At 49.7% G+C, this 71,633-nt stretch overlaps 2 long non-coding RNA genes and 1 other non-coding gene across 3 annotated transcripts; 1 reads left to right on the plus strand and 2 right to left on the minus strand.

The window, feature by feature from the left end:
• Positions 1–11,219: 11,219 nt before the first annotated feature.
• LOC132246666 (U2 spliceosomal RNA) lies at positions 11,220–11,410 on the minus strand. The gene has a single exon (XR_009458078.1). It is a non-coding gene; the product is annotated as a U2 spliceosomal RNA (small nuclear RNA).
• A 2,865-nt stretch (positions 11,411–14,275) lies between these two features.
• LOC132246645 (uncharacterized) lies at positions 14,276–42,470 on the minus strand. Its single transcript, XR_009458035.1, has 3 exons — positions 36,210–42,470; positions 19,787–19,936; positions 14,276–17,304 (listed from the first exon to the last, which is right to left on the minus strand). It is a non-coding gene; the product is annotated as an uncharacterized LOC132246645 (long non-coding RNA).
• A 399-nt stretch (positions 42,471–42,869) lies between these two features.
• LOC132246644 (uncharacterized) lies at positions 42,870–43,985 on the plus strand. Its single transcript, XR_009458034.1, has 2 exons — positions 42,870–43,136; positions 43,620–43,985. It is a non-coding gene; the product is annotated as an uncharacterized LOC132246644 (long non-coding RNA).
• Positions 43,986–71,633: the final 27,648 nt, after the last annotated feature.

The raw sequence follows: 71,633 nt of genomic DNA on the forward strand, positions 1-71,633 counted from the left end.
AAGCTAGATGTGTGTGGAATGAAGGGCTAGCTCGGAAGAAGATGACGTTGGGAGAGATTGGGAGTGGAGGGGGAGAGGTGGATTCTTTGCTAGTGAGCTTCCCTGGGAGTCAGGCAGCGTGGGATAGCTAGAATCTTCCTGCGAGCCCTGCTGTAAGTGCTCGGATTCAATGCTTGCAAGCATAATAAATATTGTTATAGCGTTTTGATGATAGTGTTAGAGCACGGGTGCTCAACCTCTGGTCCTTGGGCCAATTGCAGCCTGTGGAGCTACGATACCTGCCCCATTGGGCTCCCCACAGTTGGGATATTTGGCGGTTTCTCACCTGTCTAAACTCTTTCCTTCGGTGAGGCACCCCCCTTCCCCCCCCATTGCCGATGGATTGGGTTCTTGTCATGCCTGTACCTTTCCTCCCTCCATGGGCTTCGATTGGGGCTGGCCAAAAATCCCTTTTCATGCTGGATCAGGACGGGGCTGCGCCCTACCCCCCTCTGGACAGCTGGATGGGACCCTGTCATAAACTCCTTGGGCCCCAGATTGGAACCACTGACTGCGTACTGCTTGCACATGGATTGGGCACTGTCCATCCGTCTCACCAGACAAAAAGGTTGAGCACTCTTTGTTAAGAGTGGTGTTTTAGCTGTGATGATCCAGGAAGTATGCAAAAGGCAAGGATTTTTTGGGTGTGGTGACTTTTATTGGACCAACTGCACGGTTGGAATTAAATTTCTCTTCAATGTCTTCATCAGCGACTTGGACGAGGGAGCGAAGTGTACTCTGTCCAACTTTGTGGATGACACAAAACTGTGGGGAGAAGTGGACATGACGGAGGGCAGGGAACAACTACAAGCAGACCTGGACAGGTTGGACAAATGGGCAGAAAACAACAGAATGCAGTTCAACAAGGAGAAATGCAAAGGGCTGCACCTAGGGAGGAAAAATGTCCAGCATACCTACTGCCTAGGGAATGACCTGCTGGGTGGCACGGAAGCGGAAAGGGATCTCGGAGTCCTAGTAGAGTCCAAGATGAACATGAGTCGGCAGTGTGACGGAGCCATCAGAAAATCTAATGGCACTTTATCGTGCATCAGGAGATGCATGACGAACAAATCCAAGGAGGTGATACTTCCCCTCTATTGGGCGCTGGTCAGACTGCAGTTGGAGTACAGTTGGAGTGCAGTTTTGGGCGCCACGCTTCAAGAGGGATGTGGATAACCTGGAGAGGGTCCAGAGAAGGGCCACTCATATGGTTAAGGGCTTGCAGGCTAAGCCCTACAAGGAGAGACTAGAGAACCTGGACCTTTTTAGCCTCCGCAAGAGAAGGTTGAGAGGCGACCTTGTGGCTGCCTATAAGTTCATCATGGGGGCACAGAAAGGAATTGGTGAGGTTTTATTCACTAAGGCGCCCCCGGGGGTTACAAGAAATAACGGCCACAAGCTAGCAGAGAGCAGATTTAGATTGGACATTAGGAAGAACTTCTTCACAGTTCGAGTGGCCGAGGTCTGGAACGGGCTCCCAAGGGAGGTGGTGCTCTCCCCTACCCTGGGGGTCTTCAAGAGGAGGTTGGATAGGCATCTAGCTGGGGTCATCTAAACACAGCACTCTTTCCTGCCTATGCAGGGGGTCGGACTCGATGATCTATTGAGGTCCCTTCTGACCCTAGCATCTATGAATCTATAAGTTAGATAAGCTTTCAAACACAAGATTCATAAATAAATAGATTCATAGATGCTAGGGTTGGAACGGACCTCAACAGACCATTGAGTCTGACTCTCTGTCTAGGCAGGAAAGAGTGCTGGGGTCAGATGACCCCAGCCAGATGCCTATCCAGCCTTCTCTTAAAGACTCCTAAGGTAGGGGAGAGCACCACCTCCCCTGGAAGCCCATTCCAAATGTTGGCCACCGTTACTGTGAAGACATTTTTTCTGATATCTAGCCTAAATCTGCTCTATGTCAGTTTGTGACCATTGTTCCTTGTTACCCCAAGAGGCGTCCTGGTGAACAGAGCATCTCCGGTTCCTTGCTGCGCCCCCCTAATGAATTTGTAGCTGGCCACAAGATCACCTCTCAGCCTTCTCTTGTGGAGGCTGAAGAGGTCCAGGTCCCTTAGTCTCTCCTCATAGGGCTTATCCTGTAAACCCTGAACCGTACAAGTGGCTCTCCTCTGGACCCCCTTGAAGCTGTCCACATCCTTCTTAAAGTAAGCCGCCCAAAACTGGACGCCATACACCAACTGCAGTCTGACCAGTACCGCATAGAGGGGAAGTGTCACCTCCTTGGTTCTAGTTGTCATGCATCTGCTGATGCACGATAAAGTGCAGTTAGCTTTGCTGATGATTTCGTCACACTGACGACTCATATTCATCTTGGAGTCCGCTAGGACTCCGAGATCCCTTTCCGCTTCTGTGCTGCTGACAGGGTCATTTCCTAGCCAGTAGGTGCGCTGGATATTTTTACGTCCTAGGTGCAGTACTCTGCACTTGTCCTTGTTGTACTGCGTCCTGTTGTGTTCAGCCCACTTTTCCAACCTGTCTGGGTCTGCCTGCAGTCATTCCCTACCTTCCAGAGTGTTTACTTCACCCCACAATTTAGTATCATCTGCAAACTTGCACAGAGGACACTTCACGCCCACATCCAAGTCACTGATGAAGACACTGAAGAGTACAGGTCTGAGGACTGAGCCCGGTGGGACCCCACTACCCAGATGCTTCCAGGTCGATACTGACCCATCAGCTACCACTCTCTGGGTGTGACCTGCAAGCCAATTTGCCACCCACCGGACCGTGTAAACATCTAAGTCACAGCCTCTTAATTTATTTAAGAGAATGGGATGAGATACCGTATCGAAGGTCTTCCTAAAATCCAAAAAAAACAATATCCACCTCTACTTCTGCATCACCATTTTGTGACCTGGTTATAAAATGAAACCAGATTAGTCAGGCATGATCCACCTGCTATGGATCAATGCTGGTTGCCCTGCTGCAGTATTTTTCCCGCTGGACTCCCACAAATATGATCCTTAATAATCTTTCCACAGACTTTTCCAAGGGTGGAGGTGAGGCTGACTGGCCTATAATGACTTGGATCCTCTTTCCTCCCCTTCTTGAAAATGAGGACCACATTGGCCCTTTTCCAGTCCTCTGGGACCTGACCCGAATGCCACGAGTGCTCAAACAGCCGTGCCAGTGGTTCTGCTATGACACCGGCAAATGCCTTTAGTACTCGCGGGTGCAGCGCATCTGGGCCTGCTAACTTAAACACATCCAGTCCATCCAAGTGACTCTGCACCACGTCAGCGTTGACAGTTGGTAGGCTGGTATCCCTCTGATCCCATCTAAGAACCTGTTAGGAGACTGATCTTGACCCTTGTTCAAGGACACTGAGGCAAAAAACTCATTGAATAGCTCAGCCTTGTCCCCCCTGTCTGTCACTAATCGGTCCTGTTTCTTCAGTAGGGGTCCTGTGCTGCCCTGCGCCTTCCTTTTACTCCCTACATACCTGACAATAGACTTCTTGTTGTCTTTAATTTGTGTTGCCAGCCTCAGCTCTGTAGTTGCTTTGGCCTTTCTAACTGCCTCCCTGCAAGTGCGGGCCAAGTAGATACACTCCTCCTTGGTAGCTTCCTCCTGCTTTCACCACCTATATGCCTTCTTTTTTATTTTTTTTGCCCTTAGGCTTTTCTGGATGTCTGTGTTTAGCCAAGGAGGTTTTTTGTCCCCTTTCTCCCCTTTCCCTCGCACTGGGATCATCTCCCTCTGTGCCTGAAGGATCGCTTCCTTTAGGAACGACCACCCTTCCTGGACTCCCATCTCGCCAATACTCCTCTCCTGCAGTGCATCGCTGATTAAACTGAGCACGCTGAAGTTAGCCTTCCTAAAGTCAAGCACCTCCACCCTATTATTATCTTACCCGCTCTACACCGTATGATGAATTTGATTGAGTGAGTGGTGGTCACTGTCCCCAAGGTGACCACGGATCTGTAGTTCCCCTACCAGGTCATCCCCCATAGCCAACACCAAGTCCAGTGGGACCATATACTTCCTGCGTTAGGTGAACGGTTGGATTTGGCTGACTGCTCTTCCCAGCAGATGTCAGGGTAGTTTAGGTCCCCCATGACAACCATGTCCCTAGACTGTACGGCCTCTGAGAGCTGCCTCAAGCATTCCCAGTCTAGCTCTGCTCCTTGATGTGGTGGTCTGTAGCAGACCCCCCTCACCAGGTCCCTTTCCCCTTGACCTCCGTGTGTCCTAACCCACAGTGCTTTAACTTTCTCTTAAGACTCCCTTCTGTGCACTCACCTGAACACTGAAGACAATGATGCTGATGCGCAGTTCAGACTCCTCCTGCTCTCCCCTCAACTAAATAGGGATGGGAGAAAACCCCTTCCCACTTCCCTACAGCTGGCCCAGCTCACCTTGCTGCTGCTGCTGGTTCCTTACCACCGCACAGGAGCGAAGGGTGCACACATGCTTGCTTCAGCATCCCAACTAAAAGTTAAATGCTCTAGGTGAGGCTTGAACTCACAACCTTAGCCTCACTTCCCCAGTGCTGTTTTATAAGTATCACATGCTAACCCACCGCACCACGAGAGCTGAGCTAAAAGGCTCTTTGTCACTATTTTAGAGCATTTGTTTAAAGTAATTGTATCTCTGCTATTGGCTTTTGGATTTAATAAAGGCATTTGAACTGAATTACTGACACGCTCAATCAAATTCTAACACAACATACAGGGCGCATCTACATGTGTCACTATGGCAACTTTACTGTGCTGTATGTGTGGCACATGATTATTTTTAGCCGCTACTTCACCGTAGTGACGCGCTATACCAGAGGAGCGTGTTGCAATGGGGACGTAGCTGCTGTTTGCGTGCAGATGCCCATGGATGCTACATCGCCAGTTTTGTTTCTTATACTGCTGTTTTTCCAAATGTTTCTAATAAATCATAGAAAACTAGGGTTGAAAGGGGTTCCAGTAACTCATCTAGTCCAAGCAGGACCATCCTTAATTTGATCGTGCCAGAGATTTGTCGAGCCGGGCCTTAAAATCCTCCAAGAGTCCACCACCCTCTAGATAAGCCGTCCCAGTACTTCACCAATCTTTAGTCAGAAAGTTTTTCCTAATCTCCAACTTGTTCACATCCCTTCTGTAGTAGAGGGCACAAAACTGAACACAGTACTCCACATGTAAGCTCACCAGTGCAGAATAGTGGGGAATAATGACTTCCCTCAGTGCTGACAACACTCCTACTAATGCAGCCCAGTATGCGGTTAGCCTTCTTGGCAACAAGCACGCACTGTTGGCACCTATTCAGCTTATTGTCCACCGTAACCCCCAGGTCCTTTTCTGTGGAGCTGCTGCTTAGCCAGTTGGTCCCAAGCCTGTAGCGGTGCATGAGGCTCTTCTGTCCTAAGTTCATTACTTTGCACTTCTTCTTCTGGAGCTTTGCCTTTTTCCCCTGCATGGCTGGTTTGAGGCCTGGCCATTCTTCCTTCCATGGGATTGCCGTGGGGATGGGCACACCCCCAACCTGCCGCTGTAGTGGGGCCTTGTCAAGCCCCTTGGGCTCGGGTTGAGGCTGACAAAGCCCCCTTTCTGCGCTGTCTTGGGGCTGGCGTGCCCCCTGCCTCCCTCTGCACAGATGGATGGGGCCCTGGCATGCCTTTGTTTAGAGCGATGTTTGAGCACCCCGTGGTTTGAGCACCCGTTTGTTTAGAGTTATGTTCTACCTGTGATGATCCAGGAAGTATGCAAGAGGCAAGGATTTTTTGGGTGTGATCACTTTTATTGGACCAACTGAATGGTTGGAATTAAGTTAGACAAGCTTTCAAACGCAAAACATTCTTTGTCAGTGTTTCAGAGCATTTGCTTAAAGCAGGTGTTGTCAGCCTGGGGTATGCCTACCCCTGGAGGTAATTTGAAAGGTCCCAGGGAATGTACAGGGGCGGGCGCAGATGTAGCACACCTGCTGCCTCACAGGAGCAGGGCCAGGGCGGAGGGAGAGCAGGGCCCACAGAAGCTGCACTGCCGCTGCTCTGCCACTCACCGTGCCCCTGCTCTGTGTCTGACCGCTCGCCACCCCCCGCCATGTCTGACCGCTCGCCACCCCCACCTGCTCCGCATCCGGCTGCTCCCACCCCCCTGGGGGTACACTTTTTAAAAAGGGGGCTGCCGGGTGTACACTTACTAAAAAAAGGTTGAAAACTACTGGCTTAAAGTCACTATGTATCTGCTGTTGTCTTTTGGATTTAATAAAGACATTTTAGTTGAGTTCCTGACATACTCAATCAAACTCTAACACAACATGCAGTGTTGTTCTGGCTTTTGAAGACTTTGACCAGAAACCTGTGCTTTTTTATTAATTGCTGATCATTTTACAGCTTTTAGAGAAAAAGGAAATTAGTTAAGCTCTTTCTGAGTAGTAAGATACTCTTATGTTTATTAAAAGCTTAATGAAATTTGGGACAATAACCAAATAATACCTTTAAAATATTTTTTTAAAGTTATGAATTTATATTAGGGGCGCATCGATAGAGATTTTTGCGGCCGATATCGATAGCTGATATTTAAGGAGGCATATTGGCTGATACTGATCTGGTTTCCGATACAGCTACCTCCAGCTGGTTAAGTCCGGTCTGGTGGAAGGGGAAGGCGAAGGAGAAGGGGAAGGGGCGTGGCGGGGGTGCAGATCAACATCGCCTGTGGTGAGGGAGGAGGCAGAGGGACGTGCTGCCCAGGCGCGGCGGAGGGGACGGAGCCACAGCTTGTGATGGGGGGCCGGCTGTCACTGCTGCTTGCAACCCGGGAAGGCACCAGGGGGACATGTGCCCCCCTGGATCTGTGTGGGATGGGGCAGGCTGCAGCCAGGACCGTGTGGGGCTCTTCTTGGTAGGGGCTAGGCTTGGAGTGGGTGCTGGCAGCGCTGGGAGGATGCTGCATCCAGCCCAAATTTTGCCAGGGCTCTGCTTCCAGCGCCACCACCGCCAGCCACTCAATGCAGCCCTGGCTCAACGCCCCACCTCCACCCACGCACCAGGAAAACCCGGGGCTGCGTTGGGCTGCTGGCAGCGGTGACACTGGGAGCACAGCGGTGGTGAAATTTGGGGTGGATGCAGCATCCTCCCAATGCCACCGGCGCCCTCTCCGAGCCCAGCCTCCACCGAGAAGAGCTCCACGCAGCCCCGGCTGCAGCCCACCCTGCCGTGCACAGATCCAAGGGGCACACCCCCGCCCGTGCCCTCCCAGAGTGCAGGTAGCAGTGGAAGCCACCTCCCCCCACCACAAGCTGCAGCTCCCCCTCTCCACCCCGCCTGGACAGCACCTGCCCCCGCCCCCTCCATCACCAGCGAGAGCCTTGATCTGCCCCCCACATGCCGCTTCCCTCCCCTTCCACCACACCGGACTTGCCAGCTGAAGGCAGCTCTCCACGCGGCCAGATCTGCTTCTTGCTTCCTGAGAGCTGTGCTGTGACTGCGCACAGCACAGGCATTTATCAGCCAAATTATCAGCCCCATCGGGCCGATATCCGATACAGCGTATTTTCTTGGTACTGGTACCGATCCGATATGAGACCAAGGTATCAGCGCACCTCTAATTTATATGATCGCTCACAGTGCTGCTAAGTGGTGCAAATCAGAGGCTCTCTTATTGTACCTCTAGGCTTTCATATATGACTGCAAAGTTGCTAACTTTTCTTATATACAAAAAACTAGAACTCTGGGTTCCAAAATGATACCTTTTATTAGACCAACTGGAAAAAGGCAAGAAAACTGTCCTTTTCTGCAGGCTTTCGGGATCAAAGTCCCTTCATTAGGCTCTGGGAAAAGCGTAGATGGTACAAGATGGTAAAAAGGCCCCATGGGTAGGAAAGAAACTTCATTTTTGCAGAGAGGGAGCTGAAGATGGAAGGCCGTCCCTCTGGGTCCTTGAGAACGTCTTTGTGAGCTGTGCTGAGTAGCTCTTTGGTGTGTAGGAACTTTTCTTATAACCTTTCAAGTAAAAATGCGAACTAAACAGACACTTGGCTTGCATATTAACATCCTGTTTGTCAAAGTTGTAGTTCTTGTGCTGCTCTTTCTCCAAATTTTCCTCATAAAGATTTTTCATAATCAGCTATTAATTAGTACTGTGTTCCTCAGCTTTTTAGACTGAAGACCTGGCTTGGAAAATTCCAGGTCTTAGCTTCTACCTTTTTTTTTTTTACTACAGAAAAATAATGGCAATTTTTCTGTTGCAACCAACTCAGAAAAGCCAGGGCAGGTCAGAATGTCTTTAATATTGAATTCCTGCTGGAAATCTCTGACTACCTTATGAATATGGGGCCTACGTCGTTCACAGGGGCTTCCCCCGACTCTGCGATGCGAGTGCAGTGGTGGTCACCATTTTCACGGTGGCGCATGGCAGGCCCCCCCACACCTCTGGCTGAGGGGCCCTGGGAGTCCCAACCCATGGCCATCTCTCAATCTCCAGTGAGGGGCAGGGCTTCCAGGGCCTCTCAGCCAATTGGAGATGTGGGAGGGGCCTGTCATGCTCAGCAGAGAAAATCTCAGTCCAGCCTGCCCCTGCTTCCCCCCCACTCCCCCCAGGACCAGGGCTTCCAGCCCGTTTTCAGCTCCCTCCGTCCCCTCCCCACAGCCCTGCTTGCTGCCAGGGTTTCAGCTTGGGCTTTTTCACAAGGCACCTACCAAATTCATGGTTTCTGCGAAAATCTTGAATTTGGTAGACCCCTACTTCTGAATCCTAGTTTCCTGTCTGCCAGCACTAAGGGTGATTGTGTGGCACCCTATGGCTGCCTTTAGAGGAACTCAAGTCACCTTGGTGGAGAGTCACTGAATTAGAAGTTTTGGTATTTTGGCTTTCTTTAGCTATGGAGCTGTTGGGTTTCTCCCCCACAAAGTAAAGATGGCATAATGTGTTTCAGGACTGCTGCACAGTTTACCACTGAACCATATTTTTGTTTCATAGTATTCCCCCAAACTAAAAACCTGTAATGGTATAGCTATACCAAGATATGCTGATCAGGAATCAAGGACATTTTTAGTGAAGATTAGGGAATATTTTTAGGCCTTGTGTTTGGGGAAAGAAAAACAGTTTATCTTGTAAGATGCAGTTTTTCATTGGGACCTGAAGTGTCAGGTGTAGAAGTTTTAATTGAAATCAAATGTTCACTGCCTTAACGTCCCCTTCGTATTTGCCAGTATACGCTGATTACCCTTCTGATTGGCTATTGCAGCACATTGGCCAGTTCACTGCCTCTAATTATCTGTCAGTCTCCTCATCTCAGACTGTGATTTAAAACTGGAAATAACATGTTCTGAAGCTGCGGTAATGTCTAATAGTTAATTGTTCTGTATTAAGTATAATTCCTACCTTTGTCTTGGGAATGCAGTAATTGCCCTCTCCAGCCTGACAGTGCTTTTTTCTTGTCTGAAAAACTGTATTAAATAGAAGTTGGTAATTTTTATATAACCTGCAGCGTGCTAATGAAAATCTTTCGATAGTGCTAGTGGCCTCTTCCCTCTACAGAGGACTGTATATTTTACCATGTAGAACTATTTTGTGCTTTTGTTTGCCATGACAATAAACTTGTGATTAGTAGGAACCAGGCTTTGGTGTTCATCTTTTGAGCTTCATATTCAAATAGCAGGTATTTCAGTTTGTGAAAAATGTTGATGTCTCTGGGTAAGCCTGCATGGTGCTTGAACTATTTTACTGCATTTCTTGTATCCTATAATGATAATTCCTCTTCACACCTAGTTCACAGTTTTCCTCTGTGCCTCCAAGCAGACTGTTTGCATTTACATGGAGTCAGAGGCAAGGATTTTTTGTGCGATCTTTAGTATAGTTGGGAGAGCTGTTGGACAAGGCTTTTTGGACTTGAGGAAAGACACTTGATGTCTGAAAGCTTATCTAACAGCTCTCACAACTATAGAGTTGGTCTGATGAAAGACATCACCAAAAAAATCATTGGTTCTCCTGCTGTTGGAATGATGTTGTAGCTGTGAGGATCCAGGAGGTATGTGAGAGACAAGGGTTTTTGTGGGTGATATCTTGAAGGATGCATTGCATTTGAAAGCTTGACTAATCTATTCCAGCCATGCAGTTGGTCTAATAAAAGATATCACCCGCACCAATCCTTGCCTCTTGTACACTTCCTGGACCTCACAGCTACCTGAAGTATATAGGGTTTGGGTGTGTCTGCTTACTCTTAGGAAGACAAGAATGTATACCTACTCGTGTATGCTTAACTGTTAGTAATTACTCACATTCACTTTTGCTTTCAAGTAACAGTTCAAAAAAATCAGAATGTATTAGCTGAGAGTGACTAGCTAAAAACAAGTCTGTCACCAAGTACGTGGTGAGCGCATGCATAGTTTTGTCGTTGCCGTGTGGCCTTTGAGCAGGGGAAGATGGACGGTGCAGTGGGAGGAGTGCCCTCCGTGGGCAGGGGAGACGCACAAACCCCACGTCCTGGCCAAAGGCTCATATTCAAGACTGCCCCCTACAACAGCGTGCCTGGCGCCTCATGGCTGGTGGCCATACACAAAAGCGTTGTTCTAGTTGTTGGGTGTGAACTAGCTGTGAACAACTGAGAGGTATTGTTGCCTGTGAAGGAGTTGAGGACAATTTAAATGGAGCCAAGCCTTTTCAGTTCCGGGTGTGGAGCCTCTCAGTTGTTCACAGCTAGTTCACACCCAACCACTGGAACAATGCTTTTGGTGTGTAGCGCATAGTGCTCCAGAAGCCTCGCCTTGGTTTTGTGGCGGCCTCTAGCTCTTCCCAGGCCTTCCAGCTTTCAGTTCTGGCTCGCATCTGACCTCTGAGACGTACTGTACCGTACCGTACCGCCTGTGTTCAGTTTGGTTCGCTTTGCTTCATAACAGTGTGATGACAACATCCACAGCTTTCTGGCATCCTAAAGCCCACGATTTCTGCTGTGAAAGGATTTCCGCTACAACAGAGCTGTTCGCAGGGGGCCACTAAGCAGGCTGCCCCTGACACCCTCCTCAGCTGCACGCTGCTGCCCACGCTCTCCATCCAGGTGCAGACAGAGGGACGGCTTTCCTCCAGACAGACAGCCAACCCGTTCTCTTGAAAGCTTCGGACAAGTAGCAGCCCGCCTGCCAGACTGCTAGGGGTCCCTGCCCAGCACCAGCCCCCCCAAACGTCTGTGAAGAAGCAACAAGATCTACTTTTTGACAACAGGAAGTTCTCCCCGAAGGAAGGTGCACCGCTCCTGGAGGCACTGCAATACCAGGCCGATGCGTGGAGTGGATGGAGCAAGCTCCGAGTCCATCTCCCAGTTCCAAAAATCCATTTAATATAAAGTCCTCACATCGAGGACATATCAGATATTAAACTGATAAGAACAGATACTACACTTGATCTTAGCCAAAAGGCCGAGAAGCGATACCCTGAACCCCACGGAAACCTCGGGGCCCCCACCGGCAGCGTCCCCAAACACACCGCAAGCTGCCACGGAGGCCCCGCCGCTCACAGTCATCACCTGCAGCTTCTGGCGCCACAAACCCACACGGAAAAGTCCTTCCGCAATATCTCGTGCCCAACAGGTCCGAAGCACCCCCCTCCCACACCCCCCACGTAGCCCAAAGGCCCCCTCATTCATGCCCTCTCAACACTGCGCTGCCTCCCGCCGCCTCCTCGCTGGCCATGAGATGAGAGATGATTTGCTCAAAGCCCGAGCGAGCACGATGACGACAGCATCTCGCTTTAACCCTCTCCTGTTTCGCGGGGCGTTCCTCCAGCCCTGCTCTCGCCAGCAACAGCAGCAGCAACCCCCTGAGCAGACACGGGTACACTGGGGGCCCTTCTCAAAGGGGCAGGGATCAAAACGGCAGCTGCTGATTCCTGAGGGGGAACAGGCTCTAATCCCTGAGGGGCAATGCGCTTCACTGGTCGGTGCCACCGTGCTTACTGGATGTTCGTCACATTCATACATCAGTGTGAATGTACTTCAGTTGTGGTTGAACACCCTTCATCACTGAGTGTGAGTCTCACCCGGTTGTATTTGAACAGGAACACCCTTAATTGTTACCTGTGAGATTATGAATGTCTGCAGTTGTGCTTGAACACCCGTTAATCACTGAGTGTGAGCCCACCCGGTTGTATTTGAACAGGAACACCCTTAATTGTTGCCTATGAGTGTGAATGTCTGCAGTTGTGCTTGAACACCCGTTAATCACCGAGTGTGAGCCCACCCACCGATATTTGAACGGGAACACCCTTAATTGTTGCATGTGTGATTGTGCTTCAGTTGTGCTTGAACACCTGTTAATCACTGAGTGTGAGCCCACCCGTTTGTATTTGAACAGGAACACCCTTAATTGTTGCCTGTGAGAGTGTGATTGTGCTTCAGTTGTGCTTGAACACCCATTAATCACTGGGTGTGAGCCCACCCGGTTGTATTTGAACAGGAACACCCTTAAATTGTGGCCTGTGAGTGTGAATGTCTGCAGTTGTGCTTGAATACCCGTTAATCACTGAGTGCGAGCCCATCCACCAGTATTTGAATGGGAACACCCTTAATTGTTGCCTGTGAGTGTGATTGTGCTTCAGTTGTGCTTGAACACCTGTTAATCACTGAGTGCGAGCCCACCCACCAGTATTTGAATGGGAACACCCTTAGTTGTTGCCTGTGAGAGTGTGATTATGCTTCAGTTGTGCTTGAACACCCGTTAATCACTGAGTGTGAACCCACCCGGTTGTATTTAAACAGGAACACCCTTAGTTGTTGCCTGTGAGAGTGTGATTATGCTTCAGTTGTGCTTGAACACCCGTTAATCACTGAGTGTGAGCCCAACCACCGGTATTTGAACAGGAACACCCTTAATCGTTGCCTGTGAAGGAGCTGCGGACGAGTGAAACAGACGGAGCAAAACTCTTCTTTCCAGTTTCGGGTGCGGCCCCTCTCCTTTGCTTCGTCTTAGTTGTTCTCAGCTAGCTTACAGCTAACAACAAGAACAGGATTGCACGTGATTGCACTTCGCTGTTTCTGTGCACACAACTGTGTGTCAGTGGACATCCCTGTTGCGTGCAAATGCACTTAATTGCACAGAGTGAACGCTGAGCGAACACGCTTAACAGTTGTGCAGGCACGAGCCGAGAACGACTTGAAGGTGGCAGCTCCTTTCCAGTTTGGGGCGCGGAGCCTCTGCTTTGCCTCATTTGAGGCGTTCTCAGCGTGCTCGCACCCCACCGTCCCAACAGAGCTGCTGCTCCCCTTTGGAAAAGGCCCCTTTCCTCTCGGCTGTCATGAGCAGCCTCTGGGCCCAGCAACCTGGGGAGAAATCCCTCTCGCAACGCCGCCCTCGGCACTGGCGTCTCCCTCGCTCGTGTATCCCAAAGATTCCTGCCCCCTCAACACTTCCCCGCCTCTCGCCTCCTGGCTGGCTGCGTGAGGAGAAGAGACGAGACAGAGACACGCAGGATCTGCATAAAGGCAGCGCACCGCCCCATCGTGATGACGACATCCTGACTTGAACCCTCCCCTGGCGAGGGGATGTGCCTCTGGCCGCCCGCCCTCTCCTCTGCCCGGCCCTACTTCCTCCAGGAGCACACGCGACTCGAGCAGGGGACCGACCCCACACAGGGACCCTGCGCTTACTGGAAGGCGGTGTCAACAAAGTGCACGTTAAATACACAGCTGGAACTGACAGTCAGAAGTTTTCAACAGGACGCGAGGCTGTCAGTCTCCCTGTATGCTGCAAATACCGCAGCATTACCAGCACGGTAAGCAGGGCCCGTGAAATGCTCAGCGCTGTCAGCGATAACACCAGTTCAGAAACTGACTTTTGGGGGCCTCGAAGGTTCGCGGAACTCGTCAGTTCAGGACCTGCCAGCAAACGTCACAACCACAGCAACAAAAATAACAACAGTTCATAGATTCATAGATGTTCGGGTCGGAAGGGACCTCAATCGATCATCGAGTCCGACCCCCTGCACAGGCAGGAAAGAGTGCTGTGTTTAGATGACCCCAGCTAGATGCCTATCTAACCTCCTCTTGAAGACCCCCAGGGTAGGGGAGAGCACCACCTCCCTTGGGAGCCCGTTCCAGACCTTGGCCACTCGAACTGTGAAGAAGTTCTTCCTAATGTCCAGTCTAAATCTGCTCTCTGCTAGCTTGTGGCCATCATTTCTTGTAACCCCCGGGGGCGCCTTGGTGAATAAAACCTCACCAATACCCTTCTGTGCCCCCGTGATGAACTTATAGGCAGCCACAAGGTCGCCTCTCAACCTTCTCTTGCGGAGGCTGAAAAGGTCCAGGTTCTCTAGTCTCTCCTCGTAGGACTTGGTCTGCAAGCCCTTAACCATACGAGTGGCCCTTCTCTGGACCCTCTCCAGGTTATCCGCATCCCTCTTGAAGTGCGGCACCCAGAATTGCACGCAGTACTCCAACTGCGGTTTGACCAGTGCCCGATAGAGGGGAAGTATCACCTCCTTGGACCTATTTGTCATGCATCTGCTGATGCACGATAAAGTGCCATTAGCTTTTCCGATGGCTTCGTCACACTGCCGACTCATGTTCATCTTGGAGTGGTACGCAGCTCGGCTGATTCCTTGTCTGGTTTGACTTGCCCATAGCTGTCCTCTTCATCAAGAATGGTGAACAGCTTTTTGCCTGACAGGCTCTTTTGCACATCCTCTACAGCGGGAATACAAAAGTGCTGCCTCGATACTGCCTCGTTGAGGTCTTGCAGGTCTAAACAAAGCGGTAGCGAACAATCCTTGTTTTGCGCGATCACAAGGCTATTGACCCAGGGTGTGTGGGCTTAGTCACCTTCGTAAGGACTCTCATAGCTTCCAGCGTTTCGAGGGCAGTCTTCTATGTGCCTAGGTTTGCACAGGGAATTTTTCTACACCCGTGCACCACTGGTGGTACTGCTGGGTCGACACAGATGTGGCAGGTACCGGGAAACTGGCCCACTCCTTCGAAAACGTCCGGACATAGTTTGAGAAGGTCCGCCTTGGTTGCGGGTATTGTTGGGGCCATTCCGTGGACTCGTCTGATGAGGTCTAACGTGGCGTGTGCCACCCGTACCAGGTCTTGGTGGGTCACTATTGTCGGTTAGGTAGAAAGTTACATCAGATTCATTAGCACCAGATTTGCAGCCTGCAATTCCTGCACCTTTTGGTTTGATGGGTGCACCGCCAAATGCAACTAATGTAACATGAGTTTGAACCTTGCATACTTTTCCTTGCAAAGCCTTTGCTATAGCTACTGGAACAGCGTTTGCTTCCGCTCCAGTATCTAACTTCAAATAAGCTGGCAAGCCAGCGATCATCGCTGTGCTATACCAGGCATTCTGCTTATCAACGGTCGGTGAGTGCTGCTTGGCAGACACTGCGCCCATATAGAGGGTACTGACTCCTTTTGCAGATTTTGGAGCCTCTCCCTTTGATTTGCACATTTTTGCAAAGTGGTTCACTCCAAAGCATTTGTACCACGTTTCTCCAAAAGCTGGGCAGGATCTAGGCTTGCGTGTGCTTCCGCATCGTTTGCAAACTTTGCCCTTTGCAGCTTGATGGCCCTCCTGTGGAGCAAACTTCACCTGTGCTTTCCTTTGCTTTTGCAAAGTGCTATGGCAGCTTTGCTTCTGCTCAACTGTATGCAAGCTTGCTTCTGCAGAGAGCATTTGGTCTGCAGATCTCCACAGCCTGTGCTAGGGTGAGGGAGGGGTTTTCCAGAAGCCTTTCCCTGAGTTTGCAATCAGTTATGCTGCAAACAAGCCTCTCCCTCAACATAACATCCTCAGCAGACCCAAATTCACAATGCTGTGCTCTGCTCAGCATTTGCTTCCTTCAAACAGAAGGTTCTGCCTTCTGAATGAAAGCTGTAACCCCCTTAATCAGGCTGCTGGTGACTCCACCAAGACACAGGTCACAGGAAGCGAAGACGAGACGCTCTCGGCAGGAAGGCTGAGAAACGCCCCAGCGTGACAACGACATCCTGACTTGAACCCTCCCCCGGCACTGCTCTCCTCCGAACCGCAGCGCGTGGCTTCTCCCCGGCCCTGCTTCGTCCAGGGAGACTGCTTCTGAGCTCTGTAACAAAATCATCTCTGCCTGCAGCCTCCGTGTAGCTAAGTTGCCAGAACCGATACCTTTCAAAAACAGGGTTTTTTTCTGGGTTCATTTCTCTTGAATGCTGCAAGCACCTCTGCCAGGGTTTTGTTACCAGGGTCTGCAAACACCCCTTGCGTGGTGTTGTAAATGTCTAGGCCTTTATACCCATCGCAGTGAAGCGTGACTGCAATGTTATAACCCTCTGCCTCTTGCCCGGCCTTTGTGACTGCAAGGTGTAATCGTAGCTTCTGCTCCCACCTCCTCCAGTTCTCCCCAGGATTTCAAGCGAAGGACAATGCTGGCGGGGGTTTGAAATGCTCCATTTTTCTGCCTTCTGAATGAAAGCTGTAACCCCCCTTAATCAGGCTGCTGGTGACTCCACCAAGAGACGGGTCACAGGAAGCGGAGACGAGACGCTCTCGGCAGGAAGGCTGAGAAACGCCCCAGCGTGACGACGACATCCTGACTTGAACCCTCCCCCGGCACTGCTCTCCTCCGAACCGCAGCGCGTGGCTTCTGCCCGGCCCTGCTTCATCCAGGGAGACGCGGGACGGATGCGGGAGGCTGCCCCCGCACAGGAAAACTGCCCGTCTTGGAACGCGCTGCCAACAAAGGGCTCGTTAAATCCCCAGCGGGAACGGACCGACCGTCAGGAGCCCTCCGTGGGATAAGAGGCTGCCAGCATGCCCGCTGCAAGCACCGCGGCACTGCTAGCGCCGTAAGCCATGCCCAGCACTGTCGGTGATAACGCCAGTCCGGAAACTGACTTCTGGGAGCCTTGAAGACTTGTGGAGCTTGTCAGTTCAGGGGCTGCTGCTAACAAATGTAACAGCCGCAGCAGCAATGCAATGGCACAACTAGCGATGGTTGTGGGGCTGGGAATACTAAGTACCATGTAACGTCAATGGGAATGCTTTGTCACACGTTACGGTGTCCTAAATAGCAGTGCTGACCTGCTCTGTGGTTTGCCGACAGAAAAACATGCGATCTCCCCCAAATTCTAGGCCCACTTCACACATATCGGAGAGGCAAAAGCCATGAAAAGCTTATCATATAATAAAAAAAATCAGCTCTAAGGACATGTGCTGTAAGAGGTACTTTTCAAATGTAAATCGTGGAACTCACCAGGCTGCATAGATGAAAACAGGATACTTTCCCCGCAGTCATCTTAACAGATACGCTTGTTTTACCGTCAGGACCATTCAGACCTCTGTTTCATAACCTAGGAGATGTTTCGAAAAGGGAGTAAGAAAAGGAAAACTGAACGAGAACTAAAATGAATATAGGGACAGCACATAAGGAGAGTAAACCATGGAAAGCCAACCAGTTACGGCCATCCGACTGGCGGCCTGTGGGCTGCGTGCAGCTCCCACACTCCCAGTCTCGATTCTGCTTGCCCCATCACTTCACTGCTGCTGCTGCCACCAAAATCCCCTTCCCTAGCCCAGCATCTGCTTCCTGCGTGCCCACCTCCCCCCGCACCTCCCACCCCGCTTCTGCACTAGGGCCAAGGCAGGGCAGCACAGTCCTGGTGCAAGGGAGTCTGTGGCTGGGGAGGTCCTGCAGACCCCTTTCAGCTTGTGCAGGATGCGGCTCTGGTGGGCATGCAGCCCCTACAGCATGCGGATAGGGGGGCTGCAGCCCCAGCCACTCAGAAATTGGACGGCTCTGTTGTCAAACAAGACGTTTCAGGAAGCAGCGGTTCTAAACAGAGAGCAGTTACTGGAAAACAAAGGGTAGGGAAGGGAGGAAAAAGAAAGGGGTGTGAAGCGAGCTAGCTTACAAAAGCTTACGCACCTCTGATTGACTTAGTCTACGAGGTGAAAGCCTACCCTGCCCCTTAGCACCAGTCTTTCAATGTAGAAACAACGTAACAGGAGCATCTACAAAGCCCCAGCTGAAAAGGAGCTATAAGAGGGGTGGCAATCTACAGCCCGCAGGCTTAATCTGGCCCACAAAGAGGTCTGATCTGGTACGTGGGATCCGTCTCACAGGGTTGAGCTGCGCTGCCCCTCCGCTCCGCAGCAGCGCGCTCCGCGACCGACCCTGCTGCTCTACCGCAGTGGTTCTCAGTTCGTGGGTTGTGTCTCAAAAGGGGGTCACAAGTGCCTATGAAAGGGTCACGAACAAATTTTAAAAATGGATCAACAAACTTTTAAAGTGGATTGTCTTTTAATGGAGAAAAATGTGGGCAAAGGTGGTTTCTCCCTTGCAGGCTGGCAGAGGTCCAGGGATGCTGGGGGACTGTGTGTTAATATGAATCTGGAGAGGGTCTGGATCAGAAGTACAATAAACCAGTTTAATCTAAATCAGTTCAGTCTAATACTACATCCATCCAGGCTTATCTTAAACCCGTTTTGGCAATCTTGAAAGTGGCTTATGTGCACCATCCTTCTGTTGTGTTCCAGATCTGAACCTGTTTCCAATCTCTTAGACCAGCTTGTGTGTAATTTCTGTCCCAAGCCTAACAGACGAGTCAAGAATTTAAATAGCTAACAATACTACTTGTTTGAAGAACATACCAAATGCATCCAGCAAATGTACTTGTGCAAAGCATTTGCACGTAACAATATACGTTTATATTTCATGCCTTTGAATGGATACGTTCCTTAGGGGATATGTGCACATTTGATTTTTCAGCAATGAATTTATTCAAAACTAAGATGGGAGCCAGGTTGTTCCCTCAAGCCTGTGCAAAGTGGAAGATGAATGCCCCGATCTCTCTGCCAGGGGCCACAGAAGGGTAAATCTAGTATTAAGTAACATCAGCATCAACCACTCTTCAGCCAATTGACTACCAAACAAGGAAGCTGCTCAGACCTAACCCACTTGTTTCTCCAAATCAGTTCAATTTGTTGCAATTTACCTGCAGGGAACAGGCTAGAGAGTCATCCTTCCTCCATGCATGAACTGCCCAGGAGCTCATCCACTGGGAAAGAAAGGGAGACACACACTACTCCTGCCATGCCTCAAGGGGAATTCCCTTTGGCTAAAAACAGACCCAGGACTCTTCCTCCCCCTCTTCGCTCCCTCAAGAGTCTTTCATTTGGCGATCCTAGAGGTAAAGTTGCCCACTCCCTACCATAAGTACCTGTGACCTGAGATAACAGGACTCCTGGGACAACTGTGACTAATCCATGCTAATTTTCATTCAAGCCTCATGTTTAAATGACTTCTCCCTCATTCCCCTTTTGATAGGAGTTAAAGACCAGTGATAAAGCCCTTGTTTGCTTTCTGCCTTAGGTACTTACTAGTGCTACTCTCTCACTACACCTTTGAAGAGCCTGGAGCATTAGCTAACAGAAGAGGTTCTGCAGACTAAACAAAGTGTAGGATTTTGCATGCAGCATGTGTGGACACACACACGCACACGCAAGTTGGCAAGGTTTTCCAGCATAGCTCCAGCAGAAGGACACTGTCAAAAAGTGGGATGCAAGGAAGGGGGAAGAAATACAGAGAATTACACGGTCTGTGGATTCCATGCAATGCTCTGTGCAAGCACGTGGACTGTAACGTTTACATCATTACATACTCTACCCAGGGTCGCAGATGTCTGTGTATGACACAGTACAGTCCTCAATCTGCATATCCCACACAGACAGAACGAAGTAAACAGCCCATTTTTCAAAAGTACATAAAATATGGTATTGAGAGTTCTTTGCTTTAATGTCAAAAGCTACTTAAAGAGGAAAATTGCTCTTTACCAGACAAGCTTTCTTTTTGCAGAGATCACATCCACTATTCCTTCCTTGGAAGAAATCTGGGCAGGGTGGCACGCTGGAGACTAACTGGTTCAATGACACAGCAGCTTTCCTCTTGGGATGCAACGAAGGCACTTACAGAAAGCAAGGGCTCTAAATAAAAGAGAATTTAAATATAAACGTTAGACTGAGGTACATTGAAAGGCTCAGTAGAGAGAAACAAGGTGAACAGGGGCAGCAAACAGGGCAAAGGAGACGAGGGAAGAGGAGCCAGGCACCTGACCCGAACTCCTGGAAGCAACGTGAGCTGGGGCTGCCTGTACGTCTGGGCACGTGCTCTAAGGAGCTGGGAGTGCTGCAAGCTGGGGGACTGCTACCTCTGTCTGACAAAAGTCTTAACAAGGCCCAGGAGGGGAGAAAAGGAGACTCTGCGTGACCAGGGGCAGCGAACGGGGCAGTTTGCAAACAGTTCATAAATCAGTTTGCAGGTTTCAATGTGATGGTGACAGGTGTGCACACTGCACAGTACAGTCTTTGTAACAAGACTAAGAGTGGTGTAACTGTAAAAGTGTGGTTTGGACTGTCAAGCGAACCATAGCAGTCACAAGGCAGGCTGTCAGAGCAGTGCCTCCCAAACTTTTCCTCAGCACGATCCATTTATGGCCCCATTCCTCAGCATGACCCCTCACTCCCCACCCGTAGCCCCCCACCCCTGCCACCCCATCCCGCTGATGTTTCAAGCCCGTTTGGGGTTGTGACCTACAGTTTGGGAACCACTGTGTTAGAGGTACAGTTACACAGATATTTATGTATTTATATATAGAAATAATATTTTTTTTAAGTTAGTTCACAGGTCAGTTTGCCCCCCGTTCTTTAAAGGGGAGCTTTCTTTAATTGAGAGTACCTAATCTACATCTATTTAGTGTAAGTAGGTAAAACACAGCAATTAGACCAGTTCTTGTGCTCCTTGCTTAACTGGAGTCCAGAGTGAGAGGGAAGTTGGAGGCGGTGTTTGCTAGGTAATTTATCTGGAAACTCTCCCTCACCTTCCTTCACCGTAAACTTGGAGAGAGGAAGCGGGTTAGCAGGGGAAAGGGAAGCTTTTGGGACCAAGGAGCAGCACAGAGGCCAGTTTACAAGGGAGTTTGCTAGGAAAGGTCTGGTTGAAAGAGGGGCGAGCAGAGAGAGGGAGCAGATTAAGAAACCCAGCAACACGGCTGGAAGACATCAAAATCCCTGAGCCACTGCCACTGCCAGCTCTCTCTGGGCTCCTACCTGTGAGGTGTCCACCCAGGCAGGAGCGCTCACCATCTACCCCACGGGGTTTGCCGCTGGCAGGTTCCTTTCAGTGACAGCGAGATGGGGGAGCCTGTGATGTGAGCCGCGCGTTCAGGTGGTGCCCCTCGGGAAGCAGGCGAGAGAGCTACAGGAGGAGGTGGCGAGGCTCCAAAGCATCCTCCACCATGACAATTTCATCAATTTGATGCTTGAGGATACTTCTACTGTGGTGACAAGACTGCCAAGGGCGGCACTAGAGAAGGAAGAGGACTTGAACGCCAAGGAAGGCAGAAGCTGAAAGCTTGTGACCTCTTGCAGCAAGGAGAAATATTCACGCCCACCTGCAGCGGTTTGCCTGGAGAAGAGACATGAAGCCCCAGCAGCAGAGGAGGAGCATGTTCCATCGGTGGCAGAGGCCAGGCCAAGCCTTTCCAAGAGAGAGAGGGTCGAGACCACTGCCACCAAGAGGAAGTGAAGGGTGGGGGTGGTTGGAGACTCCCTCCTCTAGGGGAAGGAGGCGTCCGTCCGCCAGCCTGACCTGTTGTCTCGGGAGCTCTGCTGCTTCCCTGGAGCCTGGACCTGAGTTGTCACGGAGGAGTTACCCACACTCATCTAGCCCTCTAACTCTCTCCATGCTGCTCATCCATGTAGGCACCCGTGATACTGCCAGGGGCGACCTTGAGCAGATCAAAAGTGACTACAGGGCTCTGGGTGCCAGGGTGAAGAGGAAGGGGACTCGGGTGGTGTTCTCCTCAATACCGCTGGTCAAAGGGAAGGGCCTGATCGGAAGCAGACGCATCTTGCAGATCAATGCATGGCGACACAGACAGTGACACCAGCAGGGCTTTGGCTTCTTCAACCAAGGGAAGTTGTTCCAAGGATTGCTAGGGAGACACAGGACGAAGAGAGGGAACGACATATTTGCAGACGGGCTCACTAACCTAGTGAGTGAGGAAGGCTTTAAAATTTAAACTCTGTGCACTGGAGGATGGAGACCAAAGCCCTGAGGTAAGTGGGGAAGCAGGTGACCTGGAGGAAGTGCAAGAACATGAGGCAAAAGGAAAGCCTCTCATTCTTCCTGAGAAAGCAGAGCAATCAGCTAGGTCCTCAGGTGTCTGTACACACATGCATGAAGCTTGGGAAATAAGCAATAAGACTTGGAAGTTCTTGCAGTCACAGAACCATGACATGACTGGAATAACAGACTTGGTGGGACAGCTCGCATGACTGGAGCACTGCAATGGATGGATATAAACTGTTCAGGAAGGACAGGCAGCAGAGGAGAGAAGGAGGAATTGCACATGCACAAGTATCTGTACAACGGCTCAAAGGTCTGGTCTGAAACTGGAGCTAGGTCTGTAGGAAGTCTCTGGGTTCGGGTCAGAGGGAAGAGCAACACGAGTGATGTCATGGTGGGTGTCTGCTATAGACCACCAGACCAGCAGGAAGTGGTAGCTGAGGCTTTCTTCAAACAGCGAGCGGATTTACCAATCGCAGGCCACGGTTCTCATGGGGGATTTCAATCCCCGACATCTGCTGGGAAGGCAATACAGCAGTGCACAGGCACACCAGGAAAGTGTTGGACAGTGCTGGGGACAACCTCCTGGTGCAAGCAGTGCAGAGGCCAAGTAGGGGCCATGCTCTTCCTGACCTCCTGCTGACAAACTGAGAAGAATTGGTGGGGAATCAATCAGTGAATGGCACCGTGGGCAGCACCAACCACGAGATGACTGAGTTCAGGATCAGGAGGCAGACAGGCAGCAGGGTACGAGCCCCGCCCTTCAGCAAAGCAGACTTCCCTTCACTCAGGAAGTGCTGATGGGCGGGCTCCCCTGGGAGGCCAATCTGAAAGTAAAAGGAGTCCAGGAGAGCTGGCTGTATTTTAAAGAAACCTGACAGAGGGCACAGGAATAAACCATCTCAATGCGCAGAAAGACTAGCAAGAATGGCAGATGACCAGGTCGGCTTAGCAGGGAACTCTCAGCACGCTAAAACACAAAAAGGCAGCGTGCAAGAAGTAGAAAGTTGGACCAATGACTAGGAAGGAGCATAACAGTACTGCTTGGCATGCAGGGACGAAATCAGGAAGGCCAAAGCACAACTGGAGTTGCACCTCATGAGGGGCTCGGACTAGATGACCTCCTGAGGTCCCTTCCAACCCTCATTTTCTCTGATTCTGTGAACTCTTCCACTTCCGTTTCATCCACCAGTTTTGTTCAAATGATCAAAAAGACTAGAGACAAATTGTTTCCCTTTACAAAAGCTGCGCTGGCTTGTCCCCCTTTTTTAATCTGTTTACTTCTTCAAACAGTTGAAGATAGCACTGGCCTATGGATTATGGGTTTATAATTGCCAGGACCACCATTCAGCCCTGTTTTAAAAGTAAGGTATAGTTTACAACCCTCTGTTATAATAGGTGATTTAAATGAGACTGTATTTTTCTTAGGAGAGAGGCAAGAGTTTCTTAGGGTGATATTTTTTACTGGATCCACTGTGTAGTTAAGATCAAGTTAGACAAGCTTTTAAATGCAAGACAAGCTCAGTCATTTCATTCTTTACAGCTTCTGAATGAATGCTATGTGGTACTAGTGATTTAATGGTCTTTAATATACCACTTTATTCTAGCACTTGATCTCCTTGCACCAAAATCTCCAAACTTATCTCCTCCATATTATCTAAAAGGAGTAACAGAAACCTCGACATCCTTTGGGATGAGAACTGATGAGCAGAAGTTGTTTTCTTTTTAATCCTCTCTCTTCCTTAATTGCCCCCTATAGTCCCAGGTAGTCCAGCAGACCTAATAAGTCTCTCACAGACTTTGTGTTTCTAATTTTTTTTAAAGATCAGAATGGACATATACAGTAACCACAACCTTCAATTCACAGTTAAAAAGTTAAATAGTTTAACAGATATTTTTCACACCAGAAAACATCCATAATTTTGAAGCAGCTCCTTGGACACTTCAAAAGATTGATTAAAATACTAATTTGCATAACCATAATACTCAAGAATTGTCAGAACTGCACTGAGAACAGCTAGAATCCCTCGAAAGAGCTAATAACTCAGTGCATTGTCTCACCAGCCCAAACCCCTCATTAGCAGCATCCTTGGGCTGCTGCTGCCACTGCCACTGGGGGCTGGAAGCTGCACCAAGCTCTTCCCAGTGTGGCTCTGTTTGGGCATGGCAGGTGACAGTGCTGGGAGGGGGGGCTATGGGAAATTATGGGGTGGCTGTAGCTCCCCCACCCGTAGCTACCCCTTTCAATGCTGCTGCTGCCGCCACTGTCCTTCTCACCTGGCCTGAGCGCAGCCCCAGCCCAGCCCAGCCCCCGGCAGCAGCCTGCCCTCACCCCACGCACAGATCTGGGGGACACAAGCCCGCCCTGGGGACACGTGCAGGAGTGGGAGCCACCCCTTCCCTCCCTGCCACCCTCGGACGAGCTGCGGCTCCATCTCACGTCCTGCCCCACTTCAGCTGGGCAGTGCCTGCCCCTGCCTCAGCCCCTCTCCCTCTCTCACTGCGGAGGACCTCAATCTGCCCCGCTGTGCCTCTTTCCTTCCCAACACCCCTTCACCCCCACAGACTTCACCCCCCAGCCAAATGCTGTTCTCCAAGCTACCAGGCTGCATATTGGCAATTGGATCAGTATCATCCAATATGAATGGTCTACAATCGGCCATCGGTATTGGCCCAAAACATCTTTATCGGTGCATCTTACTGCTAGTACATCATCAATAATCATCAATCAATAATAAATGTACAGTTGAAAATATCAATCATGACAGAGCACAATTTCAGAACTCTATAATTAACAAAGGTTGATAAAATAGTCTTGCTTGTTAACACCAAAACCTTGGTGGAGCTATTCATTAAGAGCACAGCACAACAGGTATTTAGGAGGTTACACTCAAACCTAATGTATGCTTGGTATCACCAAAAGGACAACTGAATCCCATCCACTATTAAACTGGTCAATTGACATATCTGGAGGGGGAAAAAGTTAAAATACAAGATTATTTTTTGTTCTTATTTGACAATGAGCAGTCTCTCAGCTAATACATTCTGATTTTTTTGAACTGTTACTTGAAAGCAAAAGTGAATGTGAGTAATTACTAACAGTTAAGCATACACGAGTAGGTATACATTCTTGTCTTCCTAAGAGTAAGCAGACACACCCAAACCCTATATACTTCAGGTAGCTGTGAGGTCCAGGAAGTGTACAAGAGGCAAGGATTGGTGCGGGTGATATCTTTTATTAGACCAACTGCATGGCTGGAATAGATTAGTCAAGCTTTCAAATGCAATGCATCCTTCAAGATATCACCCACAAAAACCCTTGTCTCTCACATACCTCCTGGATCCTCACAGCTACAACATCATTCCAACAGCAGGAGAACCAATGATTTTTTTGGTGATGTCTTTCATCAGACCAACTCTATAGTTGTGAGAGCTGTTAGATAAGCTTTCAGACATCAAGTGTCTTTCCTCAAGTCCAAAAAGCCTTGTCCAACAGCTCTCCCAACTATACTAAAGATCGCACAAAAAATCCTTGCCTCTGACTCCATGTAAATGCAAACAGTCTGCTTGGAGGCACAGAGGAAAACTGTGAACTAGGTGTGAAGAGGAATTATCATTATAGGATACAAGAAATGCAGTAAAATAGTTCAAGCACCATGCAGGCTTACCCAGAGACATCAACATTTTTCACAAACTGAAATACCTGCTATTTGAATATGAAGCTCAAAAGATGAACACCAAAGCCTGGTTCCTACTAATCACAAGTTTATTGTCATGGCAAACAAAAGCACAAAATAGTTCTACATGGTAAAATATACAGTCCTCTGTAGAGGGAAGAGGCCACTAGCACTATCGAAAGATTTTCATTAGCACGCTGCAGGTTATATAAAAATTACCAACTTCTATTTAATACAGTTTTTCAGACAAGAAAAAAGCACTGTCAGGCTGGAGAGGGCAATTACTGCATTCCCAAGACAAAGGTAGGAATTATACTTAATACAGAACAATTAACTATTAGACATTACCGCAGCTTCAGAACATGTTATTTCCAGTTTTAAATCACAGTCTGAGATGAGGAGACTGACAGATAATTAGAGGCAGTGAACTGGCCAATGTGCTGCAATAGCCAATCAGAAGGGTAATCAGCGTATACTGGCAAATACGAAGGGGACGTTAAGGCAGTGAACATTTGATTTCAATTAAAACTTCTACACCTGACACTTCAGGTCCCAATGAAAAACTGCATCTTACAAGATAAACTGTTTTTCTTTCCCCAAACACAAGGCCTAAAAATATTCCCTAATCTTCACTAAAAATGTCCTTGATTCCTGATCAGCATATCTTGGTATAGCTATACCATTACAGGTTTTTAGTTTGGGGGAATACTATGAAACAAAAATATGGTTCAGTGGTAAACTGTGCAGCAGTCCTGAAACACATTATGCCATCTTTACTTTGTGGGGGAGAAACCCAACAGCTCCATAGCTAAAGAAAGCCAAAATACCAAAACTTCTAATTCAGTGACTCTCCACCAAGGTGACTTGAGTTCCTCTAAAGGCAGCCATAGGGTGCCACACAATCACCCTTAGTGCTGGCAGACAGGAAACTAGGATTCAGAAGTAGGGGTCTACCAAATTCAAGATTTTCGCAGAAACCATGAATTTGGTAGGTGCCTTGTGAAAAAGCCCAAGCTGAAACCCTGGCAGCAAGCAGGGCTGTGGGGAGGGGACGGAGGGAGCTGAAAACGGGCTGGAAGCCCTGGTCCTGGGGGGAGTGGGGGGGAAGCAGGGGCAGGCTGGACTGAGATTTTCTCTGCTGAGCATGACAGGCCCCTCCCACATCTCCAATTGGCTGAGAGGCCCTGGAAGCCCTGCCCCTCACTGGAGATTGAGAGATGGCCATGGGTTGGGACTCCCAGGGCCCCTCAGCCAGAGGTGTGGGGGGGCCTGCCATGCGCCACCGTGAAAATGGTGACCACCACTGCACTCGCATCGCAGAGTCGGGGGAAGCCCCTGTGAACGACGTAGGCCCCATATTCATAAGGTAGTCAGAGATTTCCAGCAGGAATTCAATATTAAAGACATTCTGACCTGCCCTGGCTTTTCTGAGTTGGTTGCAACAGAAAAATTGCCATTATTTTTCTGTAGTAAAAAAAAAAAAGGTAGAAGCTAAGACCTGGAATTTTCCAAGCCAGGTCTTCAGTCTAAAAAGCTGAGGAACACAGTACTAATTAATAGCTGATTATGAAAAATCTTTATGAGGAAAATTTGGAGAAAGAGCAGCACAAGAACTACAACTTTGACAAACAGGATGTTAATATGCAAGCCAAGTGTCTGTTTAGTTCGCATTTTTACTTGAAAGGTTATAAGAAAAGTTCCTACACACCAAAGAGCTACTCAGCACAGCTCACAAAGACGTTCTCAAGGACCCAGAGGGACGGCCTTCCATCTTCAGCTCCCTCTCTGCAAAAATGAAGTTTCTTTCCTACCCATGGGGCCTTTTTACCATCTTGTACCATCTACGCTTTTCCCAGAGCCTAATGAAGGGACTTTGATCCCGAAAGCCTGCAGAAAAGGACAGTTTTCTTGCCTTTTTCCAGTTGGTCTAATAAAAGGTATCATTTTGGAACCCAGAGTTCTAGTTTTTTGTATATAAGAAAAGTTAGCAACTTTGCAGTCATATATGAAAGCCTAGAGGTACAATAAGAGAGCCTCTGATTTGCACCACTTAGCAGCACTGTGAGCGATCATATAAATTAGAGGTGCGCTGATACCTTGGTCTCATATCGGATCGGTACCAGTACCAAGAAAATACGCTGTATCGGATATCGGCCCGATGGGGCTGATAATTTGGCTGATAAATGCCTGTGCTGTGCGCAGTCACAGCACAGCTCTCAGGAAGCAAGAAGCAGATCTGGCCGCGTGGAGAGCTGCCTTCAGCTGGCAAGTCCGGTGTGGTGGAAGGGGAGGGAAGCGGCATGTGGGGGGCAGATCAAGGCTCTCGCTGGTGATGGAGGGGGCGGGGGCAGGTGCTGTCCAGGCGGGGTGGAGAGGGGGAGCTGCAGCTTGTGGTGGGGGGAGGTGGCTTCCACTGCTACCTGCACTCTGGGAGGGCACGGGCGGGGGTGTGCCCCTTGGATCTGTGCACGGCAGGGTGGGCTGCAGCCGGGGCTGCGTGGAGCTCTTCTCGGTGGAGGCTGGGCTCGGAGAGGGCGCCGGTGGCATTGGGAGGATGCTGCATCCACCCCAAATTTCACCACCGCTGTGCTCCCAGTGTCACCGCTGCCAGCAGCCCAACGCAGCCCCGGGTTTTCCTGGTGCGTGGGTGGAGGTGGGGCGTTGAGCCAGGGCTGCATTGAGTGGCTGGCGGTGGTGGCGCTGGAAGCAGAGCCCTGGCAAAATTTGGGCTGGATGCAGCATCCTCCCAGCGCTGCCAGCACCCACTCCAAGCCTAGCCCCTACCAAGAAGAGCCCCACACGGTCCTGGCTGCAGCCTGCCCCATCCCACACAGATCCAGGGGGGCACATGTCCCCCTGGTGCCTTCCCGGGTTGCAAGCAGCAGTGACAGCCGGCCCCCCATCACAAGCTGTGGCTCCGTCCCCTCCGCCGCGCCTGGGCAGCACGTCCCTCTGCCTCCTCCCTCACCACAGGCGATGTTGATCTGCACCCCCGCCACGCCCCTTCCCCTTCTCCTTCGCCTTCCCCTTCCACCAGACCGGACTTAACCAGCTGGAGGTAGCTGTATCGGAAACCAGATCAGTATCAGCCAATATGCCTCCTTAAATATCAGCTATCGATATCGGCCGCAAAAATCTCTATCGATGCGCCCCTAATATAAATTCATAACTTTAAAAAAATATTTTAAAGGTATTATTTGGTTATTGTCCCAAATTTCATTAAGCTTTTAATAAACATAAGAGTATCTTACTACTCAGAAAGAGCTTAACTAATTTCCTTTTTCTCTAAAAGCTGTAAAATGATCAGCAATTAATAAAAAAGCACAGGTTTCTGGTCAAAGTCTTCAAAAGCCAGAACAACACTGCATGTTGTGTTAGAGTTTGATTGAGTATGTCAGGAACTCAACTAAAATGTCTTTATTAAATCCAAAAGACAACAGCAGATACATAGTGACTTTAAGCCAGTAGTTTTCAACCTTTTTTTAGTAAGTGTACACCCGGCAGCCCCCTTTTTAAAAAGTGTACCCCCAGGGGGGTGGGAGCAGCCGGATGCGGAGCAGGTGGGGGTGGCGAGCGGTCAGACATGGCGGGGGGTGGCGAGCGGTCAGACACAGAGCAGGGGCACGGTGAGTGGCAGAGCAGCGGCAGTGCAGCTTCTGTGGGCCCTGCTCTCCCTCCGCCCTGGCCCTGCTCCTGTGAGGCAGCAGGTGTGCTACATCTGCGCCCGCCCCTGTACATTCCCTGGGACCTTTCAAATTACCTCCAGGGGTAGGCATACCCCAGGCTGACAACACCTGCTTTAAGCAAATGCTCTGAAACACTGACAAAGAATGTTTTGCGTTTGAAAGCTTGTCTAACTTAATTCCAACCATTCAGTTGGTCCAATAAAAGTGATCACACCCAAAAAATCCTTGCCTCTTGCATACTTCCTGGATCATCACAGGTAGAACATAACTCTAAACAAACGGGTGCTCAAACCACGGGGTGCTCAAACATCGCTCTAAACAAAGGCATGCCAGGGCCCCATCCATCTGTGCAGAGGGAGGCAGGGGGCACGCCAGCCCCAAGACAGCGCAGAAAGGGGGCTTTGTCAGCCTCAACCCGAGCCCAAGGGGCTTGACAAGGCCCCACTACAGCGGCAGGTTGGGGGTGTGCCCATCCCCACGGCAATCCCATGGAAGGAAGAATGGCCAGGCCTCAAACCAGCCATGCAGGGGAAAAAGGCAAAGCTCCAGAAGAAGAAGTGCAAAGTAATGAACTTAGGACAGAAGAGCCTCATGCACCGCTACAGGCTTGGGACCAACTGGCTAAGCAGCAGCTCCACAGAAAAGGACCTGGGGGTTACGGTGGACAATAAGCTGAATAGGTGCCAACAGTGCGTGCTTGTTGCCAAGAAGGCTAACCGCATACTGGGCTGCATTAGTAGGAGTGTTGTCAGCACTGAGGGAAGTCATTATTCCCCACTATTCTGCACTGGTGAGCTTACATGTGGAGTACTGTGTTCAGTTTTGTGCCCTCTACTACAGAAGGGATGTGAACAAGTTGGAGATTAGGAAAAACTTTCTGACTAAAGATTGGTGAAGTACTGGGACGGCTTATCTAGAGGGTGGTGGACTCTTGGAGGATTTTAAGGCCCGGCTCGACAAATCTCTGGCACGATCAAATTAAGGATGGTCCTGCTTGGACTAGATGAGTTACTGGAACCCCTTTCAACCCTAGTTTTCTATGATTTATTAGAAACATTTGGAAAAACAGCAGTATAAGAAACAAAACTGGCGATGTAGCATCCATGGGCATCTGCACGCAAACAGCAGCTACGTCCCCATTGCAACACGCTCCTCTGGTATAGCGCGTCACTACGGTGAAGTAGCGGCTAAAAATAATCATGTGCCACACATACAGCACAGTAAAGTTGCCATAGTGACACATGTAGATGCGCCCTGTATGTTGTGTTAGAATTTGATTGAGCGTGTCAGTAATTCAGTTCAAATGCCTTTATTAAATCCAAAAGCCAATAGCAGAGATACAATTACTTTAAACAAATGCTCTAAAATAGTGACAAAGAGCCTTTTAGCTCAGCTCTCGTGGTGCGGTGGGTTAGCATGTGATACTTATAAAACAGCACTGGGGAAGTGAGGCTAAGGTTGTGAGTTCAAGCCTCACCTAGAGCATTTAACTTTTAGTTGGGATGCTGAAGCAAGCATGTGTGCACCCTTCGCTCCTGTGCGGTGGTAAGGAACCAGCAGCAGCAGCAAGGTGAGCTGGGCCAGCTGTAGGGAAGTGGGAAGGGGTTTTCTCCCATCCCTATTTAGTTGAGGGGAGAGCAGGAGGAGTCTGAACTGCGCATCAGCATCATTGTCTTCAGTGTTCAGGTGAGTGCACAGAAGGGAGTCTTAAGAGAAAGTTAAAGCACTGTGGGTTAGGACACACGGAGGTCAAGGGGAAAGGGACCTGGTGAGGGGGGTCTGCTACAGACCACCACATCAAGGAGCAGAGCTAGACTGGGAATGCTTGAGGCAGCTCTCAGAGGCCGTACAGTCTAGGGACATGGTTGTCATGGGGGACCTAAACTACCCTGACATCTGCTGGGAAGAGCAGTCAGCCAAATCCAACCGTTCACCTAACGCAGGAAGTATATGGTCCCACTGGACTTGGTGTTGGCTATGGGGGATGACCTGGTAGGGGAACTACAGATCCGTGGTCACCTTGGGGACAGTGACCACCACTCACTCAATCAAATTCATCATACGGTGTAGAGCGGGTAAGATAATAATAGGGTGGAGGTGCTTGACTTTAGGAAGGCTAACTTCAGCGTGCTCAGTTTAATCAGCGATGCACTGCAGGAGAGGAGTATTGGCGAGATGGGAGTCCAGGAAGGGTGGTCGTTCCTAAAGGAAGCGATCCTTCAGGCACAGAGGGAGATGATCCCAGTGCGAGGGAAAGGGGAGAAAGGGGACAAAAAACCTCCTTGGCTAAACACAGACATCCAGAAAAGCCTAAGGGCAAAAAAAATAAAAAAGAAGGCATATAGGTGGTGAAAGCAGGAGGAAGCTACCAAGGAGGAGTGTATCTACTTGGCCCGCACTTGCAGGGAGGCAGTTAGAAAGGCCAAAGCAACTACAGAGCTGAGGCTGGCAACACAAATTAAAGACAACAAGAAGTCTATTGTCAGGTATGTAGGGAGTAAAAGGAAGGCGCAGGGCAGCACAGGACCCCTACTGAAGAAACAGGACCGATTAGTGACAGACAGGGGGGACAAGGCTGAGCTATTCAATGAGTTTTTTGCCTCAGTGTCCTTGAACAAGGGTCAAGATCAGTCTCCTAACAGGTTCTTAGATGGGATCAGAGGGATACCAGCCTACCAACTGTCAACGCTGACGTGGTGCAGAGTCACTTGGATGGACTGGATGTGTTTAAGTTAGCAGGCCCAGATGCGCTGCACCCGCGAGTACTAAAGGCATTTGCCGGTGTCATAGCAGAACCACTGGCACGGCTGTTTGAGCACTCGTGGCATTCGGGTCAGGTCCCAGAGGACTGGAAAAGGGCCAATGTGGTCCTCATTTTCAAGAAGGGGAGGAAAGAGGATCCAAGTCATTATAGGCCAGTCAGCCTCACCTCCACCCTTGGAAAAGTCTGTGGAAAGATTATTAAGGATCATATTTGTGGGAGTCCAGCGGGAAAAATACTGCAGCAGGGCAACCAGCATTGATCCATAGCAGGTGGATCATGCCTGACTAATCTGGTTTCATTTTATAACCAGGTCACAAAATGGTGATGCAGAAGTAGAGGTGGATATTGTTTTTTTTGGATTTTAGGAAGACCTTCGATACGGTATCTCATCCCATTCTCTTAAATAAATTAAGAGGCTGTGACTTAGATGTTTACACGGTCCGGTGGGTGGCAAATTGGCTTGCAGGTCACACCCAGAGAGTGGTAGCTGATGGGTCAGTATCGACCTGGAAGCATCTGGGTAGTGGGGTCCCACCGGGCTCAGTCCTCAGACCTGTACTCTTCAGTGTCTTCATCAGTGACTTGGATGTGGGCGTGAAGTGTCCTCTGTGCAAGTTTGCAGATGATACTAAATTGTGGGGTGAAGTAAACACTCTGGAAGGTAGGGAATGACTGCAGGCAGACCCAGACAGGTTGGAAAAGTGGGCTGAACACAACAGGACGCAGTACAACAAGGACAAGTGCAGAGTACTGCACCTAGGACGTAAAAATATCCAGCGCACCTACTGGCTAGGAAATGACCCTGTCAGCAGCACAGAAGCGGAAAGGGATCTCGGAGTCCTAGCGGACTCCAAGATGAATATGAGTCGTCAGTGTGACGAAATCATCAGCAAAGCTAACTGCACTTTATCGTGCATCAGCAGATGCATGACAACTAGAACCAAGGAGGTGACACTTCCCCTCTATGCGGTACTGGTCAGACTGCAGTTGGTGTATGGCGTCCAGTTTTGGGCGGCTTACTTTAAGAAGGATGTGGACAGCTTCAAGGGGGTCCAGAGGAGAGCCACTTGTACGGTTCAGGGTTTACAGGATAAGCCCTATGAGGAGAGACTAAGGGACCTGGACCTCTTCAGCCTCCACAAGAGAAGGCTGAGAGGTGATCTTGTGGCCAGCTACAAATTCATTAGGGGGGCGCAGCAAGGAACCGGAGATGCTCTGTTCACCAGGACGCCTCTTGGGGTAACAAGGAACAATGGTCACAAACTGACATAGAGCAGATTTAGGCTAGATATCAGAAAAAATGTCTTCACAGTAACGGTGGCCAACATTTGGAATGGGCTTCCAGGGGAGGTGGTGCTCTCCCCTACCTTAGGAGTCTTTAAGAGAAGGCTGGATAGGCATCTGGCTGGGGTCATCTGACCCCAGCACTCTTTCCTGCCTAGACAGAGAGTCAGACTCAATGGTCTGTTGAGGTCCGTTCCAACCCTAGCATCTATGAATCTATTTATTTATGAATCTTGTGTTTGAAAGCTTATCTAACTTATAGATTCATAGATGCTAGGGTCAGAAGGGACCTCAATAGATCATCGAGTCCGACCCCCTGCATAGGCAGGAAAGAGTGCTGTGTTTAGATGACCCCAGCTAGATGCCTATCCAACCTCCTCTTGAAGACCCCCAGGGTAGGGGAGAGCACCACCTCCCTTGGGAGCCCGTTCCAGACCTCGGCCACTCGAACTGTGAAGAAGTTCTTCCTAATGTCCAATCTAAATCTGCTCTCTGCTAGCTTGTGGCCGTTATTTCTTGTAACCCCCGGGGGCGCCTTAGTGAATAAAACCTCACCAATTCCTTTCTGTGCCCCCATGATGAACTTATAGGCAGCCACAAGGTCGCCTCTCAACCTTCTCTTGCGGAGGCTAAAAAGGTCCAGGTTCTCTAGTCTCTCCTTGTAGGGCTTAGCCTGCAAGCCCTTAACCATATGAGTGGCCCTTCTCTGGACCCTCTCCAGGTTATCCACATCCCTCTTGAAGCGTGGCGCCCAAAACTGCACTCCAACTGTACTCCAACTGCAGTCTGACCAGCGCCCAATAGAGGGGAAGTATCACCTCCTTGGATTTGTTCGTCATGCATCTCCTGATGCACGATAAAGTGCCATTAGATTTTCTGATGGCTCCGTCACACTGCCGACTCATGTTCATCTTGGACTCTACTAGGACTCCGAGATCCCTTTCCGCTTCCGTGCCACCCAGCAGGTCATTCCCTAGGCAGTAGGTATGCTGGACATTTTTCCTCCCTAGGTGCAGCCCTTTGCATTTCTCCTTGTTGAACTGCATTCTGTTGTTTTCTGCCCATTTGTCCAACCTGTCCAGGTCTGCTTGTAGTTGTTCCCTGCCCTCCGTCATGTCCACTTCTCCCCACAGTTTTGTGTCATCCACAAAGTTGGACAGAGTACACTTCGCTCCCTCGTCCAAGTCGCTGATGAAGACATTGAAGAGAAATTTAATTCCAACCGTGCAGTTGGTCCAATAAAAGTCACCACACCCAAAAAATCCTTGCCTTTTGCATACTTCCTGGATCATCACAGCTAAAACACCACTCTTAACAAAGAGTGCTCAACCTTTTTGTCTGGTGAGACGGATGGACAGTGCCCAATCCATGTGCAAGCAGTACGCAGTCAGTGGTTCCAATCTGGGGCCCAAGGAGTTTATGACAGGGTCCCATCCAGCTGTCCAGAGGGGGGTAGGGCGCAGCCCCGTCCTGATCCAGCATGAAAAGGGATTTTTGGCCAGCCCCAATCGAAGCCCATGGAGGGAGGAAAGGTACAGGCATGACAAGAACCCAATCCATCGGCAATGGGGGGGGAAGGGGGGTGCCTCACCGAAGGAAAGAGTTTAGACAGGTGAGAAACCGCCAAATATCCCAACTGTGGGGAGCCCAATGGGGCAGGTATCGTAGCTCCACAGGCTGCAATTGGCCCAAGGACCAGAGGTTGAGCACCCGTGCTCTAACACTATCATCAAAACGCTATAACAATATTTATTATGCTTGCAAGCATTGAATCCGAGCACTTACAGCAGGGCTCGCAGGAAGATTCTAGCTATCCCACGCTGCCTGACTCCCAGGGAAGCTCACTAGCAAAGAATCCACCTCTCCCCCTCCACTCCCAATCTCTCCCAACGTCATCTTCTTCCGAGCTAGCCCTTCATTCCACACACATCTAGCTTGTCGTTCCCCATACACAACCTTCATTCCAGCCTGCCTGCAAGTCACTGCTTGGGTGACTGGAGGCAGCAGGCACACATGTCTCTGCACACACATCCCCAGGGCCTGCATGCACCCAGGCAGGGTCCTGGGAGTAGCACCAATGGCTGGATGCAGGGAAGTGTATGATCAGTGGGGGTTGGAGGTCCGGGACTTGGGGACTGTGTGTGTCTGTGTGTGTGTGTGTGTGTGTGTGCGTGCGTGCGTGCGCGCGCAGGGGGGATGGGCACCTGCCAGATATGGGGGAAGATAGCCGGGCGCCAAGGCTGTATCAGGGCAGGGGGGACGGGAGGGGTAGGCACCTGCCCCTTCAGCAAGAGAAGGAGGCATCGGGGGGGAGCTGCATAGGTGGGCTGGTGGCACTTGGGCTGGTGCTCATACTTGTATGGGCAGAGCAACTGGGAGACGCTGCTGGGGGACGCGCTGGAGGGACCGTGACCAGGCTGCCTGGTGAGGCATGGCAGCCCCAGACCAGGGCAGGGGGGGCCGCCACAGGCCTCCCCTCCTCCCTCCAGCCTGTGCTGGGGCTGGACTCTCTCCGCTGAAATCCGCACAAACTGCGGGACTTCGGCCCGGATGGCACAGGGGCAGCTGGGGGCTCCCTTTAGCAGGGCTGGGGGAAGGCAGGTCGGGACTGGTCACTAATCTTCATAAATAGGTCCTGGTACAAAAAAAGTTGAGAACCACTGTCCTAGACCTCCCATCTCTTTAATGGGTATTTATTTCCTTGCCATTGTACACCCACCTTTTCTCTTACATTAGCATATCACTTCATCCTGCCAACTGAAGCATTTGGATTGTCTGCCTGGCTGCCTCTCTCAAGTCATACTTTCCTGAAACTGTCCTGCTTGAACCTGAGATGATAAAATAACACACTACCTATTACTTTACAGTTCTTAATTCCTACATGTTTAATTTTTTTTTAAGTTACAGTAATCAAATATCCAAATAAGTTAAGAGCTATGATGCTATGCGATTGCCAGGTCAAGGTTAAATGCAGTTTTAGTAAAAACAAAACCCTTCTTTCTCTAAATCAAATTTGCTTAGTATATAAGGGAACAGGTGGAAGAAATGGGGTGTTTTTTTTCATTCCAGACCTACACACTACTCCTGAATTTAAAAGCCAAACTGACCTCTTGCCATCATGACAGGTGGTAAAAGAAAATATTCTTACAGAATCGTTTTTCAGATTTTGTTCTCTTCAATCACTTCCCCAAAGTCCACCCCTCCCTGTGTTTTTCCTTTTTGGTCCAAATCCTCCAACCAAGAGAGAGAGAACGGTCCCAAGGCTTAAAATAGTAATTTATCAGCATGAAGCTCACGTGTGTTTGCACAACAACCAGTGCAATCAGTGGGCTAATGTGGCCTACACACAGTACCAAAATAAAACTAACCTGTAAAAACTCTAATATCCCATGCTGTATCTATTAAGTCTCATTTCCTTTGTTTGGTTTACTCTAGCTAAGCGAATGAAGTCCTAATACTAGATTGATTAGCTGCTTTAAAGGTAAGACCTGCCTTAGCTTTGCTGTGTATTTATAAAACTACAGTTTCACACCCCACTTCTGCAAATGATTATGCATACATTTAGCCTCATGCGCTAATAGTCTTACTGAGTTTAACAGCTCATTTGTCGAAAACTATGCACACACAGACTTGGCCTTCGAATACAAATGGAGCTTTTTCAGACTATATCTTTTCAGGATAAGAACTAACAAACAGGCCACAGTGACAAATGCAGTTGCGTCGACACAAACGGGAATTTTCATTTCATTTACACGCACCTTAAGTCTTTATTTGCGTTTGTACAGCATCTGCTACAACAGAACTTTAGTCAGGATTGTCACCTCTCCTCATCGAAGGACATACAAATAATTAACACAGTAATCAACTATCATGGTTATCTAGTATACAGAATATGTAGCAGGGCACTGGGATGTGCCTGATCCTTTAGGAGAGCAAGCAGCCTGAGAGGCTGCTTTTAGGGGGCAGGGGGGAGCTAATGAGGGACTCACCTGGCTGGAAGAGGGCTCAGGCTGGAGCTACATGAGCCCAGAGTCTGCACCAGTCTGTTCGTTTCTCCCCAGCTACTGCACAGTGCAGAACTCCTGGCTCCGGGTCCCTGAAGGGAAGTGGATTTTGGCTGAACAACTCTACAGGTCTGGAAACAGAGGCAAGTTTCTTGGACTGAGGAAGACTGGGTTTACAGGCAAGTGGTCTTTATGTTACACCTCTAAAGATTGAGGTGTCTGCCAGACGGCGGTGATGTTTCTTATTTATTTATGTTTAGCCTTGAACCCTGGGGGTGCAGACTCAAGGCTTGCTTAGAGAGCCAGTATCCCAGGAGCCCTCACACTGAGGGTGGGACCCAGGGAGGGGTCCCAGACCTGAAAAAAGGCTGAGACCCAGATCACGAGGTCCAAGAGGCCCAGAGCCACCTGTGTCCAGGGCTGGGCGGGGGAGGGGTCTGAGCGCTCAAGGGGCCAGAGTGTATAAGAAGGAAAATCAAAGGGAGAACATCTCTGAGGCTTAGGGCGTGGAGTAGGGGAGGAAAAGGAACCACTCAGTTTGCCCTGAAGGCTAGGTCCCTGTAGGGCACCTGTAGTCAGGCCGAGAGGAACCTACCAAGGTTGGATGTCTGGATAGAGGCCAACGGGGCCTCAGACCCAGTGGAAACTTACTGGATTCGGGCTCACTCTAAGGCCTGCTAGCAGCCTCCTTGAATCAACCTGTAATATTAAGAGCAAGGCACGGCTGGTGAACAATGAAGAGAGAGTGACATTAGGGCTGGAGCCAGGCAGGAGCAGCAAGGCCGCTAGGGGTGTCATGGCAGCCCCTGTGGCTGTGAGCCTGTCACAGAGTACTTCTATTTTTGCCTTTGAAAGGAAAATATCAAGTAGTGATAAAATTATGATCGCATAATCTGTGATTCCATGACTTGTTTATTTAAAATTGGTTTAATGGACCACCGATAGTACAGTGCAGCCCCAACAGTTTCACACGGCAGGCCAGACTGTCAGTGGCCAGTACATTCGTGGGCTGGATCCAGGTGTTCCTGCTCTGGCACGTGAGTGGGCACCATCTGGCCAGGTGGGGGACAAACTGGCTTCAACACAGCCCTGATGGGGAAAGGAGCTTGACCCATCCTTGTCAAGAGGGAAAGAAGGCTAGCCAGGTGACCTTGTAGGGAGGGAAAGAGTGCGTGGCCTGGCCCAACCTGGCCCTGCAGGAAAGGAAGGGGACACGGTCCAACCCTGATCCCGAAGTGGGGGAACGTGGCCCAGGCCCACGGGGGAAAGAGGCATAGCTTGGCTCAGACCAGCCATGCAGGTATTGGGGCTTGGGGATTTGGCAGGGGAAAGTGGGGGGGAGGCTGTGTTCATGGCCACCACTCGCTTGCTGCCAATTCCCCAGACCCATGGGGAGCCCCACAAGCCAGATGCGATGGCTCCATGGGGCTGCATTTGGCCCAGGGCCTGGAAATTGAGCAACCCTTGTCTAGTAGATGCATAATACAGCAATTTATATTTGCTCAGAGAGATAATTAATAAAACATAAATATCAATGAAATGTTAGTTAAAATTTCAAAAGAGTAAAAAAATACCTGTCAGCATTTTCATTTTTACACTCAGCCTTGTATGGATAGCCATTTTAATAATATAACATTAGGTATCGTTTTCAAAAGATCCTGCCTGTTTGAAAATATGCACAAGTGGAGCAGCTGTAAATGCTTCACAACACGTTGTAGCACTGAAAGAAGAAGAAAAAAAAGTTAATTTCTCAATTAGTGAATTAGTTCACATTTTGGACTCTAAAAATACCCATGGTTAGTTCTGTAGACAATACATTTAGAAATCCTTTCCAAGAGCTACAAAAGTTCCATGTCCAATACAAATCACCATTTCCAAAGATATTAACAGAGCCAACAAACAGTCTTCAAAGCAACCTTGAAAACAGCACAAGAAAAGCTGGAAAGTAGGGTTTGATGCTTTTCCACCACAAATCATACTAGCCTATCTTCAAAAAGGCCCAAAGGTTCCCAAACAGTTACGACTTTTATTCCCTACCAGCCTTTACTAGACCTGACCTAGCAGCTTAAAAGTCAAAACTTTTCATTCTATTTTTAATCCATCTTGTTTTTTGTTTTAAATCTATTTTTAATCTTTCTTGTTTCCCCAAGAAAAGCCATTTTAAGGATCCAATCCAACTGACACTGAGATGAATGGGAGTCTTTTCACTGACTTCACAGAGTACTGAATCAAGCCCAAAGCATTCATAGTGGATGATTTCCTCTTTGGAACCCCGCCCCCCACTCCACAAGGGAAATCACCTATCAGTTATGATACCACGTACCAATGTAAAAGCAGAGACTCGCCAAAACAAAAGCAAAACACTCAACCTCCATCAATCATTGTTAAAACAGAAACACGTTTCTAAGTACGGTATGTAAATCAGGAAGAAGAGGGGCTTTTTTCAGAACTGAGGAAATCAGGGCTGTTAGTCTTAATTTTACACAGAAGAGCAATTTTAAAACTATCCCACACTAAATCCTAAGATTAATGTAAAAAGATGATACTATCTCACCAGAGAAAAGGGTTTAGACAGGTGAGAAACAGAATCTAGTATTCATGGAAGGGTAATTATTGGTTTGGCTAGACACTTTTTCTTCTATTTGCTCTTATATTTCCCAACCTTAAAATACATTGTACCTTCTCTTTGGGTGTGAATCATACAGTATTTCATAACAATACTTTACCCATTTAAAGGTAAAAATCCCAGTGATACAACATTCAAATTGGAAGATTTAAAATTATAGCAAAAACTGGAATAAATATCCCCCACCACAATTCTGCCTAGATAAGTCTTTTGGTTTCTATTTAACAAAAGAAGATTGACAAATATAATTCTTCCTACATGTTCAAGTTAACAGGAACACAATGATTCATATACACTACAGTACTAAAATAACTGCATTACTGGACTCACTTTTGGCATCTAAACCTATTACTTATGTTCACTTGCAAATTTTAAAAGCCTTGGTGGGGTGATATAGTTGGGGGTAGTCCTGCTTCAAGCAGGGCATTAGACTAGGTGACCTCCTGAGGTCCCTTCCAACCCTAATTTTCAATAATTCTGTTTAGCTTTGAGAGCTTTGAAACATGGAAAGTTTCATTCAAGAAGTGAGTTTCAAGATTTTTCCCCTCCCCCCGAAATGCAGGAGCATGTGAAATCAGATTTTACTGTAAGTATTTTTAAAGCGTAATTATAACTGCTATTGCTAAATGAATAGATCCTACTAGAAAGGTAAGCCAAGCAACTTCCTATGTCAGGGAGCAGATATGTAGTAAATTAACTCGAATCAAAGTGGTTCCATAACTTCATCAAGCACTTTCTCTTTTCTTTTCCTATGTGCATGCATGACTGTGCAAAGGGTGTGGGAAATAATGTTTCAAGCCTCACCTAGCCAGATAGTGTGCCTATTTAATTAAAATTAGTTTTAAAAAGTTACCAGCACAAGCTACACCTAGAAAAGCACCTGTGAATTGGTGTGCACTAGCTTAAATTAACCAGATTGAGTAAACCAGAGTTAAACTGGTTCAACTTTTTGTGTAAGCAAAGCCAGGAACTTTAGTGCCCTGACACCAGGAAATAACCAGGAACTTTAGTGCCCTGGGGAAGACAGCGCAGAGCGCTGGAGAGGGAAGTGAGGAGTGTCAAGTGCTGGAGAAACAAGGAGACAATTCCAGTCCTACTTAATGTCTTCACTGGAGCATTTCTGAAATCAGTCCCCATTAACAGGCATGAAAAATATATCCAGTTGCTGATGTTGTAGAGAAAGCTATCATCGTGGCTTCCTGTACCTAGTACAGTGGTTTCTCAGCCTTTTTCAGCTCCAGGCGCCCTTCTGTAACTTGCCTGAATTTTGTGGCACCTGCATTTCAAAAACTAATTTCATTCATTTTTTCATTATGAAAAATAGTAGACTGACTCCCACCCCTACCTCTTGCCAAGAGCTTAGACCACAGCAGATACGAATGGCTTCTGATGCTATGGCTTCCCACCTGAAACCTCGAGGTTTGTCTTGTGAATCACATGCAGGTGTTTACATGTCTAATAGAGCTAATATCACAAAGGAGCCCAGCTGAGACTTACTCATTTCATGTACCAAGACAATCTTGTAAGGTCTCTTTATTTGGGATGTTGCAGGAAAAAAAATTATTTTTGCCAGATGCTTACAAGAGCTGACGTATCTCTGATTCAGCGAGTCTACGTGGTACAAACCACAACCAACACCATTCCTAAGGTTACTGCAGAAACTGAAGTGTTGAACCAACCTTAACTCATACACCTGGGCCCGTCCAGCAGGGCAGGCAGCACGGGCCAGGGGAAACAAGAACAGCACCAGCAACGGCTGCACGAGCCCATGAGCTTCCAGGGAAAGGGGTCGCCCGGATTCACCTCCCTGGGCTAAAACGGATCTCATTGGAAAGGGCGACTCCACCAAACTCTGTCCCCCGCACCCACCGCTCTGGGGATCGAGTGCTCAAACCCACCCGGTGCTCGACTCGCACTCACGCACTCGGTATGTGAGCCCATGCAGCCACATACATGCACGTGTGTGTGCGTGTGTGTGTATATACATACATGCATGCTCACGCATCTGCATGTGTAGGTGTATACACACAGTGCACCTGCAGCATATAGGGTACAGCGTGCGTGCATGTGCATACTGTGTGCACAGTGTGCACGTGTTTGTGTGTGTACATGCAGGTGTGTGCACAGGCAGAAGTGTATGTGCATTGCCACACGCACTCTTTCCACATATGTATACCAACATATACACTTGTACACGTATACACATACGTGTGCATGTGGATATCCGCACCCGCGCCCCCCCTCGTACAAACACCCGTGGGCAACCCCTCGCAGCCCAGGACGACCCTGTCTCACGACGCCAGTCCCGGTCCCGGACTCTAGCGCAGCCGGGCCGCGTGTCTGCGCGGGGGGGGCGGCTCTGGAGTGCGAACCGGCCACAACGCGCTGCTCCTGCCCCTCCGGCTCCTGCGGCTGTGCAGAGACCCGGCCTCCATCGGGGCGGTGCCGGCGCTGCCCCAGCGCTCACGTCGGTGCCGCAGGGTGTCAAAGCGGGCCTGAGGCGGCCTGGACACGCTTCCTCCTCCTCCTCCTCCTCCGCCGCCTGCTGCTGCCGAGCGCGCATGCCCGCGACACCCCCTCCCCCCCGCCGCTCCTGCCGCGTTTCCCGGCTCTGGCCCGCGGGGGCGACGGACGCAGTCCCGGCCCCAGCGCCAGCGGGGCGGGGCGTGGGCGCGGGCACGTGACTCCCGCCTCCGCTCCGCTCCGCTCCTGCCGCCCAGCCTGCGCTGCGCTGCGCTGCGCACGCGCCAACCCCTTGCTCCTCCCCCGCCGTTGTGCCGCGCGAGCTCCCCATTGGCCGCGGCGGCTCGGATTGCTGCGTGCAACCGCGACGGCGCCCTTGCGTGGCGGGAGCGGCGGTGCGGGACGCTGCCCGGCTCCGTGTCGCTGCGGGCTGTGCTGGGCGCTGCCCCCCCCCCCCGGGCAGTGCGGGCGAGCGGCGGCCGGCAGGGGTTGTGCGGCGTGTTTGAGCCGTGCCGTGCGGGGCGCGCAGAGACGAGCTCCTCACGCGCGCGTGGTTGGTGTGGATGAGGGCTGGCCAGTAGCACTTGGGATTCTTGGCTATAAACTCCGTTCGTGTCTGCAAGGGGCGCTTTAAAAACCTCCAAGTCGGTGTCCTGTTTTGCACACACGGCTTCTGACATCGATGCTGGCATTTTACTTCCAAGCCAGTGGATTTGGCACACTTGCTGTCAGGCTTTGTCACTTCGGTTTAGAGGAGTAGCAATAGTCCGGTTTTCTGACGAGTTCGATTAGATTTGAGATGTCAGTTTTGACTTCACAGCTTTAAGCATGCACACTTCTGAAACCCCTTCATTTCCTTCCAGTGATTAACATGCAGGGTCTCTGGATAAGCGTGGGGGGTCAGGAGTAGTTGTAGGACCAGGGCTGCGAGAGGGGTGCCCGTCCCCGTGCTGGGTAGAAGAGGACAGGGCACAGGGGATTGCAAAGCTGGCCCACGGGCTCTGCAAATATCCCATGTAGGTTTCTTTCATTTCAGCCTTGCCTCATAGACTGCGGGATGAGAGAGATCCTGTGTGTCAGACTACAGCAGGGCTTCAGTAGTCTTCCCCCGTGGCTACTGCGGAGTACAAAGCTGTTACAGCACAATGGCACCGAGAAACGGGCAGTAAGTCACAAAGAGACCTCTCTGACGTTGCAAAGACGTGCATGCCCGAACAGTTCAGCGGGGGCCACTATCCCTCGTTTCGTTTTCAGCACTGCGAGGAGCAAAAGCACTGCTGTCTCTGGGATCCCGCTTGGTGGTTTATTCTGTCTATTCTGCATGAAAGGAGCCGTCACTGAATGTTTTCAGCTAAAATCTCTTGTACTCTTACAAGTGTAATAAAATATGGACATACCTGGCTGCGGAGACTGTTATTGTAGGGAAGTGGTTGTGATTTACTTGGATGTCACAAATAGCCTCTCAGGAAGGACGGTGGGGCCACAGCACAAGCTGGTGCGTTCTGTCCTGTCCAAGTGTTTCCCTTTGTACAAGTAGATGGTGAAAGGATTCTGACTTGAGCTGAGACGTAATCCATTCTGGTCCTCTGTCAAGTCATCTATAAATCCGTATTTATGAAGTCAAAAGATAAATGTTGCCTGAAACAAACTAGATTCATAGATTCATAGGTGTTAGGGTCGGAAGGGACCTCAATAGATCATCGAGTCCGACCCCCTGCATAAGCAGGAAAGAGTGCTGGGTCTAGATGACCCCAGCCAGATACTCATCTAACCTCCTCTTAAAGACCCCCAGGGTAGGGGAGAGCACCACCTCCCTTGGGAGCCCGTTCCAGACCTTGGCCACTCGAACTGTGAAGAAGTTCTTCCTAATGTCCAATCTAAATCTGCTCTCTGCTAGCTTGTGGCCATTGTTTCTTGTAACCCCCGGGGGTGCCTTGGTGAATAAAACCTCACCAATTCCCTTCTGTGCCCCCGTGATGAACTTAAAGGCAGCCACAAGGTCGCCTCTCAACCTTCTCTTGCGGAGGCTGAAAAGGTCCAGTTTCTCTAGTCTCTCCTCGTAGGGCTTGGTCTGCAGGCCCTTGACCATACGAGTTGCCCTTCTCTGGACCCTCTCCAGGTTATCCGCATCCTTCTTGAAGCGTGGCGCCCAGAATTGCACGCAGTACTCCAACTGCGGTCTGACCAGCGCCCGATAGAGGGGAAGTATCACCTCCTTGGACCTATTCGTCATGCATCTGCTGATGCACGACAAAGTGCCATTGGCTTTTCTGATGGCTTCGTCACACTGCCGGCTCATGTTCATCTTGGAGTCCACTAGGACTCCAAGATCCCTTTCCACCTCTGTGCCACCCAGCAGGTCATTCCCTAGGCTGTAGGTGTGCTGGACATTTTTCCTCCCTAGGTGCAGCACTTTGCATTTCTCCTTGTTGAACTGCATCCTGTTGTTTTCTGCCCACTTGTCCAACCTATCCAGGTCTGCCTGCAGCTGTTCCCTGCCCTCTGGCATGTCCACTTCTCCCCATAGCTTTGTGTCATCTGCAAACTTGGACAGAGTACATTTGACTCCCTCATCCAAGTCACTGATGAAGACATTAAAGAGTATCGGTCCAAGGACCAAGCCCTGCGGGACCCCACTGCCCACACCCTTCCAGGTCGAGACCGACCCATCCACCACGACTCTTTGGGTGCGACCCTCTAGCCAATTCGCCACCCACCGGACTGTGTAGTCATCCACGTCACAGCCTCTTAACTTGTTCACCAGTAGGGGGTGGGATACTGTATCGAAGGCCTTCCTGAAGTCTAAGTATACGACATCCACCCCTCCTGTGTCCAGGCGTTTCGTAACCTGGTCATAGAAAGAGACTAGATTGGTCAGGCACGATCTGCCCGCCACGAACCCGTGCTGGTTTCCCCTCAGCATAATTTGTCCTGCCGGGCTCTCACAAATGTGAGCCTTGATAATTTTTTCAAAGACTTTACCAAAGATGGAGGTGAGACTGACTGGCCTATAGTTGCCCGGGTCCTCCTTCCTCCCCTTTTTGAAAATGGGGACCACGTTAGCCCTTTTCCAGTCCTCCGGGACTTGGCCCGCGCGCCACTAGCATTCAAATATTCCTGCCAGTGGCTGTGCAATGATGTCGGCCAGTGCCTTCAGCACCCTCGGATGGAGCCCATCCGGGCCTGCCGACTTAAAGGCATCCAGTTCCTCCAAGTGACTCTGCACCACCTCAGGGTCTACGTATGGAAGTCTGGCGCCTTGCTGCTGCCTCTCTACAACCCCAGGGAGAGACTTGTCGTGTCCCTCACTTAGGAACACTGAGGCAAAGAACTCGTTGAGGAGTTCAGCCTTGTCCCCCCTGTCTGTCACCAATTGTTTCTGCCCATTGAGTAGGGGTCCTTTTCCTCCCTGGGCCTTCCTTTTACTCCCAATATATCTAAAAAACAATTTCTTGTTGTCTTTTACTTGGGATGCCATCCTCAGCTCCATGGTAGCTTTGGCCCGTCTAATTGCCTGCCTACAAGCACGAGCATAGGTAATACATATTTTTGAATATTCATCAGACGTACCAGTTTCAGCGGCCAGGGATTAAGGCTGCTGACACATGTTCATGTACATGTTAATCACACCACAAATAGGAACAGCCCCAGAGCCCAACGCAGCTCGTATCGCTCCAGAGCCCCTCGCACTGTGCCATGTCTGGGGAGCCACTGCTCTGTTGTGGGAGCGAGGGGGCAAGTCTGGGAGCCCTGCCAAGGGGTGAAGCTTTCACAGCACAGGCCTGATGGGAAGCCCCTCGTCCTGTCTCCCTGGGAGCCTGGTCCTGCATCCAGGTTTGTATCTCCTCTCCTCCCCTCCCAGTGCTCTGGACCTGCACAGAGTGAGTTGGGGCACTCAGAGCCCAGGGCTCTCCTCTCTGAGCCTCCAGCTCAAAGCACTGGTGAGGGCCCTTCGTGCTCCCTGTGAACCATGCACTGATCTCAGCAGCTGCAGCAACCAGAGGCCCCGAGATGAACAGTGCTGCATGGACCCCGTGTCTTTGCTATCCCCATGTCATTCTAGTTGTGACCACACAGTAAGGGCAATAATTATTACTAGGGATTTAATGGAAATAGAATTACATGGGCTCCTGTAATCATAAAAAGTAGGGCTGGAAGGCACCTCAGGAGGTCTCGTCTAGTCCAAGCCCCTGCTTTGTATTGTTATGCAAGAGACAAATCAATGTCTGAAAAATCACATCAAAATCAATATATCCAACATATAGACAAATATCCAAATATATCCAATAGATTCAAAATTGCATAAAGATCAATATAACCAGGAAAGTTATCAACCAAAAAAATCCTTTCCTCTTCCTATGCCCCGGACCACAGCTACAGCATCCCTCTACCGCCTCCATTACATATGACATGTTAATGAAGTTAAGTGTAAAAAACTCTGTCAAACTTCAGCCCCAGCCCCATGGTCCTGCCCCAGCGTGCTCCAGCCCTCGACAGACCACGGGCTACCCTGCATCCACTCTCCAGGCTGATCCTGGCTGTCATCGTACAGGTGCGCGTATGGAGCGAACGAGGACTGCAACCACCGCACCTCCATGCTCTCAGCGCTCATCTCAGGGGAGAGGCAGCAAGGAAGGGCTGCGACTTCTCCCACAGAGGCAACAAGTGGCCTGTCCAGTCCAATCACTCTGAACTGGGCTGGGGAAGAGTGCAAGACCAGAGGGAAGTGAAACTGGAAAGAAGTCATGAACAGTGTCAGTGCAGCTTCAAACACACCAGACCATAAAGGTGGACTGTAACAGGGGGCCTCCTCAGGGCCACTTTCCCTGCAGCCTGCCCATCTGTTCTTGGGCCAACCGCCCGTGTTCTCTCCCACCATGCCTTGATGTTAATTGATGAATAGAGATGTTAATAAGCGGGAGGCTGCCCATTTTCTGCCCCAGTGCCAGGGTCCACTATCTGCGGCTCCTTTCCTCCCCTACACCACAGCCCAAGCCTCGCAGATGGCATCTAGGTGTGCTTATCATCACCAGCCCCACAATCCTATCAGGACCCCTCCAAGATCCCTCCATTCAGGCAGCCTACCTCGCCTTCATTCAGCTATCTAGCTCCCTGAAACTATTTTCCCCCTTGGGTGTGGTCCCCCCAGGACCCTTGGCTACCAGCCCTGGCCCACCTCCAGGCCAGTTGGGATCCCAGGCCCTCAGCTCCTGGGCTTCCCTCACGGTGGGCCCCTGGCCCTTTTGACTGTCCTGGTCCTGGCACCAGCATGGGCCAGTTGAGGGTACTCTCTTGATCAGGTCAGAGTCTCTAGCCCCGCTCTCTCCCCTGGGTCTGCCATCCAGGCCCTACAAACAAAGGGGTTACCTACCCAGTGGTGGGGGCTAGGGGTTAAGGCGCCCCAACCCACCTTTCACCAGGGTGGTAACTGGCCTTGCATTTCCTGGGGGCTCCTGCACCACTGGGAGCCCCACCAGGCCACCCATTCCCGGCAGGGTGCAGTTTTAGGTCGTGCCCAGGACCAGGAGCCTCCTAGCCATCCCCTACAGCTCCTCCCTTTCCTCCAGATGATATCAGCAGCTCTCCAGCCAGGCAATGTTGTTGCCTGGCCCCTGCAGCAGAACTGCCCTGTTTATCTGGGCAACCCTAAGCCTAAATGGCTGCCCTCATTAGGCACCTGGCGGCTGCCAGCTCCAGGCCCTTGAAGTCACAGGCAGACACAGTGCCCTGCCACATGGACACAGGCAAACATGTATGCAGAGCAGCCTGGCTGGAGCGGGCAGAGGACAGCATGGCCTCCCTCGACCTCCCTCTGCAGTGGGTCAGCTCTCTGGCCCTGGGCCCAGCAGTGACAAAGAAGGGACAGGCCACTGCACATGCATGGACAGGACGGGGCAGATATATGTTGGAGGAGGAACAGGCCTGTGTCTTCCAGTCGCACCTCAGCCCACAGGATTCAGGGAAGAGTCTCAGGCCCTGCCTGCTGGCTACATTTCACTATGCATCCCAGCCATGAATTTAGTTTCCTGAGTCAGAGACCAAGGGAAGGGGCCCTTGTAAATCCAGAAGAGACAAACGGTTAGCAGCAAAGGCAGACAAAAGGGAGGGCAAGGTGGCACTCTAGGGCATTGATAGAGATCCTGTGAGTTTGCTCCGATGCACTGGAAATTCAGCGCATTAGAGGAAACTGGATTAATGGAGTCTGCTGGAGCACATCGTGAATCTACTTGGCGCTACATCAGGTGCAGTTGTATAAGTGGTGCGGCACATGTCAACACTGAGAAAATGGTGGGTGGTGCAATTTAAACTAAAACACATTCAGTGTACCACGTACCACTGCCATTTTCTCAGTGCTGACATACGCTGTGCCACTTATATAACTGCACCCAATGCAGTGCAGCGCTGGGCACTTTCATTAGTGTGGACTGCTAATTAAAAGCACTAGGCACTGCCTTGGGCATATGTGTAAAAGTGTCCATAGAGACTAACCACTTCAGATACAGGTTTCCCTCAATTTATGTGGGTTTGATTTATGTGAATTCGCTCTTATGTGACGACCATTTTGTACCTGAACTTTGTTCTACGAGAGGGAAATTTGCATATATGCGATTCGTGTATTTGCGATGTAGTGCCCCTGCTGCAGCCCGGGGAACAACAGATGCCACCTGCTTGCAGCCACGGGGCTACACCCCTCTCCCTGCCCCTTCCCTAACCTCAGTCTCACTCCCTCCTTCCCTCACAGCCCTGGGACCGCAGCCCTATCTCTTTCACTGTAAAGTGGGTTTGCTTTATGTGAATTTGATTTATGCACTGATCCCTGGAAAGGCATCTACCGAATAAATCGAGGGAATCCTGCACATCCTTCTCCCGGCTCCTCTCCGGACCTGGGGATTCTTGCTCCACCTCTCTGAGTGGAGGGAAATCAGACAGAGCACAAGACTGGCTGTGGTGAGAACAGGCCACTCGAGTCCCAGCTCCATCCAGGGCTGACACCAGCTCTCTGTTCTGCTCCATCTAGACACCAGTGTGACCCCATGCCCGGGACAAGGGCCCTGCTATGGGCTGTGGCTGGGAACCGGATGCCATAGGTGTACGCATGTTGAAAAGGACTCTGCATAGCCATTAAAACAGATCACACTTCCTGGGAGTTAAGATGTGAGAGACGGACGGATTAGGGAAGGGCCTGTTTGCTGGGCTAGCCCTGATCACCCAGCAGGGACGGATCTGGTCTCAGGATGCCTGCCCTCAGCCGCCCTTTTCCCCCACGGTTATCTCAGGACAGAGACAGGCTTCTTAATGCACAAGAGCCCTGGCACACACTGAAGGACATCGTGCAGGGCAGTGGTGGCCACCACCTTTTTGCTGAAGTGCCACTAGTTAGACCCAGACCTTCCCTGAGTGCTGCTCAGATCCCTGCAATGCCCGTGTCTCTGCCTCCGTTCCAGCACTTCCCGTTACCTTGCACCCAGGCTCACGTGCCAGACCCAGCCGCTGCCCATGCCCCTCATGGCACACATGCACGGGCTGGCCACACTAATGTAGGGAAACAGGAAGGGGTACCTCTGCACACCCACAGCCAGCCAGGCTGGTTTCAGTGGAGAGCAGCCAAGACCACTGCCTGGGGACCCTCTAGGCTAAGTCTGTGCCAGTCCCACAGTACTGGGATTGTGGAGGGGAGAAGCCAGCCGAAATGTGGTGACTGTGTCTCATCACATGTTCAAAACCCATGTGTGGGGCACTGCGGTGGTGGGAGAAGTGGCTGCAGGAAGAACAGCTGCCCAGGGAAGGGGCATGAGGTCATGGGTACGGGGGCAGGGTCACTCACCGGCATGTGCTCACACTCTTCTGCTCCTGCAATCAAGAGCAGAGAGGTAAGGATTCACACAGCAGAGACACTGCAGCAGGACCCAGCGCAGACACAGGCAAGCCCTGCTGTCCCCAATGGCCAAACTCCTGGGGCTGCCTGGAGCTGGGTCAACGGCGAGTCTGGGCTGCAGCATTTGCACTCAGGTCCCTGCAGCAGCTGGGGGAGAACTGAAACCCCCATGGCTAGGGGAGCCCCACAGGGAAGGTCCCTTCAGCAGTCTTCCATCCTCTCCTCTCTCTCCATTAGGGTTGTGCAAGTCTTTGGAGCCCGCTTTGGGTCTGGACCCACTTCGGATGCTTTGGAATCCAAAGCGGCACTTCCGGATCAAAGCAGGATCCCAGCAATGGTGTCCGGAGTTGGTCGGAGGCATCTGAAGCACTTCGGACCCACTTTGGATGCTTTGGATCCACTTCTGCCATTTTGAGGCAATTAGAAGAGGGAGGGGGAGTGGGGGAGGGATGGAGAGTGGTAGGGAGGAGGGAGGAGGGAGCGGGGCGGGGGGGAGGGAAGACTGACATCTGTAGGTAGCCAGTGAGAAGGAGTTCTCCTTGGCTAGCTTTCCAGTGGCAGCATCTATGGGGTAAAACTAAAAAAAGTATAAAAGCCCCTATTTCCAGTCCCTCACTGCCTTTTGCAGCTCGTTCCCTGTCAGCAACTGCGTGAGAAAGGAACACTGTGACTGAGACCTGCCTGCTGCTTTTTCATGTTATAAAGGAGTGGTTAGGATTTAGCTTAGCTTAGTTTAGCTTAGCTATTCTATTCAATTATTAGTAGTTTTACAATTCAATTTATTTCTTTGAATTATTTTTTTGGGAAACTTGTTTTGGAAACAGCACAAGATAGACAATACTGTGAGAACCACAAAGAAGACACACAAATGATTTCATTCACAGCACAAGATAGGCACAGATATTCACAGGAGAACAAGACAGACAGATATACAAAAGGATTCACACACACAGACCTTTTGCAGCACAGGAAAGATCAATATGAAGCATGCTGGAAAGGCAGGTGCCAGGTCTTCTGGCAGGGGATGGAGAGAGGGTACAGGGAGAGCTAGACCTGCAAGCCCCCCGCCCTCCATCCCAAACACAGATGCATTCTATTCCTGAGCAGCCATGACATCAGTGCTGCCAGTGGAAGCCAGGCGGTGGGAGCAGTGTCTGCACTTAACATCCCTGCACCTTCACCACCTCCTCTCAGTCCAGACGTGGGCACCAGCAGTGGAATCACTGCCTCCTCCACCCCAATTTCAGCTCTCAGCTTGAGCCTCCCACTGCCAGAGGAGGAGTTGGAGCTGGAACCAGGGATGCTGAGCGCGCTGGCTCAAGCAATTCTGGGGACTGAGGGGGAATCAGAGTTTGTGCTCCACACCCTCAAGTCTCCCCTAGACCCAGGTCTCCTCTGGAAAGCAGCACCTCAGAGGAGGCAAGTGGCTCAGCTGAGGCAGCTCCTCCTGCTCTTCAGCCTCAGCCTGCTGAGAAGGGGGAAAAGGCAGGATCCTTGGCCTCAACCCAGAAGCGAGGGAGTAGTGTAGTGTGGGATCATTTTGAGGTGGCAGATGATCCCAAGTTTTCCATCTGCCAGCACTGCCAACAGCACATGAGCCATGGCAAGGATGTGAGACACTTCTCCACCATGGCCATGCTGCTGCATCTGGGGAGGCACCACCCCCTTGCCCTTCTTCCTGGTTCTCTTCCTGGCACCAGTGTGAGTGTGCCGAAAGGGAAGTCCCCCGCTCACTCCAAAGCCCTCTTACCCCCAAAGCAGAGGCAGGCCACCCTGGACTAGTGTGGGAAAGGTGGACAGAAAGCGGGGTGCGTTCCCAAGGCAAGCAAGATCACCCAGAGCATTGGGGAGATGCTTGCTTTGGCCAGCCAGCCCTTCTCCCTAGTTGAGCGGCCAGGGTTCAGGCGCTTTGTAGCACTTCTGGCCCCATTTTATAAAGTGCCTACATGCACCACCCTTAGCAGGGCAGTGGTGCCCTCCCTGTATCAGGCATGCAGGGAGTACTTGAGGGAGGAGCTGCGCAAGGCAAGGCTGCAGGTAGCCTTGCACTCCACCTCCGACATCTGGAGCAGCTGCGGTGGTGATCACGCCTACCTCTCCCTCACAGGGCACTGGTGCGCTCAGTCAGGCCGTCGGTGGAATCTACTGCAAACTGAGGTGCTGGATGAGTCCCACACGACAAGGGAGATCATGGGGGCCATGAACCACGTGGCGCAGGGGTGGCTTATTGGGGAGGCTGAGCTCACCCGCGGGTTCATGGTCACCGACAACGGGGCCAATATGGTGAAGGCTGTCCATGATGCCAACTTCGTTGGCATCCCCTGTGTGGCACACAGGCTGCATGTTAATAGTGAGGGATGCCTTGGAGGGGGACAGGGCTTCTGGTGATGGCGCCGCCCCCACTACTGCTACAAGCCAGCTGATTTAGAAATGCAGGAAGGTGACAGGCTACTTCCACTGCAGCATCAAGGGGAACAAGATGCTGCGGAAGAAACAGGCAGAGATGAGCATCCCACAGCACAGAATCATACAGGATGTGGAGACTTGGTGGAACTCCACGTACGTGTTGCTCAAGAGGCTGGTGGAGCAACAGAAGGCCATCCATGATATGGCCTTTCTTGGGGAGATAGGGATCAGTGCTCCCCTGAACAGAGCTAAATGGGGTACCATCTCCCACATGTTGGTGGTCCTCAAGCCCTTCCTCGAGGCCACTGAGACCCTTAGCACTGGTGATGCCCTCCTCAGCCAGGTGATTCCCCTAGTGAGGGAACTGGAGAACAAAATGGAGAAGTTTCAGGGGATCAATGTTCTTGGTTAGGGCAGGCCACCGTCACCAGACATGCTGGCACTGGTGAGGTGGCTGAAGGAGGGCATCAGGAGATGGCTGGATCCCTTGCGGTCCAATACAGTCCACGTGATGGCAGGCATGTGCAACCTGAGGGTGAAGGGGAGCATGTGCAGTGGCATCCCCAAAACCCTTGACCAATGGACACAGGTGCTGGTGAACAAAGTTAGGGAGGCTGAAGTGCAAAGGCAAGAGGATGTGGAAGAGGGGGATCCACTTTCCCATGTCAGCATTCCCAGCACTGGCACCAGCACCAGCCAGTCTCCTCCATACCAGCCACTGCCAATGTGGGCCATGGGCAGGGCTTCAGTGCTGGGGTCCAAACACACCAGACCCCAGCCTCGGGCAGGTAGTGCTGAGGCTTCGGTGGCTACCTATCTCGCTGAGGATGTGGAGCCCCTGGACTGCGACCCCGTGGCCTACTGGGCAAGCCACAGCCAGATGTGGCAGGCCCTGGCTATGGTTGCCTGGCAACACCTGTCCTGTTCACCAACCAGTGTTCCAAGCGAGAGGGTGTTCAGCATTGCTGGGGATGTTGTGACACCCCACCACACCTGCTTGGCTCCTAGTTTGGTGGAGCAGCTGGTGTTCTTGAATGTGAACCTCCAGCTGCTGGCGTTCCCCAAGCTCCACCTGCAGACAGACTGAGTGCCACCCTCCTCACTCCGTCTCCACCTATTTCCTTTTTTCATTTTTTTTAAAAGCAGTTAATGCCCCAATCTCAGCTGGCACTCACTGCATCACCAGCCAGCAGGGGAAGAACATGTCTCTGCTGAGCTCGCTCCTCTGCCAGGACCAACTTGGAGGCATGGGATGGGGCTATGAGGAAGGAGGAGACCCCCAGGTCCTGGGCATGACCACTAAAACTGCACCCTGCCAGGGTAGGGAAGCCTGGTGGGACTGCTGGCGGCGCGGCAGCCCCGTAAATGCCAGGACCAATGATCCCCTGGTGAAAGGTGGGTAGGAGGTGCCATAATCTCCAGCTAACACACACACGCACAAAGTCCTGGCTGGGGAACACCTAGACCTGTCACGTCTTTGACAGGTCTGACACTTGCTGGTTGCAGTGCAGTTGTGAGGCTCCCGGTGAGCTCAGCTTGGCTGCCTGGGATGCCAGCTTTAGGGTTGAAAACCCCTTTGTTAGGCTGAGGAAGTACTTGCAGTTGGTCCTGGATGGAAGGAATAGTAAAGAAGTCAGAGGCTGACCTGGCCCGCAATGCAGGCAAGAAAGCCAGTCAGTGAAAATGGAAATGGAGGTGTCGGGGGGGGAGGGACAGGCTGGGGTGTAGGGGGAAAGGGGGATGTAGCAACTCAGGTAAATGTGCAGGAGGTGCCTGGGGTGTCAGATGTCCAGCAGGTCACAGTGTGCCATCTGCACTTCTACCTGAGCTTCTGTGCGTGTGTGTCTCTCGTATTTAGTACCTGCCCTCCTGCTAGAAGGCCAATTTAGATTGAACATAAGGAAAAACTTCTTCACAGTCTGAGTATCCAGGGTCTGGAACAGACTGCCTCCAGAGGTGGAGCAAGCACCCACTCAAAAGGTGTTCAGATGTTTATCTTGCTGGGATCGTTTGATCCCCGCAGACCCCCTGCCTGTGGGTTTGGGTTCTCAAAAGCCTGATCTCCCTATGCCCTTAACTTGGCTTATGTGATTGGCCTGTAGTATGGTTGTCTCTAATTTGAAATGCATTAACTTGAGTTCATTAACATAAGGAATACATTAACATAAGGAAATTGAATTTCTCCTGTTTAGTAGGAAAGATGGCTGTATCTAATTTGAAATACATCAACATGAGTTTCCCTTTAGAGGTCCTCCTTTTCATTTAAAAAATCCAGCAGTCATGTCAGACAAACAGTAACTCTGTGGGAGAACAGGGAGCTATTTCAGGTCCTTTCATAGCTGCCAGAACTGCACTTTGGTAGGGTTTCTCTCCATGATTTTTTTTCCTATTTCATACTTATCCCTTAAGGAAAATGCATCTGCAGCATAAATGAAGTATCAGAATAGTTTTGCAAATTAAAAAAAAAAAAAAAAAAGAATGGAAACTTTCCATGGTATAACTCTTCCATGTGACATGAATTCAAGGATTCCTTATTGAATTCCTTATTCCTCATTCAAGGATTTAGTGTGTGTAATGGGGTGCACCTTCAGGGGTTGCACCTGGCTGCCTACTCCAGCTCACTAATCTAGCTGCTGTCTCTCCCACTTACAAAGTCATACAATCATAGAAAATTAAGGTTGGAAAGGACCTCAGGAAGTCAACTAGTCCAACCCCCTGCTCCAAGCATCCACAACTAGATCATCCCAGCCAAGGCTTCATCTAGCTGGGTCTTAAAAACTGCCAAGGATGAGGACTCCACAACCTCTCTGGTAGCCTGTTCCAGTGCTTTACTTACCTTCATGGTAAGAAAGTGTTTCCTCATATGTAACCCAAATCCCCTTGCTGCAGCTTGAGACCATTGCTCCTTGTTACCTCAGCTGTCACCACTGAGAACAATGGTGTCAGAGGAACCCCCCTCCATCTTCTTTTGAATCCCCTTTCAGGTAGCTGAAGGCTGGTATTAAATCACCCCTCACTCTTCTTTTGTCTAAACTAAATAAGCCCAGTTCCCTCACGCTCTCCTCAGAAGTCATGTCCCCCAGCCCCCTCACCATTGTTGTTGTCCTCCACTGGACTCTCTCCAGTTTGTCCACATCCTTTTTGTAGGGGGCGGGGGGGGGCACGCAGATCTAGATCCAGTGCTTCAGATTTGGCCTCACCACTGCTTGGGAAGGGTGGAGATCCTTCTCTTAGTTGAGTGCAGCTTAGGCCCTCAGGGAGCGGGTGCTGTGGTTTGGGTTTGGATGAGGATTCAGTTGAGATATGGGAACCAGGTAAGTTTGGGTTCTCAAGAGCCTGATCTCCCTATGCCTTTAACTTGGCTTGTGTGAGCCCATCCAACCTCAGTCATTAACAAAGCCTCACACTTTCCCAGTTTTTGAGGCTAGAGGAAAAAGCCAGGTAAGGCAGGCCAAGCCACCTTGGATGTAGCACACAGTGTACCAACTCTTCGCTCCTAGTTCATGATGCCCCTTTTGTCTGTCAACCCTTAGTTTCTCATCTCTCCATCTCTTCCCCTCCTCCTTGCTTATTTCCTTTTCCGTGTATGCATGCTATTCCATTCCTGTCCCATTTGCTTTCACTCCCCTCATTTTGATGGTCTCCTTTTGCTTCCTTTCTTCTCTGTTTGTTATTACCCCATTTTCTGCTGTTCCCTTTTCTCCCTGTTTTCCTGTCTGTCCCTGTTGTTCCCTGGCATCATAGCCTAGTCTAACTCTTGACAAGTCACACATGTTCCTCCTTGCTCCCCTCTGCTGTTCTCCAGTCTCTAAGGCTTTTATGCCCTAGCCCTGCTTTGGGATCCCCTTTGGTGTGTTATCTGCCGATCAACCTCATGAGCCCTCTTCTTCTGATCCCTGATTTTCTATCATCCTGCCTCACTAACCTCTCTTGAGTCTTTTTCTGCAGGTTTGCCTCATATCCTGCCTCTACTCTACAGCCCTTGCTCCTGTCTTTGGCTTTTTCACTTTCTTTCTTTTTGTCCTTTGGGTAGAAAGTGGATTTTTAATAAGGTCATAGTTGGTAGAAGAGGGGCGGGCAATTATTTCAGCTGGAAGGCCACTTCACAAGTGATGCACTGTCAACACCTATCCCCTGTCAACACCTTATCACCTGGTTGCTGTCTTGGGATCAGAAATCCTTCTCCTAGCCTCTGACCTTTGCCACCAGAAGTCCCTTTCCTAGTTCCCAGAAGTACTCCTCTTCAGAAGGGGGTTTGCCATCTTGCAACCAGAAAAAAAACCAATTATATATATATATATATATATATATATATATATATATATATATATATATATACACACACACACACACACACACACACACACACACACACACACTAAATATCAAACAGGCCTGTGCAAAGTGGCAAGTATTCAATTTGGATTCAGATTCAGCCGATTCTGAGGGACAGCAATTCGATTCAGTGATTTGAGTCACTGTCCTGATTCAATTCAGCCAAATCAGATTCCAAGATTTGGCCATAGACGATAATGGGGAATCACTAAAATACCTATAACTTTGTAATTTTTTGCCAATTCAGATAAAAACAGCAGGGATGGTAGTCCCTTCTGAGGGCATGAAGCCTGCCAAGTTTCAAGGAGATAGATTCAGGGGTTTCTGTGAAAGTGCCCTCAAACTGTTGAAAGCAAAATTTGTATAGATTAGTAGATTTTAGGGTTGGAAGGAACCCATTAGATCATTGAGTCTGACCCCCTGCCCTGGGCAAGAAAGAGTCGTGGAGTCAGATAACCCTAGCCAGGTGTTTGTCCAATCCCTTGGAAGTATAGTCCATATTCTGGCAACCTTCACTGCAAATAATTTTTTTCCTGATGACCAATCTAAATTTGCTCTCCTTCAGTTTGTGGCCATTGTTTCTAGTTACCCAGATGGGTGCCCTGGTAAACATTGTATCCCCTATTTCCAGCTCCCCCCGCCACCCCCCAGTGAATTTGTAGATGGCCACAAGATCACCTGTCAGCCTTCTCTTGTGGAGGATGAAGAGATTCAGGTCCCTCTTGGTCCTCATAGGGTTTTACCTGTAGGCATTTAACCAGACAGGTGATCCTCCTCTGAACCCTTTCCAGATTATCCACATCCCTCTTGAAGTGTGGCACCCGAAACTGGATGCAGTACTCCAGCTGCAGCTCTAACTCAGGCCCTGAGCCCAGGTCAGGGCAAGAGCTAGACCCACAGCAGCTTCCTGCCCCACCTTTCACTTCTCCTCTGAAGCTTCTGTGCTCCCTTCACACTTTTCTGTCTCCCTTCCTGTAAGTGCAAGCTCAGCTCTGGCTTGGGCTGGGGCCTCTCACAGGCACAGGGCACATGGAAACACCTTCCCCTTCCCAGCCAATAAATAGTGCTGACACTGCTGCATGTCCAGGAAAGGACTGAGCTTCCATGTGCCGTGCTCCTGGATGGAGCAGCCCAAGCAGAGCAGGGCCTGATAGTAAAGGGGGAGGGGAGGGGAGGGGAGGGAAATGGCAGAGACTAGGGAGCAGCGTGGGAAGGAGCAGGGACTGGGGAGCTGGGAAGAGGCAGAGATTGGGGGGAGTTTGTGGGGAAAGGCAAAGACTGGGGAGAGCAGGGGGAAGAGGTAGAGACTGGGAGAGTTTGGGGCAAGGGGCAGAGGCTGGGGAAAGCAGAAGGAAGGGGTTGAAACTGGTGGGAGTTTTGGAGAAAGAGGCAAAGGCTGGGGGGAGCTGGGGGTGGGGGCTGCAGGTGTCAGGCAGGGTAGAAAGGTGGCACGAGGAAAAAATGCATGGAGCAAGGGGGCCACCTGACCCCATCCCCCCTCTCTTAGCCACTGCTTTCTGTTAGGGTAACAATAATTTGGACTTGGGGGAACACTGGATCTTAGGAAGCACTGAATCTGCAGCTGAATAAAGGCTTTAACCTGTGGCCTAGCAGAGCTGCTGACCACAAGGCAGAATGATAGCTAAGCCAGCTATTTGCTTATGCTAAGTAACCATTTTAACGATGTCAACCATTTTTCTGGAAAAAGTAGCAATTAGCTCTGTGTGCTGTGAACCAGCTACATCGAGGAATGAGATGAGATACAGAGGCCCAAAAAAGGTGGAAGATGATACAACATGAGACAGAAAAGCAGACTGGAATGTGGAAAACAACACATAACTGGTAACAGAATCTGAGATGAACATATGCGAATAGGTGAATGGTGATTGGTGAAGAAGCTTCCAGGATTTGGCCAAAGTCTGCCCACTGACTGAAGAAAAGGAGTCAAGGTCTTAGACATGTGCTCATAACAAGAAGTCATGTAAATGAATGAAATGCATAGGCAATTCCATTATAATGAAGCAAACAGTAAACAGGAGGTGGAGCTTGAAATGGGAGAAAAAATGGGTGAAACCAAAGGATTAAGGGTGGAATAAATATTAAAGAGTATAAACCAGAGTGTATAAATATGGGAAAAAAAACTATTGCTCATTGCTGCTCCCCTGGTTTCACGGGCTGTGTCTGTGAGGGAGCTCACCCGAAGCTGTCTCCATTTTAAATAAAGCTGTTGTGAGCAATGTGTGCTGGTGTTTGCTCCCTGCTTGCTCTGGCTAATGAGTAACAGGATGTGTGAGCAATTAGACCATTGTCTCCCTAGTCGTTGGACGCCGCACGGAGTTCAGGTCTAAGACTTTCTTTGCTGTCGCAGTTGTGGGGGGAATTTAAGACAACTCTCCAATATTTAGATTCTATATTTAGAAAATTATAAACACATTTAGAAGTTTTCTATTTATAGAATCTAATTATTGGGGCAGGGGTTGTTTTATATTCAGGGTCATCCTATATTTGAGTAAATATGGTAGCTGCCATTGCAGCAGTTACTGAATGCACCAGTGCAATTGGCACTAGGGCACCCTGGTGTTGTTCCAGGCACTGCAGCTGCTCCAGGTGTGGAGCTGCCCTGAAACATCTCTGTATCTCTTGTTGCATTGAATTTAACCTGCTTAATATTTTTTCTGTGTGAATTCCTCAAAAGGAGAATAATTAGGGCTGTGCAAAGCTTCGGCTCATGATTTGGATGCAGAGATGATTAAGATGATTCAGAGGTTGAATCTACAAATCTGAAATGACTTGCTGGAAGCTTTAGGCTTTCTGAATCAATTTGGAGCTTCCGAATTCATTTGGAAAAGATTCAGAAAAGATTCAGAGATTTGGCCATAGGGTATAATGGGGAATCAATTAAATATCTATAACTTTGTTGTCATTTTTCTAATTAAGAAGAAACTTGGAGAGATGGTAGCTATGGATGAGAGCATGATACATGCCAAGATTCAAGGAGATAGGTATAGGGGTTTCTGAGAAACTGCACCTCACAATTCTGAAAGCAAAACTCAAGTTGTGTGTGTGTGTGTGTTAAGTCAGAGTGGGGTGAAAACAGCACAAATGATAGCTCCTGCTGAGACCACAAAGCTTGCCAGGTTTCAAGGAGATAGGTGTAGAGGTTTGGGGGGAACTTCACCCCTAATTCTTGAAAGCAAAACTCATGTCATATACATGTGTTATGCCACAGTGGGGTCAAAACTGCAGGCATGCTAGCCCCTGTGGATGGCACAAAGCCCACCAAGTTTCAAGGAGACGGGTGCAGGGGTTTGGGGGAAAGTGCACCTCAGGCTGATGGAAAACTCGTGACATGGGTAACACTGTGTGTGTTAAGGCACAGCAGGGTGAAAGCTGCAGGCCTGCTAGCCCCTGCTGCAGCCACGAAGCCTGCCAGCTGTCAAGGAGATGGGTGCAGGGCTTCTGGGTTCCAGGGCCCTGCACCTCTAGCTGCAGACAGGCAAAACTCATGACATGGGTGCTTGTGCAACTGTCTGTCTTTGGGCACATGGTGGGGGGGACTACTGCAGGCCTGGCTGCTAAGCTACTGTTTTACCAATCAATTATGATTCACTCAGGAATCAGCTCAATACAGAGGAGCTAGCTACTAGATAATGAGTTAACGAGCAAGGATTAACACCTACAAAACCAAAAACTAAGGAAAGGAAAGAATCAATACAGAGCCAGGAACCACTTCTGCTCCAAGACAGAGACAGTTACTGTACTTACACAAGCACCCATGTCACAAGTTTTGTCTGTCAGCAGCTAGGGGTGCAGGGCCCCAGAACCCCCCTGCACCAATCTCCTTAACAGCTTGCAGGATTTGTGGCCTCAGCAGGGGCTAGCAGGCCTGCAGCTTTCACCCTGCTGTGCCTTAACACACACAGTGTCGTCACCCATGTCACAAGTTTTGCTTGCCCTCAGCTTGAGGTGCACTTTCCCCCAAACCCCTGCACCTATCTCCTTGAAACTTGGCAGGCTTTGTGGCCTCAGCAGGGGATAGCATACCTGCAGTTTTCACCCCCCTGTACCATAACATACACACAGTGTCACCTATGCCATGAGTTTTGCTTGTCCGCAGTTTTCACCCCACTGTGGCTTAACACACACATGTGTGACATGAGTTTAGCTTTCAGGACTTTGAGGTGCAGGTTCCCAGACACCCCTGCACCTATCTACTTGAAACTTGACACATATTATGCTCTCATCAGGGCCTACTAGCTCTACAAGTTTGTCTTAATCATCCAAAAGACAGGAAATTTATAGATATTTAATTGATTCCCCACTGCACTCTATGGCTAAATCTCCAAATTGGCTCCAAATTTTCTGAAGCAATTTGGCAAATCAAATCAGAAAAATGATTTGGATCTCCAAATTGAATCTATGGCATCCAAATTGGCTGAATCCAAATCAAATACTTCCCTATTTGCACAGGCCTAACAATAATGTGTTATGTTGTGCATTACTGTAACTAATTTGATATACCTTTTAAGACAAACATAAATTCTTAGTTCACTCATCATATACCCATTTATTTTGTCATTCCTTGTTTGGTGGATTGCATTTGGTTTACGTTGTTTATTTAAAATATACACATGAAAATTAAAAACAAGGAAATTCAAACCCAGTGCAGCTTTCTAACCTAGTTAGAAAGAAGACTATCAGAAGGATAATATTTAGTTTTCAGATCTTCTTATTTTTCTAGACTGTGAATTCCCATAGCTGGAGACAAAAGTTTCCAGAGGTTTTGTATCTCAAAGTATTGTTTACTTAATCAGATGGACTTGGGCTTTATTCCTTTGAGTTTGTTAGTTGTACTACTTCATGGAAATAGTTTGTAGAAGACAAATGAGAACAATGAATTTGACATACCCCATTCTACAAAGTTACATGCTTAATGCTGATCCAGTGACATTTTCGTAATAAAACAGCGTAAAATATGATAACAAAATAACTGCACTGTCCAGCATCTGCACTAATTTTTATGGGGACTGTAAGGAGGCGCTCAACCTGCAGCTCAGCCTGAGACCCAGTTGCAGGTAGTCTGCCTGGGTGGAAGGCTGGCAGCAGCTGGAACTGATGAGTGAGTTAAGGTGGATCCAAAAAGAGGCATAAAATCTCCAGGAGTAGAGTACAAAAGGGAGAGAAGGAAGACTTGTGTTGAGGGTACAACACAGTGCTTGGGTTGTATTTTCTACAACATAGTGCATCCTTTCTAAAGTTACAGGTGGGGAAGTGCTCAGCCATTTCCAGGGTCTGTTCCTCAATACTAATTTGGGTAGGAGGGTCACGTTTTTAGGGCTGTGCAAAGCTTCAGTTCATGATTAAATTCAGAGAAGATTTGGCCTGATTTGGAGGCCAAATCTGAATCGAATCACTAGAAGCTTAAAACTATCCAAATGATTTGGAGCCTCCAAATCAATTCAGAAAAGATTCAGAGATTTGGAGGTGGTGTTGCAGGGGAAACAGAAACTTAGAAGAGGGAGGGGGACCGGGGGTGGGGGGCGGGGAGGACTGACATCTCTAGCTGGCCAGTGAGTGTGATCTCTCCTGGAGTCTCCTTCCAATCACAGTGTCTGGGGGAGGGACATAGAAAAGGCATAAAAGCCTCTGTCCTCTGGCTTCCTGTCCTTTTTTGTGAGCTGTTTCTACCTGAGTGAGCAACAGCATCTGAAAAGGTACTGGATGGGTTTGGCTTCCTAGTCAGTCGCCTGCTTCTTTTTGTTCTTACAAAGGAGTGGATAGGATATAGCTTAGCTTAGCATTCCTCTACTTTATGTATCCAATTCTTTTCTTTCAATTTATGTTTGTACTCTTTTTCCACCCCAATACTTTTTAAAAAGAAAGCTCAGTGTTTTCCCTTGCAGTGTGATCCATAACTGTGCAGGGAGGCACACATTATACACATTTACACACATCATAGAAGAAGATATGCACAGAAGAAGAGATTATATATAGTTATTAATATTATTAGTTATAGTTAGTTTACATACAGACTAAAGGCAACACAAGAAGTCAGATAGAGATTCAGATTGAGATTAATACACAGGACTCATAGTCTTAGAAGAAGAAGAAGAAGAAGAAATATTATTTTAGGTACGCAACACAGAACAGCACAGTAAAGAAACACAACACAGGGGAATAAGTCACATATTCGCAATCATTCCTAATTCATATATCACATCACAGAAAAAGATATCATATATAGCTATTAATCATCAATCATAATCATCATAGCAGAGTCCACACAAAACACAGAGTAAGGAAAACACACAACACAAGAAGAAGAAGTCACACATTCACATCCCTAATTCATATATCACACCACAGAAGATGACACCATATATATATATATATATATATATATATATATATATATATATATATATATATATATATATATATATATATATATAGTTATTAATAATCAATAATCATCATAGCAGAGTCCACACACAACACAGTGTAAAGGAAATACAACACAGAAGAAGTAAGACACACACTTTCCAGCACAGAAAAGATTAATATGAAGCGTGGTGGAAAGGCAGGTGCCAGGTCTTCTGGCAGGGGAGGGAGAGGGGCTAGAGGTGGTAGTGGGAGAGCTAGAACTCTCTACGTGTTAAGACAGTGGGGTCAAAACTGCAGGCTTGCTAGCCCCTGCTGAGGCCACAAAGCTTGCCAAGTTTCAAGGAGACGGGTGCAGCGGGTTTGGGAAAACTGCACCCCAAATTCTTGAAAGCAAAACTCATATCACATGTATGTGTTAAGCCACAGTGGGGTCAAAACCACAGGGGTGGTAGTCCCTAGAGAGGCCACAAAGCCTGCCACATTTCAAGGTGATAGGTGCAGTGGTTTGGGGGGACTGCACCTCAAGCTGCTGACAGGCAAAACTCATGACATAGATGACCCTGTGTGTGTTAAGGCACAGCAGGGTAAAGACTGCAGGAATGGTGGCCCCTGCTGAGGCCACAAAGCTTGCCAAGTTTCAAAGAGATAAGCGCAGGGGTTTAAGGGACACTGCACCTCAAGCTGCGGACAAGCAAAGCTCATGACATGGATGCTTGTGCAACTGTGTCCGTCTTGGGACACGGGGTTGGGGGGCGGGTGGGCAGACTACTGTAGGCCTGGCTGCTAAGCTACTGTGGTACCAGGTACCAATTAAACATGATTCACACAGGGACCAGCTCAATACACAGTACCTAGCTACTACATCATGACTTAACAAGCATGGATTAACACCTACAAAACCAGGACTAAAGGAGAGGAAAGAATCAATACAGACAATCAGCTGCCCCAAGACAGACACAGTCAGTTGCACAAGCACCCATGTCATAAGTTTTGTCTGTCAGCTGCTAGGGGTGCAGGGCCCCAGAACCCCCCTGCACTGATCTCCTTGACAGCTGGCAGGCTTCGTGGCTGCAGCAGGGGCTAGCAGCCAGGCCTGAAGTAGGCCTGACTCCCTAGGTACTTCTGCACTTTCACCTGCACTGCTACATCCCCCCCACCCCAGCCCCAACCTGTCCCTCAACCCCTGACACCTCCATTTCTATTTTCTCTGACTGGCTTTCTTGCTTGCATTGCATGCCAGGCCAGCCTCCGGCTTCCTTACTATTCCTTCCATCCAGGACCAGCAGACACACAGACCCAATACAGGTACTTCCTCAGCCTACCAAAGGTTTTTCAACCTGAAAACTTGCTAAGATACAGTTCTCTAACTATACAGTTGGCCTACTGAAAGGCACCAGATTGTCTTACCTGTTGTCATGTAAAATTGTGGACTGATCCAAGGTGGTAGGGGAGGAGGAGACCTCCTTGGGGCACAGAACACTGCTGGGTAGATGCTCCAGCACCAGTGAGGGTGTACCTTAACACACACACAGCCTCACCCACCCATGTCACAAGTTTTGCCTGTCAGCAACCTGATGTGCAGGGCCTCAGAAGCCAGAACCCCCCTGTACTTATCTCCTTGAAAGCTGGCAGGCTTCATAGCCGCAGCAGGGCCTAGCAGTCCTGCAGTTTTCACCCCCTGTGCCCTAACACAAACAGTTGCACAAGCACCCACATCACAAGTTTTGCCTGTCAGCAGCCTGAGGTGCAGACCCCAGAAGCCAGAACCCCCTGCACCTATCTCTTTGAAAGCTGGCAGGCTTCATAGCCTCAGCAGGGCCTAGCATGCCTGCAGTTTTCACCCCTCTACACCTTAACACACACACACACACACACACACAGTGACATGTCACCCATGTCATGAGTTCTGCTTGTTGGCATCTTGAGGTGCAATCTCCTTTAAACTTGACAAGATTTGTGGCCTCAGCAGGTGCTATCCCAGAATCTTTCATCCCACTGTTGCTTAATACATACATGTGACATGAGTTTTAGTTTCAAGAATTTGAAGTGCAGTTTCCCATAAACCCCTGCACCCATATCCTTTAAACTTCTTGGACCTCATAGAATCAGAAGGGGATACCACTGCTGCAAGTTTCATTCAAATCAGGCAAGAAGTGACAAGGTTACAGGCAGGTTTGTGCTTCCTCATTATAGCCTATAGGCGAAATGTCAAAACAGTGTTGTGTCCATGTGGAAATGAAATGGAAGAGTGTTTTTGAAAGCAAACAAAACTCAAAATGAAACATTGTCCCATCAAACCTGTGAAGTGCAAGTTGAAATGAAATGGTACTGTTTCACACATCCCTAATAAGTAGATTTTCTTTATCAGTATTTTCCCAAACACGAGTGAACACAAGCTCATTAAGTGAACACATGATTTCTTCATTACATTTTACTCCTTCAAAAGTTTGGTAAATACAGTGGGGGCTAGAGAGTGCCAAACTATGCATGTATGTATAGAGCAATCTGATGCAGAGGATTTGAAGTATGGATTTCTTACAATACATACTGGCTGTTTTAGGAGATTGCAACTAGTACATAGTTTTTTAGACTATATGATTAAAAAAAGCTGGTACAGTTTATACCCTTGGATTGTCTGGCTATTGTGTTCCTCTACTTCCCACTTCTAAAGTTTTTACCAGGTTTTTACATTTAAATTATTTGCAACAGATCAGGTATCTTGGAAGGAATGGTCTAACATTTATGTAACTGTTCAATGAATCCTGGGGGTTCAAATGTTTAAAAGAATGGACAGTGTCCTTCTTTCTGCCTTTTGTCACTCATAAAAGTTGCAATTTCCCATTGTCAAGGGTTTTCCACATACCAGTACAAAATTGTGACAGCATTTCACAGTGCATTGGTGTCAGTCAAAGTTTTCTATCTCTGCCTCTCTTGCACACAAATACTGGCTATTGGTAAGTGGGTAAATTTTCCAAATGCTCTTAAGTGACTTAGAAGCACAAGTCCCACTGATTTTTATCTGAATCCCACCTTCACTTTCTGGACTCAGAGCTTGTGCCCCTAGGTCTTCTGGATGCATTTGAACATTCTACCCTCTACTTCCAGTAGGTAGAGTAAAAAAGGCAGAACAGTCCTACTAAGTAGTATTTTTGCATTTTGCAGGGTTCTTTTAAAATTGAAATAAACTTTTAAATAATTGGGCTGTGTGAAGCTTCAGGCGCTGATTCTATTTGGAGTAGATTTGCCCCAATTTGGTGGCCAAATCTCCAAGTTTGAATTGAATTAAGGGACGTATTAAAAGTACTGGATCAATTTGAAGCTCTCCAAATAGATTCAGCAAAAATTTCATAGAATCATAGAAGTAGGGTTGGAAGGGACCTTGTAGATCTTCAAGTCCGACCCCCTACCTACGCAGGAGGAAAACTGGGCTCAAATGACCCCAGTCAGGTAGGCATCAAGCCTCTTCTTAAAGACCCCCAGGATAGGAGCCAGCACCACTTCCCTTGGAAATTGGTTCCAGATCCTAGACTCCCTAACTGTGAAGTTGTTCTTACGGATGTCTAAACTAAACCTACTCTCCAACAACTTGTGGCCGTTATTCCTTGTTATCCCGGGGGGCACTAGGGGAAACAAGGTCTCTCCCAAACCCTTCTGGTCCCCGCTAGTGAGTTTATAGACAGGCACCAGGTCCCCCCTCAGCCTTCTCTTGTGAAGGCTGAACAGGTTCAGGTCCCATAGCCTCTGATTGTAGGGTATGCCCTGCTGTCCCTGGATCATGTGGGTGGCCCTCCTCTGGACCCTCTCCATGTTGTCCACATCCCTCTTGAAGTGGGGTGCCCAGAACTGGACACAGTACTCCAGCTGCGGCCTGACCAGTGTCACGTAGAGGGGGAGGATCACCTCCTTGGACCTACTTGAGATGCACCTGTGGATGCACGATAAGGTCCAGTTAGCTCTGCCAACCGTGACCTCGCGTTGTTGGCCCATGTTCATCTTGGAGTCACTGATGACTCCAAGATCCCTTTCTGCCTCCGTGCTCTCAAGAAGGGAGTTTCCCCATCTTATAAGTGTGCTGCTGGTTACTACTGCCCAAGTGCAGCACCCTGCACTTGTCCGTATTGAAACGCATCCTATTTTGTTAGCCCACTCTTGCAACCTATCCAGGTCTTTCTGCAGTCTTTCCCTCCCTACTAGCGTGCCCACCTCACCCCAAATTTTGGTATCATCAGCAAATTTGAACAGGTTGCTTTTCACCCCATCGTCCAAATCACTGATAAAGAAATTGAACAGTGTGGGCCCAAGGACCGAGCCCTGGGGGACTCCATTGCCCACTTCCCCCCAGGTCTAATATGACCTGTCCACCACCACTCTCTGAGTATGACCCTTCAGCCAATTTGCAATCCATCTGACCGTGTAGGCATCAATGCTATAGTCGCCTAGTTTTATAATGAGGATCGGGTGGTCAGTCTCAAAGGGCTTGCTGAAGTCCAGAAAGACTACATCCACGGCGACACCTGCGTCCAGTGCTTTTGTGACCTGATCATAAAAGGCAATCAGGTTGGTCTGACATGACCTGCCCCTCATGAAACCATGCTGGTTGCCCTTGAGCATCATCCCCGATGCCAGCCCATCACAGATGGGCTCCTTGATGATCTTCTGTGACAGGTAGCCCACTCTAGGCCAACCTTAATGTGGCCCGCACACCTGTTCCTGGGGCAACCGCCCGCCTACTCGTCTGCCATGCCTTGTTATTACTTAATTGGTGTTAATTAGCAGGAGGCTGCCCTTGTACTACCCCGCTGCTAGGGACACTATTTGCAGCTCCATTTCCTCCCCTACACCGCAGTCCATACCTCGCCGATGGAATAGCTGTTGTCTCAGCTCTATCACTATCTGGCCCCTTCCTGTTCTCTCTCGGGCCTTTCTTCCTTTGATGAATGCTCCCTCTGGTGCTAGGGCTCTCTCCGGCCCTCTCTCACTCTGTGCCCTCTTCTCTGGGGCCTTATCTACAATGCTGCCCCCTATCTGGGGCTCTCCGTGCCCACACTTCGACTCCTCAATTATGCTGCCCCATATCTGGGCCTCATGGTGCCCAACTTGGGCTTCCTAATAATGCTCCTCTCTGGGGCTGGGGTCTATGTACCCCATACGCTGCGCCCCTACTGGTGCTGGGGTCCCCACACTACTGTGGGTCCCCTACCCCTACGAGGCCTCTTTCAACCCCTAATAGCCTCACCCAAACCACCGGTTCTAACAACAACAAAACACAAGCCCCTGGGCTGTAACATAAATTAAAGCCGCCTGGCTAAAATAACATTGCTCAAGCATCTTACAATTGCCATAAGCTGTACCTGTGGTCAGGCTTCTTCCTGCACCCTGGCTTACGGCGCTCCTGCCTCTCTGGCTGCTGGCAGGAAACTGGCTCTGGCCTCCTGTCTGTGCTTTTATATAGGAGTCAGGCCCTGCCCCTTTCCATCAGCTGACCTCTGGGTTGCCCTGGCAACCCACAGCTGGGCTCCTTATTCCCTGCTAGGGCTCTTTCCCTGGCAGTTTCCCCTCTCTAGGAGCAGGGCACCTCAGTGCTCTCTGACATCTTCTGAAAGAGTTTCCCCAGGATTGAGGTAAGACTGATGGGCCTATAGTTGCCCGGGTCCTCCCTCCTGCCTTTTTTAAAGATGGGGACCACATTGGCTATCTTCCAGTCATCTGGCACCTGGCCCGAGCACCATGAGTGCTCGTAAAGCCATGCCAAGGTCCCTGCAATAACCCCTGCTAGCTCCCTCAACACCCTGGGGTGGAGAGCATCTGGACCTGCTGATTTGAACACGTCCAGCCCCTCCAGAAGCACTCTAACCTGGTCCTCCTCAACGTTAGGTCTGGAGGCATTCCCTTCGAGTCCATCTTGAATCATGGTGAGGGGGTCCTGGTCCCTGCACAAGAAAACGGAGGTGAAGAATTTGTTAAAGAGGTCTGCTTTCTCCTCTGGCACAACCACCAGATTGCCCAGCGTATCTTGCAGGGGCCCCACGTTTCCCGGTTCCTTCTTCATCCTCCTTATATATTTGAAAAAGGACTTTTTATTATCTTTGATCTTGCACGTTAGTCCTAGCTCTATGTCCACCTTAGCTTTCCTAACAACCCCCCTACAGGCCCGAGCAGTGGAGGTATACTCCTCTTTGGAGATAGCCCCTACCTTCCACTGGGTGTACACTGCCTTTTTGGCAACCAGGCATTCCCGGACGTCCTTGGTGAGCCAGGAGGGCTTTGGGGCACTCTTGCCCCCCTTGCTTCTTGTTGGGATCATCACCCCTTGGGCCCTGAGTATCGTCTCCTTAAGGAACGACCACTCATCTTGGGCAGTGAGTTCCCCTGCCCTCGAGAAGCCCAGTGCCTCTCCCAGGAATCTCCTCAACTCATTGAAGCTGGCCCTCTTGAAGTCTAGAGCTACTGCCTTGCTGCAGACCCTTGATACCCTGCGCTGGATGATGAATTCCAGCAAGCGATGATCGCTATCACCCAGGTGGTCAAGGACCTGGAGCCCCCTTACCAGATCATTGCTTGTGGCTAGGACCAGGTCCAACAGGGTATTTCCTCTGGTGGGACTGTGCACCTCCTGGGTTAAGTGGAGGTCCTGTATCTCGGCCAGGAACCTTCTGAAATGGTCCGACCTGGCTGACTGCTCCTCCCAGCAGATGTCCAGGTAATTTAGATCACCCATGACAACTACATCCCTTGCCTTAAGTCCCTCTGCAAGCTGGCCTGAAAATTCCCGGTCCAGCTCCTCCCCTTGGTTGGTGGGTCTGTAGTAGACCCCCACCATTAAATCCCTCTCCCTACGACCCCCTTGTATCTTGACCCAGAGCACTTCAGCTTGCCCCTCCTCCAACCCCATTTTGCTGGCAGAGCATGTGTATTGCTCTTTGACATAGAGCGCCACACCCCCTCCTTTCCTTCTTTCTCTATCCTGCCTGTAGAGCCTATAGCCCCTAATGCTAACTACCCAGTCATGGGATGATTCCCACCACGTTTCTGTAAGCCCTACTATGTCTGGGTTTGAACTGGCTATTCTGAGGGTGAGTTCCTCCTGTTCGTTCTCCATACTACGAGCATTGGTATATAGGCATTTAAGGCCTTGCATAGCTGCACGTGCCACCCCCCGATTAGGAAGACTATCTGGACCTCTGTTTCTTACCTGGGCACTCCATGCATTTGTCACCTGTCTTGCTCGGGTGGTGTCTCCATGACTTCCTGCGGCCCCCTCCCCCGGCAAGGCTAGTTTAAAGCTTGCCATACAAGATCAGCCAACCTGAAAGAGAAGACACACTTGCCTTTAGGAGAGAGGTGAAGCCCATCCCGCCCCAGCAAGTCCCCCCCCGAAAGCATGGGTCATTATCTAAGAATCCAAGGCCCGCCTGGTGGCACCAACTCTGTAAGCACCAGTTGACCTCGCCAATGCAGGCCTTGTGTCGTCATCCCTGCCTACTCACCGGAAGAAGAGAGGAGAATACACCTGCACCCCCATCTCTTTAAGCTTGGCCCCCAGAGCCTTGAAGTCCTTCATAATGCGGTCAGGGTTGCCCTTGGCTGCGTCATTCGTTCCCACGTGGATGACAACCATGGGGTACTGGTCTGCATGTCGGATGTAGGCCAGGATCTTCTCTGTGATGTCCCAAACCTGAGACCCAGGCATAAATTCATAGATTCATAGATGTTAGGGTCAGAAGGGACCTCAATAGATCATTGAGTCCGACCCCCTGCACAGGCAGGAAAGAGTGCTGGGTTTAGATGACCCCAGCTAGATGCCTATCTAACCTCCTCTTGAAAACCCCCAGGGTAGGGGAGAGCACCACCTCCCTTGGGAGCCCGTTCCAGACTTTGGCCACTCGAACTGTGAAGAAGTTCTTCCTAATGTCTAGTCTAAATCTGCTCTTTGCTAGCTTATGGAAATTATTTCTTGTAACCCCCAGGGGTGCCTTGGTGAGTAAAGCCTCACCAATTCCCTTCTGTGCCCCCATGATGAACTTATAGGCAGCCAAAAGGTCGCCTCTC

Source organism: Alligator mississippiensis, chromosome 16 (assembly GCF_030867095.1).
Source record: "Alligator mississippiensis isolate rAllMis1 chromosome 16, rAllMis1, whole genome shotgun sequence".
In the NCBI taxonomy this organism is placed as follows: Eukaryota; Metazoa; Chordata; order Crocodylia; family Alligatoridae; genus Alligator; species Alligator mississippiensis.